Here is a 62,443-nt window from a genome sequence, read left to right as displayed (position 1 = left end):
TCCTTTTTGCAGAGAGTAAATGTTCTTATCATTAAGGCTGTCAAAGGATTCCAAAAGACTTTGGAAATCCAATCCAACATTCGATATGATTATTTTGGATTCAGATTTTATAACCTGCATCTGATTGGATTGGAATGGGTGCATCCCATCCAATCTGATTAGGATGTAAGCCCAATTAATAAATTCAATATCTGTATTTATATAACTTAAAAATAAGTAATTCTTTTTAAGTTTTCTTTCTTTAAACTATGGTTTTAAAAACCAACTTAGAATTGGACGCACTTTGGCCACCGGTCTGGGTCAGTGATTTGACCGTTTAATTCAAATGGATGACCTGTCTTGATTTAAAAAATATTATTTGGGTCAAACAGGTTGACTGTTCGACCATCTGGGTCAGTGGGTCACTCATCAAACCAACGTTTTTGGCCAATGACCAGGTTAAGGGTGAAACGAAACCATCTGTCTGAACGGTTCCACGACAAACAGTCCGATCATCAGGATCAATGACAGATTGAAAACAGTGCTTTAAACACAATAAGTGCAACCCAAATCCGACGTGAGGATTCCAATATGATTTTGGATCGGATTAGGATGGATCAAATTCAATTCAGACCCATTACAGCCCAACTAATCAACCCAAACCATCAAATTTTCAGGCCCTCATCCACATGGCAACTTAAGATAAAGAATAACTTGGTCCGCTGGATTTAGTGGTTAAGATAAAGTTTTAGTCCAACTTGCATATTAGACGTGATGTGGGCTGTGCCGAGCCTTCACGACACGATTTAATCGTACTGCCCAGACTGTAGCAGGCCGTGCTGAGCCTGCTGGCACAGCACGACAGATTGGAGATGGGGCCATGGGCTGTGCCAAACTGTACTGGCCCATGGGTGGCCCGGGCCGTCATACACCTAAACATCGTTCTCTTTGGGTTGATGGTGAAGAAAGCACTCCATCCATATATGGCATATTGGCATATGGATCAGCCAATTGTAGTACTAGTCATCAACTGACCCACGCAATCCAAGCCCACCCATATATAGCTAGTAGCTTGGTTCAGTCTCGTCTAAATGCGGCAATCAGCAGCACATCTGCTCATCCACATCCCAACATATGTCAAGCACCGTAGCGGGTGCTGCGCTGCCTCCAGGCCCATAAAGCTAATCTGGGTCAGTGACTACTTGCGTCTATTGTTTCTTATTATAGGACCAGGCCAGGCCTCGGGCCAAGAATGTCCGCTACTCGTTTGACCCAATGTCCAGCTGGGCCCGGTCCAGCTGCATTGATGTATGTATTGGGCCTTGTCACATTGCTCCACGTGGGTCACCGTTATTGGATGGTCAACCCAGTCAGAATGGGACAAAGAACAAGATGTGGATGTGTTGAGTTGAGGCCAAAGACTGAGATGGGGTGGGGTTTGAATGAGTCCAGTGGATGGGAACTTGGAATGATCCAAATGGGCTGGTTTGGGTGTGGCTTTCAAATGGGGCCCATGAGATGCAGCCGATTTGGACTGATGGAGATGTACACCAGTTGTTTGTAGACACCCGTACTGATTAAAAGTGTAGCGTGGAGTGGATAATGCACGCGTGATCCGGCCCAAAGGCCCAAGTACATATGTCCCTGAGGAGGAGGGTGGTGAATGGTGATGGCGTGGGGCGGCAACCTCAGACACCTCAGTTCACACAATAGGCATCGGACAAGACAAGACAAGTATCATGGGCTGATGGGATTTAACAACAAAATACCCTCCGGTCGGATGTCTGCCACATGTTTATTCAGACTAGAACGCAAAGAAAATAGCGGTTCGGATTCGGGTTCGGGTTCGGGTTCGGGTTAATTCCATTTTGATTTTTGTAATGTACGGACTGTGGCAAAAAGATTTAGGGGTGCAGTTTTCGTGGGCCCAGCCTAAACCCAATTTAGTTCAACTCCCGACTCCCGAGCTTAACCTAACATTTTGGGTTGGGCTTAGCTTTGGGGGTAAAGAGCTATATATATATATATATATATTAGTAATTAATTACGTGTATTGTATGTGAAATTTTTTTTTCATATTAATTACTTGGATTTTAGATATATCATAATTAAGATAAAAATTAAAAATTAACAAAAGTAACAATATGATTAAAAATAAACTCAAATGCTTATAATAAATGCGTACATGCATTGCATGTGGAAATTTTAAATTACAATAACAATTATTATTACTCCTACTACTACTACTACTATTATTATTATTATTATTATTATTATTATTATTATTATTATTTGATGCGGCACGATCCGGGCACTTCTAGCTGGCTATTGACTGGCTCCTTACTGGCAATGGACTGCACCTGAGAAGACGAAGAAGAAGGATTCCTAGGGATTTGCCCGGTGGGAATACTCCGATGCTTAAGTTAGTACTGTGTATGGGGAGCAAAGAGAGAAAACGAAAGCTAAGAGTGTAGGTCACGCTTTATCACTATATTCGAGAGGTTTTTTAGGTCTCTAGACCGAGAGAGCTTCTCCTTTGCCCTGAGGGCTTTTATAGGAGCGCTCTTGCGAGATCGGGCATAACCGCCACTGGGCTCCTGTCGCAACCGTTACCTGCCAGGTCTGCGCAGGTGATCGTTATAGTGTACTATACGTTTGGCTGAGTGACACGTCCCAAAGGGGCAGGCACGCCTCCATCTGTCAAGAGACGTGGGTACAGACTGTCGAAAGGACAAGGACTGTGCCGCCAGTCGAGAGACGTAGCGCAGTCTGCTTGGTACGGTTTTGTCAGACGGAAGCTTCCTAAGAGCGTCGCATCACTCAGTCGCAAGTTACCTCGTAGCGAGCTATCCTTGCCACGAGCTATTTTGTAGCGAGCTCTTTGTGGGACTTCGAGGTGACCCTCATCAAGGTTGGTCTTTGGGGCAGTTCTTCTGCCCAGGTGCTAGAGCGAGCTGGTCTCCCTAGCTTACGAGCTGAAATAGTCTTGGAGTATTCCCTTATTGGTAGCTCGGGACCTAGAGCTCGCGTGTAGCGAGCCTCTCCTTTACCTCGCTACCGCGTAGTGGGCTGCTTTATGGGCCTATCACTTAGCCGTGCCGGAACATAATGTTGAGCTGTCGCTTACGCTGAATCAGCGTCCACGTGTCATCATTTCATAGGTCGGGGCAAATCATCCTCCATCATCATTATTATTATTATTATTATTATTATTATTATTATTATTATTATTATTATTATTATTATTATTATTATTATTAAATTTTGTATTCCACTAATTTTTGCCATATAAAATAAATTTTATTTTAACAATTATTTTTATTTATTATGATGAATATATAACATTATAAATGTTCCCAAATGCGATATAATTTTGTAATTTTCATTGTTTGTGTTCTATATTTTTTAAATATTTATTATTCAATTATGACATCATGATTTTCTTTGAAAAGTTGGATCATTGACCTACCGTGTAGATAAGAAAATAGCTTTACTTTTGGACTTGTTTTAAATTAGGGATTTTTAGACTGCACTCCACCTCAGAATTCAGATTTAAACTGCAAACCTACAATAATTCAAATTTATAAACACCACCACCTATAGCACCCATACTCACCCGTGAATTGGCATCAATTCCGAGCTGGCACCTACCCCCAATTGTGTGATGGAGCTAGGATTTCAGAGGTGGACTGAACGGTAAAAACCCCTTTAAATTATATATCATCTACATTATATAAATATTTTTTACTTATTATACTTAATTATTGTTTGACATAATTAATATATATTCTTTTGATTACTTGTCCTTTTTTATTTTTTAAAGATTTATTATTTAACTATCATATCATCGGTTAATCCATTTGACCCAAGCCACTAACCCACAACCCAAAAAGGAAAATAATTTGATTTTTAGGTTGACACTAAATTTTATATTACATTTCCATCATTGATAACGAATGAATAATATCAGAGATGTACCCAATATTTATTTATATGAATATGTAACATTAGATATGCGCCCAATTTTTTTCTTTTTTTGTTATTATTTATATTCTATTTATAAAATTTTTATTATTTGACTATGACATCATTTCATTTATACATTGATTTTAACTTTGGCATTCCATTTTCATCACTAATAAAATTACTTTACATTTTATATGTATTTTTATTAAGTATATTGAATATGCAATATTAGTGATATGTCCAATTATTTTTATTTTTTGTATTATATATTTTATATATTTAATTTTATATTATTAAATATGACATTATTTATTAACCCATTTGACCCAAAATGGTTGAATTGCTTATCCACCATTGGGAGGGAAGAAAATAGTTTTGTTTTCAAATTATTTTTCAAAATATTTATTTTTATAATATTAAAATTAATTTTGTGGATTTAATGAGAGAGTATACCTTAATATGAGATTTAATGAGAGAGAATAGGAAAATAGTTTTATTTCTAATTGGTTTTAAATTTCACATTCCATTTCCATCATTAATAAAAACATTTCTTATTTATCATACTTATTATTGTTTAATATATCGAATATATGATCTTAAAAATGTTCCCAATTCTTTTAATTTCTATATTTTTTGAATTTTATCTATTTTTTAGTTTTATTATTTAATTGTGACAACATGGATTGGTGACCCGAAATGGTTTAATTTCTTACCATTGTTTAGTTGAAGGCACTATTTCTTTTTCAGGTATATTTTAAAAGTATGTTTTTATGTTATTGGAATTATTAATTTATTATGTATGGATTTAATTAATAGAATTTAATGGTGAGAAGAAATAAAGATGCCTTAAATATATGATTCAATGAAGTTGAATGCGATTTAATACCTTAAGTGTTGGATTTAATGAAAAGAAATTGAATGCATTGAATATCTTATAACTGTCTTTTTTCAACTCATTTAATATTAATAAGTGATTACCCTTTTGCCCTCATTTTTTATCAATAAATTTAAAAATGGAAGGGCAAATTGTCCTCAAAAAATTCAAAAAATATTCTTGAGGCTATTCGTGCTTTTTAAAGTAGTATAGATATATATAGGGACGTCAGTTTTCTCCATTTCCTCGATCCCTGTGGGGATCCGCCCCGAATGGAGCAGGGATGGGGATGATTTTTCCCCTACAGGGATGGGGATGGGAAAATTTTCATCCTTGTTGGCAAGGACAGGGAGAGCACTCCCCGCCCTGTGGGGACCCTGATCATACACACATACGTTTATATATTAATATTTTAAAAAATGGTTGAATATGTTTGAATCTTTTCTAATGGAATTCTAAATTGTAATTATTTTATTTTTATTAAATAAAATAAAAGCAAAAGCAAAATGGTTGACATTATAAAAAATCACGGGAGTGGGGATCCTCACAAGGATGGGGATAACCTTGTTCCTGTTATCAGGGACAGGGATGGGGATTTTCGTGGGAATGAAGATGGAGAGAGGCTCCCCAACCCCACCCTGCCCCATTGCCATTCCTATATATCATAAAACGTTGGATGGGCTGAAATTGGATCGGATTGGTATCATGCTACCCAAGGTTTCAACTCAAGACAAACATGAGCTTGAATTAGGCTTGACTTTTTCTACCGAAGTTAGTTTGAAGTTTGAAAACTCAAGCCCAACTTGTGCAGAGTTTTGCTTGAATTGTATCAAGCTCGGGTTGGGCCCACCCAAGTTGCACCCCTAGATCCTCTTGCCTCAAATTCTTTTAACAAAGCATGTGCATCATAAAGGTCCTAGTTAGTTTTTCTTAAATTTACACTATTTTTTGATAATTTTCAATAAATAATGATTAAATGAAAAAAATAATAGTAAATTACAATAAAAAAATAAGTATTAAAAGAACAATATATTACACTATTTTTTTTATTATTTTCAATAATCTATCTATATATATATATATATATATTAAAATAAAACAGTCAAGAAATTTTTTCATTTTTTTGAATTATTTTTCTTATTTCATGTCATTTTTGAAACAACCAATGAGATGCACTTTCCCAATAACCTAAATAATCTCATCCTTTAAAATTTATCCTAAACTACCAACCCCACTTTCTCCAAAATTATCTCTAATTCATATTTATCTTCTAAATTATCTCTAATTCCTATTTATCTCCAAAATTATCTCTAATTTAGCAGTGAGTTTCTCTCCTAAATTATCTCCAATTCCTATTTATCGCCTCCCCTACTTTTTATCTATATCTCTACAAAGAAAGCTTGGATTAAAAAATTTATAAATTATTTAAATATTCTAACAAAAATTATATAATAACTTTAAAATATTTATTAAAAGCAAAAAAGTAATTTTATATTTTTACAAAATATATCACGAAATTATGTACAAGCAATTTAAATTATGCTTTTTTGGATTATCAATTTAAATGTTTTTTAAATATTTAATAGCTTTAAATAAATAAAATTCAAATAAAAAAAACTTTTAATATTTTATAGATTATTTAAATTTTTAAATAACTAAATATTTATCATAATTAGATTTTAAATAGTTAAAATAACGAAATTATGTAATAAATTTTAAAAATTTTATTCAAAGTAGAAAAATAATTATAATATAATATATAAATTAATAATAATTTAATATATTACGAAATTATTAATGAAATTATGTAATAATAATATAATATATGATTTTATGGATAATTAAATTCAATAAATAATTAATAATTTTAAATTTTAAATATTTTACATATTATTTAAGTATTTAAATAACTAAATATTTTAAATAAAAAATATTTAACATAACTAGATTTTAAATAGTTAAAACAAAGAAATTATGTATAAAATTAAAAAAAAAAACTAAAAAGAAGCAAAATAATTCTAACATAATATTGAAATTAATAATAATTTACTATTTATACATAATAGTGTAAAAAACTAATTTCACTTATATCAAGTAATAATTCGAGAAAATAACTTTCAAAAATTAATATTTGTAAATTGTTAATCTGTATTTATTATATAATTATATATACTAAAATTAATATTTATTGTCTTTTATGAAAAATGTATTTTCAATGATTATGTATAAATTTATTTTGTTTTGTTATTTAACGGAAAACTTTCAATAATTATTGGAGATTAGATTACTATTATTGAAATTTTTAAATTTAATTTGTTGTACTTATTGTATTTATATTTGTTATAAGTTATTGATAAATATTTATTAGAAATCAAACTATTATTTGAGATTATACTATTTATTGACTAAGTTAATATATTTTTTGTACTTATTGTATTTTTGTAATTTTTGTAATTATTATATTTTTCATTATCAATATATTTTCAATATTGTGTAATTTTGCTATAATTTTTGAATAATTATATGAGATTAAACTATTTTTATTTATTAGAGATGAGACCATTAATTTAGCTGAAATAATGAGTGTCCCTGAGTTGGTTCGGTTTGGTTGTAGGCTATTTGGCCAACCAAATTGACTTGGTCAGGTTAAGGTGTTGGTCAGTTAAAACTAACTAACCTTTTGTGAAAACCGACCCACTCAAGTTGTATCGATTTGGGTTAATTTTTTGGTTTGGTTAGTCTGTTCAAAAGATTCAAAATTAAAAAATCAATTTAATTTTAAAAATTACAATGCAATTATTGAAAAATAAATTTAAAAATATATATATATATATATATATATATATATATCCATGGTTAGGTCGTTCGATTTTGGTTGGTTTATACATGGCCAAAGTGAAACTAATCCAACTTGGTCGAATTGGGAAGTTTTTGAACGAAAGTCAACCTAAAATACTAGAAAACCGACCAACTCGGGTCGAGTTAATCGGGTTAGTCGGTTTCACCAGTTTGATAAATAAGCATAACTGAAATTAATTATTGTTATTTTTGTATTATAAAAATTTTATTAAAAGTAGTATATAAAATATGAATAATTATTAATTATTTAAAAAGTTGAAAATATAAAACAATTGTATACTCTTATGTGTTTCTATTAGGGTCATTTATTATAACACACTTTTAGGAATGGCAATTTTCCCCATCCTTGATGGGGACCTGACTTCCCCAAACCAATGGAGTTGGGGATGGGATTGTTTTGGCGAGGCGGGGGTGGGGATTAATAGGAATCCCCGGTCGAGGTTAGGGATGGGGATTGAGGTCCCCGCCCCGCCCTGACCCCAATTATATATATATATATATATATATATATATATATATTAAATATACTATTATATTATTTATATGATATATATCAAAACATATTTAAAACTATTTATAATTTAAAGATTTTATTTATTTTAAATAAATTTATTTAAAAAATACTATTATCTGAAAACATTTTGAGGATTTGGGTACCCACATGGAACCCATCCTCGTTGAGGATCGGGGATGGGGGTTAACTTCAGAATTAGGGTCGAGGACAGGGAATATGATCCTCGCCCCGTTGCCATTCTTACACACTTTATAGTTTTACATATTTACTTAAACCTACCTTATAGTTTTCATTTTACTAAATCATCCCATATATTTTACAACTTATTTACTTAATCAACCTTTCATTAAGGAGTGTTTGTTTTGCCATTAGGCCCGTGATTTTTTATTCCAAAAATACCCTTAGCACTTTTTATATAAAAATAAAATTGACCAAATATAGCCAATAGAGTGGTTGCCCGTGTCTTATTAAGGGAACAAAATGGTATTTTTATTTTTATTTTCTTTTGATTAAATTTATTTAAATGAACATAAGGGTCAACACTGTCATCTAATGGAAGATTGATTAAATCCATTGCAAATTATAAGTGGTGTTTTAGTAAAATGCTAACTATATGGTAAATTTTAGTAAATCCATGAACTATAAGGGGTATTTTAGTATATGACCCTTTCTATTATTTAGCTTTCTCTTAATAAATCCTGTGCATCACACGGGTCCCCACTAGGTAATCATTAAAACTCATAAAATAATGGTAAACTAGCGGGACCTGTACGATGCATGGGATTTGTCAAGGAAAGCTAAACAATAAAACACATAAGAGTATACAATACAAAAATAACAATAATTTATTTCACCTAAGCTTGTTCATTGATGAAACCAACCAACTCGACCTGAAATGCTTAGATTCTAATATTTCTGGTTGAAATTGGATCAATTTTGTCATGGCCGCTTGTAAATTGACCAAAACCGAATGACCCAATCACAAATATATATTAATAATTTTATATTTTAAATATAATTTTTTAATACGGGAAAGTGGGAAAATTCCCATATTCCTTAGTCTCAAATATTTTATATTGTAAATTTATTTTTTTCATAATGTTAATGTCATTTTTAAAATTTAAAATTAAGTTTTCAATTTAATATTTTAAACCAATTGAACAAACAGAAAATCAACCCAAACCAGTACAACCCAATTTAGTTGGTTTTGGTCAGTAGATTTCGGATAACCAACTCCCCAACTTGACCATGTCGATTTGGTTGGCCAAATAGCTTACAACCGAACTAAACCAGGCCATGATAAACACTCCTAATTCCATCTAAGTTAGTATTTTAATCTCTAATAAATAAAAGTAGTTTAATCACCAATAATTATGAAAATTTTACAGTATAAATATGCATTTATTGAAAATATATTGATAATGAAAATAAAATAAATAACTAATAAAAATAAAATAATTACAAAAATACTAAAATATATTAAGTTAGTCAATAAATATTGTAATCTCAAATAATAGTTTAATCTCTAATAAATATCAATGAATAAAGTATAAAAAAATACAAAAATACAATAAGTATAATAAATTAAATTTAATAAGTTAAATAACAGTAGTTTAATATCCAATACTTATTAAAAAATTTCTGTTAAATAATAAAACAAATATAGATTTGTACATAATTATTAAAAATATATTTATCATAAAAAACTATAATAATTGCGGAAAATACAATATATATATATATATATATATATTAATTTTAGTATATTAAAAATATAATAAATATAGATTAAGATTTTAAAATTATTATTAATGAATATTATTTTTTTGAAAGTTATTCTTCTAGAGTTATTAATTGATACAAGTAAAATTGGTTATTTAAAATATTATTTAGTTATTTAAATAATATTGTTATTAAATTTTATAAATTTAATTATTTATTAGGTTTAATAATCTATAAAATTGTAATGTATTCTATTAATACATAATTTCATTATTAATTTTGTAAAATTATTATTAATTTGAGTATTATGTTATGATTTTTTATTTTATTTCATAATTTCATAATTTTAACTATTTAAAATATAGTTCTGTTAAATATTTCGTTATTTAAAATATTTAGTTATTTAAATATTTAAATAATATATTGAATATTTAAAAATACTAATTATTTGAATTTAATATATTTCGTTATTGAAATATTTAAATAATTAAACATTTTTATATGTAATGATTTAGCTATTGTTAGTATTTTATTATTTAAGATATTTAGTTATTGAAATATTGAATTATACATTATTTTTTAATATTAAGTTTATATTATTTGAATAAAATTTAATTTGAATAATCTGGAAAATCATAATTTATATTGTTAGTACATAATTTCATGATGAATTTTTAAAAAATATAAAACTATTGATAATATGAATATTATTAAATCTATTATAATTATTTTTTGTGTTTTTAATAAATATTTTAAAGTTTATACTATTATTACATAATTTCAGTATTAATTTTGTAAAAATATTAAATTATGTTAAATTGAATATTATGTTATGATTTATTTTTTCTGAATATTTTTTTAATTTTATTGCATAATTTCTTTATTTCCACTATTTAGAATAATATTTCGTTATTTAAATATTTGAATAATATATAAAATATTTAAAAATACTTATTATTTGTTTTTAAGATGTTTAGTTATTGAAATATTTAAAAAATTAAATATTTTTCTATGTAATTGTTTAGCTATTTTTAGTATTTTATTATTTAAGATATTTAGTTATTGATATATTTAAAAAATATTTTATTTTTTATTGTTAAATCTCTATATCTGAATAACATTTAATTTGAATAATCTGGAAAATCATAACTTATATTGTTAGTACATAATTTCGTGATGAATTTTTTAGAAATGTAAAATTATTAATAATGTGAATATTATTAAATCTATTATAATTATTTTTATGTTTTTAATAAATATTTTAAAGTTATTATATAATTTGTTAAAATATTTAAATAATTCTTAAGTTTTTAATTTAAACTTTCTTTAAAAAGATATAGATAAAAAATGGCAAAGAGGATAAATAGGAATTAGAGATAATTTGTAGAGAAATTTTGTAGTAAACTAGAGATAAGTTATGAGATAAATAAGAATTGAAGATGATTTAGGAGAAAGTGGTGGAGGTAGTTTAGGATAAATTTTAGGAGAGGAGGTTGTTGGGAACGTGTGAGTGAGTGAGAGAGAGAGAGAGAAAAGGAGAAAATTTCTTGACCGCTTTGTTTTAATATATGTATATATATATATATATATATATATATATATATATATATTACAATAAAAATTAAATATTAAATAACAATAAAATACAACAATTTTTGATAATTTTCAATAACTGATGATTAAAAGTAACAATAAATTACAATAAAAATGAAATATTAATAACAACATTATTATTATTGTAATAAATATGGCGAACAATAAATTCTTAATTCTGCAAAGATATTATTATTATTATTATTATTATTATTATTATTATTATTATTATTATTATTATTATTATTATTATTAGGTCAATGGTTCAATCATCTGATTTGAATGATGGCCAATTGAAATTAAAAAATAAAAATAATTAAAATAAAAATGACCAAACACCCATTTAACATTAATTCTCAATATACGACGGGGATGTGTTGTGGGGCATTGTGGGGCGGAGATGTGATCTCAAATAGTAGAAAAGGTCATTTAGTAAAATACCTTTATAGTTTCATGGATTTACTAAAATCTACCCTATAGTTAGCATTTTACTAAAACACCACTTATAATTTGCAACGGATTTAATCAATCCTCCATTAGATGATAGTGGAAAATGATAGTGTTGACCCTAATGTTCATTTAAATAAATTTAATCAAAAGAAGATAAAAATAAAAATACCATTTTTGCCCTTAATAAGACAAACAACTACTCTATTGGCTATATTTGGCGAATTTTGTTTTTTGTATAAAAAAGTGTTAAGGGTATTTTTTGGAATAAAAAATCATGGGCCTAATGGTAAAACAAACAACTACTCCTTAATGAAAGGTTGATTAAGTAAATAAGTCGTAAAATATATGGGATATTTTAGTAAAAGGAAAACTATAAGGTATGTTTAAGTAAATATGTAAAACTATAAGGTGTGTTCTAGTAAATGACTCTAATAGAAACACACAAGAGTATACAATTGTTTTATATTTTCAATTTTTTAAATAATTATTCATATTTTATATACTACTTTTAATAAATTTTTGATAATACAAAAATAACAATAATTAATTTTAGTTAGGTTTATTCATCAAACTTATGAAACCGACCAACCCGATCAACTCGACCTGCGTTAGTCGGTTTTCTAATATTTTAAGTAGGCTTTGGTTCAAAAAATTCCCAATTCGACCAAGTTGGATCAGTTTCACTTTGGCCATTTGTAAACCAGCCAAAATCAGATGACCTAACCATGAATATATATTAATATTTTATATTTTAAATATAATTTTTAATATGAAAAAGTGAGAAATTTCCCATATTTCTTAGTCTAAAATGTTTTATTTCATAAATCTAATTTTAAATTTATTTTTTAATAATTGTTGTGAGTGAGGTGGTTAGGTTACGTACAAGGGTTTCCTTGAAGGACAAAGGAAAGCTGAGTATAGGAGATATGCTAAAGGCTAGGGCAAATGAGGTGATAGAATGATTATCTTGTTATGAATTAGATAATCATAGGGAGGGATCCTAAGTCCCCAAAAAGGAGCCAAAAGTGTTTGGTTCCCATTAGGAAAGGGAATCTTTGATTTGGTGTCAGTTGTCAGGGAACACTATTAGGGTTTCGCCACGTGTCTTATGAGATATCTCAATGACGAACTTTCTTTTTGTCCGAGGATTCTCATAATACACGTGTGCTACTTCCTTTCGTGACCCTTTTAAACAGGCGTGGCATGATTGACGTCACTATTTAGCTTGCGCACCCTCATTAAGCTCACAGGGTGTTCCATCACGTACGTTATTTAATGGCGCACGTGTTTCTATTATTTGTTTCTGATCTGCGATGAATTTGCAATCATCGCGATTATGTGATGGCTTTAAACTCATCGCAAGTCCACATGGGTCTAGTTCTCATCGCGGTTTTACGGTAGATTTAAACTCATTGCAAATCCGCATGGGTCCAAAGTTCATCGCAACCTGTTTCGGCTATGAGTTCAATGACCACCATGTACCTACAATTGCACTATAATTTTTAAAATTAAATTTAATTTTTAAGTTTAAATCTTTTGAACCGACTGACCATTTGTGAAAACCAACCCGAACCAATACAACTTGAGTGTGTCAGTTTTCACAGAAGGTCAATCAACTTTAGCTGACCAACTCCCCAACTTGACCAGGTCAATTTGGTTGGCCAAATACCCTACGGCCGATCCAAACCAACTCATTAACACTCATAATTTTAGCTAAATTAATAGACTTATCTCCGATAAATAACAATGGCTTAATCTCCAATAATTAGTAAAAATTTATAGCAAAAACACACAATTATTGAAAATATATTGATAATGAAAAAATACAATAAGTACTAAAAATATATTAACTTATTCAATAAATAGTATAATCTCAAATAATAGTTTAATCTCTAATAAATATTAATTAAACAATAAGTTATAACAAAAATACAATAAGTACAATAAATAAAATTTAAAAATTCAATAACAATAGTTTAATCTCAAATAATTATTGAAAGTTTTCTGTTAAATAAAAAAATGAAATAAATTTATACATAATCATTGAAAATAGATTTATCAGAAAAACAATGAATAATTACTGAAATACAATAAATATTAATTTTAGTATATATAATTATATAATAAATACAGATTAAGAGTTTAAAATTATTATTAATAAATATTTTTTTTGAAAGTTATTTTCTCAAATTATTACTTGATATAATTGAAATTAGTTATTTAAAATATTATGTAAAAATATTAAATTATTATTAATTTCAATATTATGATATAACTATTTTCTACTTTTCATAATTTTTAAAAAATTTATTACATAATTTCTTTATTTTAACTATTAAAAATCTAGTTATGTTAAATATTTTTTATTTAAAATATTTAGTTATTTAAATACTTAAATAATTTGTAAAATATTAATTATTTATTGAATTTAATTATCCATAAAATCATAATTTATACTATTATTGCATAATTTCATTATTAATTTTGTAATATATTAAATTATTATTAATTTCAACATTATGTTATAATTATTTTTCTACTTTGAAAAAAAAATAATTTTATTACATAATTCCATTATTTTAACTATTTAAAATTTAGTTATGATAAATATTTAAATAATTTATAAAATATTTAAATTTTTTTGTTATTTGAATTTTATTTAAATCTATTACATATTATTAAATATTTGAAAAACATTTAAATTGATAATCCGGGAAAATCATAATTTAAATGGTTAGTACATAATATCGTGATATATTTTGTAAAAATATAAAATTATTTTTTGTGTTTTTAATAAATATTTTAAAGCTATTATATAATTTTGTTAGAATATTTAAAAATCCAAACTTTCTTTAGATAGATATAGATAAAAAGTAGGGGAGAGGATAAATAAGAATTTGAGATAATTTATGAGAGAAGATTTCTACTAAATTAGAGATCATTTTGGAGATAAATAGAAATTAGAGATAATTTAGAAGATAAATAGGAATTAGAGATAATTTTAGAGAAAGTGGGGGAGGTAGTTTAGGAGAAATTTTAGAAGAAGATATTATTTAGGTTCTAGGAAAGTGCATTTCATTGGTTGTTTAAGAAATGACATGGAATAAAAAAATGAGAAAATTTCTTCACTGCCTTGTTTTAAGTCATCTTTCAAAGGAACATTGTTAATGTGGCCACCTGCCCCACTACTTTGACGATAAGGAAGACATCACCCACATCCTTGTCATCCACTGTCCTTTTGCTAGGGTGGCTTGGATGGCCAATTTGCTTGGCCTTTATACATACATACATATAATATAATATAATATATAAAATAATAAATGTAAAAATTTTATACATAATAAAAAAAAACATTATATATAATATTTTTGTTTTATATACAATAATAACTAATTTTTATAATTCTTATTTTTACATCTCAAATAAAGATAAGTTTTTTATATGTATATATTTTTTATTTTTATAAAATATTTGGCTCACAATCAAGCTCGAGTTGAGCCAAGCTTGAACTTAAGAACTTTTGACTTGAGCGTAGTGGTTTATTGGTGAGCCGAGCTCGAATAGCTAGATATTTGGCTTGGCTCAGCTTGAATCCACCCTTAGTCCCAAGGGGTGACGTGTGTTAATACTGATGCTTTGAATAGTGTTTTAAAAACCGACTCGAAGGCTGAACCATTTTTGCTTCCAAGATTTAATACTAGATATATGATCCATAAGTAAGTTATTGATTATTTAATAACCTATTAATAAAATAATTTAATTAAAACAATACATAAATGACTTAAAATAAATAATTAATAAAAATATTAATCAATAAATAATTTAATAATTAATTATTTCTTAGAATAAAATATAAAATTATTAATTAAGTCATAAGTATTAATAACAAAGTATAACTAATAATAATTAAAATATTAATTAATGTTAATAATTAATTAACTAATTAATATCAAATTAATAATTATCAATAAAATACTAAATCATAAAAATATTATTAATTAATTAAGAACTAACAATAAAATATTTAATAATTAACTAATAGTTAAATGAGGAATAAAGATTATGGAGGCCTAGGATTATATAACATTAGAATGAGGAATACAACCTTGTCGGGGAAATGGTTGTGGAGGACGCCACTCGAGCAGGGTAAAATTTGGTGTAGAATGACTGTAAGTATATATGGATTGGCAAACAATGGCTTGGATGCGGGTCTCGACTCTAGAGATTTTCGGTGCTCTCTTTGGAAAGATATTCATGGTATATTTCCCACTTTGCTTCCTTTCTTCAAATATGATGTCTATGCCAGCAACAAAGTGATCTTCGTGGAAGATGTTTGGGTTGGAGAGAAATTCCTTAGAGATAGATTCCCTTCCACTTACTCTGTTTCAGAAAATAAAAGAAAAGTGATTTCCTCGATGTTCATTGATAACTCTTGGGACTTGGGTTTGAGAAGAGGGTTAAGGGAGTTGGAAATGGAAATGGTTGATGAACTTGTTGCTTTACTTGGGACAGTTTACCTAGACCAAGCTTGTTTGGATAGCAGCTCTTGGGATGTCCTCCTTCAGTCTTCTAACCTTCTAAGAAACTTTCCAACAAAGGAGGTGTGGTTTAGCTTCGTACCTCAAAAAATTAGGGCTTTCTGCTGGGAGGTGGCACTCCAAAAAATCAATACCCTAACCTGCTACAAAGAAAAAGGCTATATCAAGGCCTTTCACCCCATGTTTGTATTCTCTGCTTGGGAGATGGTGAGTCAATCACACATCTATTGATTTCCTGTCCATTTGCGTCCTTTATTTGGTCTTGGTTCTCTTCTCTCTTTGGTTGCAAGTGGACTTCTCCCCTAGATGTGATAGGCCTCATTTTTTCAAGCAACTGAAGAAGCGGGGAGGAATTATGTGGAGAGCTACAAGAGCAATAGTGCTATGGTCAATTTGGGAAGAAAGAAATAACACAATTTTTAAAACATTGCTAGATCCGAGGAAATTGTAAGAGTGACCATAAAAACTATCCACTGGCTGAAAACCACTGATGTATTCAAAGAATTCTCAACTGAAGATATTTATAGAAATTGGGGTGTTGTGGCAAGTACAAGCTCTCTTAAACTTGTGATACAAGAACATTGGTCACCACCACTACAAAACAGGGTAAAGCTTAACTTTGATGACAGTTCTTTAGGCAACCCGGGATCCTTGGGTATAGGGGTGCTTTTAGAGTTATAGAAGGCAGAATTTTAGCATTGTTCTCTGGCCCAATAGGAATGGGTGACTCCTTGAGAGTGGAAATCATGGCATTACTACAAGGTGTGAGATACATTAAGCAGCTGGGACTACAACAATTGAAAGAGAAGGGGATTCGATACTGGTAATAGGATGGCTGCAGTCAGGTGTTGCATGGATACATAGACAACTGATGAGGGAAATTATCAGTCTAACAAGGGAGATTGGTGCTTGCTTCAAGTGGACAAGAAGAGTAGATAATGGATTAGCAGATACATTAGCAAAACAAGGGGTTGTTAGAGGGAACATGTTTTGGGCAGTGTTGTAACTCGGTGATTGTATTCCAAACCCCTACACTAGGAGTGACAGTTGTATTTTAAAATATGTTCCCTACACTAGGAACGACAGTTGTATTTTAAAATCTGTTTAATGAAGTTACCGGAGCTTCTTATTGTTCCGGTCTCAGAAAATTATATGGAAGATGTTATATCTTTTTTTCCTGTCCCTACAAATTCTTTCACTCTTATATAAAATATTGATATCAATAAAAAAAGAATGAAAAGAAAAACTCAATCTCAATTAACTTTCCTAATTTTTACTCTTTCTTGCATATTTAAATACAAAATGAATAGAATCAAAGGTGGGATCCCATGTTTCCTAAATATGGTTCCAACACATACCATTATCCAATAATTTTGAGCTTGCTCCTTTTGTCTAGACAAGTAACTTGGTCTGGAATGGCCATTAATCTAAAATCATAAATTACAAAACCAATAGCTTACATGCAAATGTAGCAGCGTCATCCTGCCTAAAGCTAAATTAAATTTGGCTACTAAACATTGGTCTGGAATGTATAGTTTAGGGGGCCATAAAAACATACTTGTAGCACATGGAACTCATGTCATTATATATGTCATGAACTAAAATTATATTTTTGTTCAGCCTAAAGCTCAAACCTGGGTCGCGATTAACTGAATTATGAATTTAAGACATACAAAATTATATTTTATTGGCTTAAGATAAACCCACAAACTCAAAATGGAAATCTTCAATAGAATGGTTGTCCTACAATATTAGATTAGGAGATAAATTTGATCATTCCAACAAACTCAAAATCTCTATTTAAAGGATTTTGAATGACCCAAAAGTGGATTTCCATAACTATGATCTATGTGTAGATCCATATACTAATATATGCCATCTACCATGATCATGATCAAAGTAGCAAACTTTGGAAACATATGACATGTGTTTTAATAGAACATTAGATATTAGATTATTATTAGACACTACTAAGTTACTTGTGCACGACTAGCATTGTATCGCTACGATATGGTACCGTATCGGCCGATATGGACCGATATGCGTGATACCCAGATACACATGCAACTTCCATCTTAAAAAATATTGTGTCATGCACAACTCAAACTCAGGCCTACTCGCAACTTAAGATGCTTAGCGATTTAAACCACTAAGCCATCTTTTAATTTATGATAATAAATGAAATACAATTATTGTTATTATCTTTATTGTAAAATATAATCTGAATAAATGTCATACCTTTATATTAAACAGTACCAACATAAAATTAAATAGAATAATATTAAATTTTAATATTTATAAATATAAATAAAATAAATAATCTACCAATTCTATATTTATATCAAAAATTGATTTTTTACTCAACAAATTTATACAAATAAAAAGATTAATAATAGAATAATTATTTTAGTACTTCAAAATCATATATTATATAATTTTAATATATTTTTTAAAATTATTAATTGATATTTTAATTTACACTAAATAATAACATATTTTATTATTTATAAAAATAAAAATTTTGTTTAAAAAATATCCAAGCATATAATATTATATTGAATCTATTAAATACACTACTTTAAATTTATATAAAAATTATTTATTATTTCAAAAAATTATTGAAATAAGTGTTAATAATGGAATAATCATTTTAGTAATTAAAAATTATGAATTTGCAATATTATATGCTTTTAAAAATTTTAATATATACATATGAAATATTTTAATTTAACATTATATATTTTATAAATTATCAATTGATATTTTGATTTACATTTTATAATAACATATTTATTATTTACAAAAATAAAAGTATTGTTTATCAAACATTTCAAATTTTAATATTTAGTTGACTTTTTTTCTATTAATTGAAAAGTAAAAATATTAAAATGAAAAATAATTAATATAGTAATTAAAATATAATATTATTTGTTTGTATCTTGGAATTAAATAGAATAAATATAATAATAGTTTTATGCATGCGTTAATTTGTAAAGATCTATATAATATGAGTCTTAGACTCCTAATTGATAGATTATCAATAAAGTTGTATGATATCTATGCATCCCATAATATTAATTATAATATATTCCTTTATATATATATATATACAATTAAAATATACATTTCTTATTTTTTATATCTTATTTGTAACTATTTTGACCTTAAAATTAGTGTAGTTGATGTATTTATGAAATTTGTATCTATTTTCTTAATGTATCCATATGTTTTCATATCTTTCTTTTGTATCCATGCATTTTCAAAGCGTATCTGTATCCAGATCCGTATCCGTATCCAAGTTGTTTGATACGATACCTGATACCGATACTGTGATCCTTGTGTATAACTAAAAAAAAAAAATACTACATAGTCTAATCTATCCATATGTTACACCAGAGCATACATAACCAACTCTATAGGTCCATACAATTTGTATAGAGATGGATTTACCGAAATATAATAATCAATAGTGTGACTTTTACTTTTATTACACATCCATTTGTATATCTTCTTCCTTTTTTCAAAGGAATTCCTAATTGGATGCAGAATTCTGGTAGGCTAAACATTGCTTGTTGTTCACCCCATTAATATAATTACTTCCTGGTTATTAGTTTTTGGTTTCCCTATTTTGTGTTTCTTTTATTTGAATCAGGAAATAGAGAAAAGAGAAATAAACAGAAAACAACTAATGTATATGAGTATCTATTATAAGTAACAACATATAAGATCATAATATGTTCCCCTTTGATGCATACAAAAACATAGATGTATCTTTGTCTAGAAAGATAATAAAGAGGATATATAATGAGTCACCATTTTAATCGCTGACAATGAATGAGAGAAGAGTAAGAGAGTTAAAAAAAAAAGTTCTAAAGACAGGTTCATTATCATTCTTGTAAATTAAAGAGAGGTATACAAATTTATACAAATTATAGGGAGTAACAAATAAAATAAATTAAGAAATACAGAGATGGAAAGGAGAAAGAAGCCTTCTTAGTTGATTAGGTGGTGCCTTCATTCAATGTGAGCTCACATCATTTGAATTAGAAGAACTTCATGAAGTAACAGTTGGATATTGTCGATGCCGCAAATACAAAACAAAATTCTTAAATGAATGTAAACAAAATATCTATATGCTCTACAGATATAAACAAAACCTCCAAAGAAAATGATAAATCTTACTTTAAAAATAGATTATCCAAAACAAAAAATAACAAAATGAAAAATTTTAAAACATGATGTGATTATGAAGAGGAAATAGATAAAAATTTAGGACTAAAAGACCAAAACAACCAACCAAAACATTCCACTTACGACTCAATTAATCTACAGTTAAAACATCATCCTTATATAACTTGCATTTTCTCTCCCTCATCCCTCTTATGAATCTAAAACCCAACATACCAAAATGACAAATCCATAATACAAATTCCAAAACTTGCTAGTCCAATACGAAGTTGTTGACATACAAATGCCTTTGTCATGACAGTATCACAACTTGCATCAGATGACTGAAAAGCACCAGGGCTTTCGACTCAAAGAACCTCCCATGTTTCTCTAAATGGTGGAAAAGCTTGCCACCATCACAAAGAAGAAGATAAGGCAGAGCCCCTATTTCAGCCTCAAGTAAGAAGCAGAAAGAGTAGGAAATAAAGAAAAAAAATAAAAACATGCCTCTGCAATAGAAAAATAACAAAAAAGCAACAACAAAATTTTGACAGGCCGAAATTGTAATCCTCACATAGAATTGAAAATCCAAAACCTAAAGGTAGAATCAAGACTTTGTATTCATTGATTTAGCAAGACTTTTGAAGAGGAACCTAGACGAAGCTACGAAACAAAAACAATTTAGAACAGGGGTTAGGAGAAAGCAATTTGAATTTTTCATCTCCACTATATGCATTCTCAGTAGAGTTTCTTTGATTCATAGAGAGAGAGAGAGAATGAAATAAATAACCTAACTTATTAATTGGATAAATTTCACTCAATTAGTTGGATGATTACCATTGAACCATTTTTTGAAATACAATGCTGATTGTAAACCGGACAACTACAAGCAGAACACCCAATCTGACCAAGTCTGACCAATTTCAATGTGTTTCTCTTTCAGGCCATTAAGCTGCTCACAAAGTTCATCCAGCTAATGCTGCATGCTGGATAGAACTTCATTTTTGAAAAACCAGATGAAACATCAAAGTGGGACGTCAGAGCTCTTTGTTTCTAGAATAAAATCCAGAAAAGCAAACCGGAACATCTCCACCACCAAACCCAAACACCACTAAACCTATAGCAACAAACCAAAAAGGAACGAGAAAAAATATGAAAAAAAAAACAAAACAAAATAGAGCTTCAGTTGAAAACATGGGTCGCAACCATCTCGAAAACCTACATACCATGACTAATAAATCAAGATAAGGTGAAAAGAGACCATGAGAAGGCCGACAAATACAGAGGTGGGGAGATAGATAAGAGAGTTTTTTGAAAGCGAGAGAAAGATCGTGATGAGATTGAGAAGAGAACAATGACATGGGTGAGAGAGGCGAGAGACAGAAGAGCTGAGTAGACAGTAGACAATAGGCAATAGATTGAGCTATTCGAATTGCCTTGTACAATAGAAGTTGGTCCTCAATGGACATCTTTGTCTCTCAATGCCATGACTAATTATTTGTGATTAAAGGCCATGACATAGAATTATACTTGTGGTTGTCTCAACTGATTTTTCATCTCTGGTAAAATCCTACTCAATCAAAAAGGAAAATAAATTATTAAAAGAGCCAATAAATAGAAACAAAAAAAGGAAAAATAAATAAAATTAGTGTAGTTCTTGCTTTTTGATAAAGGAAATAGATAATCAAACAAATAAATAGAAAGAGAAAATGAGGAAATGAGATTTGATCAAGCAGAACCTGTAGATTCTTACAATTAGATTGGTTTCAACCCAAACCCAGTCCATTGACACATATATTCTTATCTTATATCAATGGACCAGATATTGGCTTAATTCAACCCAATCCAATATAAATTTGTTACGGATGGACCAGGTCCAATCCAATCTAATAAATATTTTGGACCGGATTGGTCCAATCCAACATGTCTTGTTGGTCTGCCCAATCCATCCAAATTGATTTTGGACTGGAGGGGGTCCAATCCAAAACCGGTCCATTAACACCCTTACGTACAGGACATCACACATCACTTACTCTTTAAAGTTTCACCGACAAACTTTGCATTTACTCTTCAGAGTAACATCATGTCTCCATACAAATGTTTCTGCACATGTTGACATGAAAAAAGAAAATAAAATAAATCACAACCTGCTAGACCTGCTCAGTTTATCATGCATCTACATGTAAACACACCCTTATGAATACATATGCATTCAAATGAAAGAAATAAACATAATACCATGAGGTGATACTCAAAATGCTAGTAGTATATTGTATACAAATGACAAACCAAACACTTTTTGTTCATTTCCATTTTAAAGATCCTTGGTGTACATAGACTACAAGAGAGAAATGCCTCAAAGCACCTATAATAAGGATAGAAAGTTCACTTAGCATACCTATCATCCATTGGTACCATCAGCATTTGTATCAACATGCTTCTGAAAATGGTAAACCAAATGTGCAAGTATATAAAATTCACAAAGAGATATTCCCAATGTGCAATTGGATGCATATGCTTTTAAGAGTGCATGTAGAGTTTATACTTTCGTGAAATCCCAGTTACCCTTAACCCCCCTTAAATTAATATGTAATACCTGTTGCTGAGGTAGAGAGGGCCCATTAAGCCCCTTAAATTAATATATAAGCATCTTTCTTTGGGTCTACCTTCTGCCTCCCAAATAGTGGTTTTTGGGTGGTCTCACCTTGAAGTCAAAACATAAATGAAAGGGTGAGAGCATATTCAGATAAAATAATCTAAGTAGAAAGGAACCTTTAATTTGATCACTTTTTTTGGCAATTTAATCATATAGGATCACAAAAAATTGCAACCCAGAAAAGGATCCATGAAAATCAATACCAATTCTATTTTCAACTTGGACATAAAATGAAGAATTTAACTATTCTAGAATTTGGAAGTGACCTAATTTTGGGTAATTGTGATAAATATGAAGAAAATAAGCACGTGTTTAATTAGTTTATTGAAGAAGGAAATGAGCTATGTACTGCATTACTTACCACAATGTCGTTATTGACATCCCAAAGAACAGAGAAAGCAATGCCAGTTTTAATTTTTCTCTCCATTATCAGCTCTCAAACTCTTCGCCAACATGGTATGCATTAATAAGCCCTTTTCCCAACATCCACAGGATGGGCATTGGGATTCAAGGTTGCACAACAAGAATCCATTATAGTAGTAGCTTCACTACTAGCTCAACTCTACAAAGGTCGCGAAACAATTAGTCCAGATGAAGGAATAAATTTGATAAAGCTCAAAGAAAGAGCCTTGACTCCAGATCCCAGGAAAATGGAATCCCTAGACACAAACAATAGAAGGTATCGAGTAGCAATTGAAACACCAGAGTCGTGGTTCACATAGACTTCAATGCATCGGAGGTGTAATTAGGGATCATAACTCAGATAGGAACCTTCGAAGGCCCCCATGGCACCAATAAGTAGAAAATTTGAAAAAACCAAAACCCCGAAGTAGACGAATGTTTCTCATATACATTTGGAAGAGAGACAAAAGAAATGCAGAAACTTTAGGGCTACGACTTACCTCAAAGAAGATTAAAGAATCTCTCGTTGGTGTTGTCATGCCAATTCAGAGAGGAACGAAGAGGAGCAGACTTTCTATCTCTCCCTCTCTCTCTCTTTATGTGCGTGTGTGTGCCACCATCGGCACCATGAACCACAGTAACCACTGTGTGTCACCATCAGCACCATGAATCACAGTAACCACAGTGTCAATAAAGGAACAACCAACAGACGAACTGCAAACCCTTACCAAGCACTAGATACAAAGCCATCTCTGTCAGAGAAGGAAGCCACTGCAACACCTACCAACCAACAAAAGGAAAAGAAAACAGCCAAAAAACAGAACCCATAACAGAGAAGAACTAACAAATCAACCAACAAAAGCAAAAGAAAACAACCAAAAAGCAAAAAACCATAACAGAGAAGAACTAACAAATCTGAGAAGAACAAAGAGGAGAATGAGAGTATGCATTCCAAAGAGAATAAAATAACCAAACAAAACAGAGCTTGGAACAAAGAAAACAAAAAGAACAAAGAGAAACCTACCAATAAACCCCACCCACATTGTTGATAGAAAATCCCAATCAATAATACCAACCAACTGCCCAACTGAAACACTAACACCACCAAGTCCAACCGAAATCCTTTCGTAACCAAGAGAAAGAGGAAGAGAAAGGGAGGCATAGAGAGTATTGAAGAAGGAGAGAGATGAGAGTTCGAGTGGAGGGAGATAGAATAAGAAGAATGATGGAGAATGGACAACATTTTTATAAAATAATTAAAATAAAACAACATTTTTAGAAAAATATCAGCAATGGCACTGTTCATTATCTTTCTCTGCCTTCCTTGTATTCATGCCGGCCATTTCAATGGGTCAACAGGTCCCGACAGTCTATTCATGCCAGTCATTTCAATGGGTCAACAGGTCCCGACAGTCCATTCCGTGTGCTGGAGGTTCTAGAAGTCAGAAATACGATGGGCTCTACGCGAGACTAGTTCTTCCAGCAGAAGTAGAGAAGGGCTGGCAAAAGGACCCAACCCAATCGCACCCGATGTGATCAAGCCAGACGTTACGGCACTAGGGATGAATATATTGGCTGCCTTGCCTCCTATAGTGAGCCCGACTCGGCTGAAGAGTGATAAAATAAGTGTTGAGTTCAACATAATCTCAGGGACATCCATGTCATGTCCACATGTGAGTGGCCTGGCTGCCCTCCTTAAATCTGTACACAGAGACTGGTCTCCCTCAGCGATCAAATCAGCTCTAATGACAACAGCTTATATGCTAAACAACAAATTTACTCCAATTAGAGATGTTGTCGCTGGTTCTTCTTCCTCTTCAAATTTAGCAACACCTTTTGCATTTGGATCAAGACATGTCAACCCTGAGAGAGCATCCGGTCTGGGGCTAATTTATGATATCGGTACTGAGGACTATCTGAACTACCTGTGCAGTCTAAACTACACTTCATCTTAAATGGTTGTCATAGCTCGGCGAAGTTTCACTTGTCCTCCTACTAATCAAGTTCTTCAGCCACGCGACTTGAACTACCTGTCATTCACTTTGCCTTTTGACAATGGTGCCCAGAACATTACGTTGACATACAAGAGAACGGTGACTAGCGTTGGCTTCATTCCCATGTTGGCTTCATTCCCTGCAACAAAACTCCACTAGTAAACTTGACTTCATCGGGGGTCCTTTTGCCAGCCCTTTTCAAGGATCTGCTCTACTTTTTTTGCTGGAAGAACCAGTTTGCATAGAGCCCATCGTATTTCTGACTTCTGGAACCTCCGGCACGCGGGATGGACTGTCGGGACTGTTGACCCGTTGAAATGGTTGGCATGCATACAAAGGAAGATGATGAATAGTGCCATTGCCCTTTTTTAATATTTTTTTCTAAAAAAAATTATCTTGTTTTAGTTATTTTATAAAAATATTACTTTTTATTGATATTGAGAGCAAAAAATTGACTTTTAGAAACTCAAAAAAAATATAAAGAAGTATGAATACGTGCATACAATGCAATGGAGAAGCTATAGTCTACAGTAAATGAACAATAAGATTCTATTTTCTGAAAGGGCAGGGCAATCCTTTCGCTTTAATATATATACTAGCGGAGGGGGCCTTACATTGCAGGGGCTCGCTCATAAATTATCAGGCTCGAGCTCGATTCGAATTAGAGACTTGAGCTCAATATCGATTTCGGCTCGAGTCAAAAGCTTAGAAGTTCGAGCTCGGCTACCTTTGATTGTAGGTCTCTCAAGCAGCCGATGTGCCAAATTGAGGTCTCCCTCAGCTGTTGAAGTGTTGAGCTGAGGTTTCCCTAGTAGGCGAGATGTCGAGCTAAGGTCTCCCTTAGTTGACAAGGTGTTGAGTTGAGGTCTCCCTCAGTTGTTGAGGTGCTGAGCCAAGATCTCCCTCAGTGACCGAGGTGCCAATCCAAGGTCTCTCTCAGTGGTCAAGGTTTCGTCTAGCTTGAACTCGTTCGAATTAGAGACTTAAAGCTTGAGCTCAGAAGTTCAAGCTCAGCTCGGCTCGGCTCGAACTCGACTACCTTTGATTGCAGGTCCCTTAGCAGCCGCGATGCCAAGCTAAGGTCTCTCTCAATTGGAGAGAGTGTGGCGTTCTTGTAATTTATAAGGAGAGAGAGAGAGAGATGACATTCTTGTAATTTGTAAGGGAGAGAGTTGGTTGGAGTGAGAGTGGCATTTTTGTAATTTGAAAGAAAAAAAGCAAGAAAGAGAATTGGTAGAGAGTGGCATTCTTGTAATTTCTATGAAAAAAGGCAAAAAAAATATTATTAGATTCCATTTCCCTCATCCTCAGGTCTTCTTACATACACATTTAAGTGTAATATATTTACTAGCGGAGGGGGCCCTACGTTGTAGGGGCTCGTTCATAAACTATTAGGCTTGAGCTTAATTCGAATTAGAGACTTGAGCTCAGATCGAGTCAAAAAGCTCGGAAGTTCAAGCTTGGCTACCGTTGATTATAGGTCTCTCAAGCAACCGAGGTACTGAGCTGAGGTCTCCCTTAATTGTCAAGGTATCCCTCAGCTGTTGAAGTGTCGAGCTGTGAGAGAGAGAGAGAGAGAGAGAGAGAGAGAATTGGTATGAGAGTGGCATTCTTGTAATTTCTATAAAAAATGCAAAAAATATTGTTAGATTCCATTTCCCTCATCCTCAAGCCTTCTTACGTACACATTTCAATTTAATATATTTACTAGTGGAGGGGGCCCTGCGTTGTAGGGGCTCGCTCATAAACTATCAGGCTCGAGCTCAATTCGAATTAGAGACTTAAGGTTGAGTTTGAGCTCGGATTGAGTCAAAAGCTCGAAAATCCAAGCTCGGCTACCTTTGATTGTAAGTCTCTCAAGCAGTTGAGGTGCTGAGTTGAGGTCTCCCTCAATTGTCGATGTGCCAAATCGAGGTATCCCTCGGTTGTTGAAGTGTCGAGCTGAGAGAGAGAGAGAGAGAGAGAAAAAAAGCAAGAGAGAGAGAGAGAGAGTTGGTATGAGAGAGTGGCATTCTTGTAATTTGACAAAAGAAAGAGAGTTGGTAGAGAGTGTCATTCTTGTAATTTCTATGAAAAAAGGCAAAAAATACTATTAGATTCCATTTCCCTCATCCTTAGGCCTTCTTACATACACATTTTAGTTTAATATATTTACTAGCGGAGGGGGCCCTACATTGTAGGGGCTCGCTCATAAACTATTAGGTCGAGCTCAATTCGAATTAGAGACTTGAGCTCGAGTTTGAGATCGGATTGAGTCAAAAGCTCGAAAAGTTTGAGTGGGTTACCTTTGATTGCAGGTCTCACAAGCAGCTGAGGTGTTGAGCTGAGGTATCCCTTAATTGTCGAAGTGCCAAATCGAGCCCTCAGCTGCTGAAGTGTCGAGCTGAGAGAGAGAAAAAGATGGCAGGAGAGAGAGAGAGATGGCATTCTTGTAATTTGTAAGAAAAAGAGAGAGTGTGGCATTCTTGTAATTTTAAAGAAAATAAGCAAGAGAGAAAGAGTTAGAGTTGGTAGGAGAGAGTGGCATTTTTGTAATTTGAAAGAAAAAAAAAGCAAAAGAGATAGAATTGGTAGAGAGTGACATTCTTGTAATTCTATAAAAAAAGCAAAAAATATTGTTAGATTCTATTTACCATTTGGTATATGTGAATCTCTACTTGTGTGATGTAAAAGTTACATTTACCAAACCATCTTTTGATCTTTTCATCTTTTTGCAAGATCTTCCAAAAAAAGATTACCAATCAGTATTTGGTCCAGAAAGACCGGCTCCAAAAAGCCCATGCATGTTTTGATCTACTGGGCTGTTGAAAGATCTACCTAGAAAGACTTGCCAAACGCTAATAGAGTTAACTAGAGGTGTAAAGTGGGTCGTGTGCGGGCCGTGCCGTGCCACCCTCCCTAGTGAAAATGTTGGGGGTCGGCCCAGCATGGCCCATGGCCCAAGTCCATTCGGGCTCGTGGCATGCCACGGGCCAAGCCCATTTGGGCTCGTGCCGTGCCACGGGCCAAGCCCATTCGGGCTCGTGCTATGCCACGGGCCAAGCCCATTCGGGCTCGTGCTGTGCCACGGGCCAAGCCTTGGGCCAAGTCAGGCCATGCATCAGGCCATGCATCAGGCCAAAGCAATTTATTTAAAAAAATTGACAAAAAACTTAAAATTTTAATTTTATATGAATTTTGTGTATATAATTACTTATATATACAATAATTAAATAAACTAGTAGAATAACATTTAAAAAATTATTTATTCTATTAATATATTATATACAATATATTATTATATAGTTATTATTTATACAATATTATATAAATATATATAAAAAATAATATATATGGATCATGCTGGGCCAGGCTGTGGGCTGGGCTGTGCCGGTGCGCGGGCTGCAGGTGGCATGGCCCGCTCGGTCGTGCCGTACTATACCGGCCCGTAGACCTAAACCCCAAGCCCAGCACGGTACGGACCATCGTGCTGGGCCTGGCACGGTCCGTGGGCTATCGTGCCGTGCCGGGCCCGTTCAAATTCGTGCCGGCCCGATTTACACCTCTAGAGTTAACCTGCCTTCTTGTCTTTTTAGGGTTTTCCGACATCGTTGCAACCCAGGTCGAACTGTGCTTCTGTTCTCAACTGCAAACAATGGAGTCCAATGGCGGAGATGCTTTCAGAATACTTGAAGAGATTGAAACGTTGAAGGCTGCAAAGAGCGATATAGAACATCGTATAGCAAACTTACAGGTTCAGATTGGTGGGGTTGCTGTGGAGGAGATGACCGATTCTATTTTATGTCCTCCCATATCAACTAATGATGCAGGGTTCGGGCATGGATTGTCTCCTGAGATGGTCTACCGATATAGTCGACAACTATTACTTCCATCATTTGGAGTAAAAGGTTTGGTTGTTCAAACCTTGTTGACTGTTTTACTCAACTGATTTCAATTGGGATTACAAACTCCCAAGGCCAAGGCTTCAGTATCATGAGATAATAGATTTTGAAAGGTCTTCAGTTTGTTGGATTTAGAGATGCTTTTCACTTTGATTTTGCTGGTTTTTAGTTATAGTTACTTGCAAAACATGGGTTTAAGCAGCCATGGATGCATTATAGATTTCCTCAAAGTGGAGAATATTTTAAAAGCTACTACAATGTTCTTATAGAAATTCAGATTACTTTCAGTTCATTGACAGTTTGTAGTAAATTTTTAGATTTTGAATGCCTTTCCTTTCACAGGGAATGCATTTCCTCATTTTCTTTATAGTCTTATTGCTTAAAATTAAATAACAAAAATGAATCTCTTATGTTGATTGCGAAGCCTTTTATTTTTTTTTCTAGCAAATGTTTATAGCTTTAGACCCTATGGATAGATTTAGGGGGTGTTCTACAACATGAATGTCTTACAAATTGCTTTTGTTTCAAAAAAAAAAAAATCTTGTTTTTGAAACCATCAAAACGATGACTTTTACAACAAAAACAAATTTTGTAGTACCAATATTATATGATTTATGAAGCATGATATTAAGTAACCAGGTAAAGACATGTTCAGATGTCCTTTAAACCAGAAATTGAACAACATGTTTTTTAGAACCAATTTGTTTTCAAATCAAATTGTTTTGATTTGTTTTTGGAGCTCACAACAATAAAAACAATTCACGGTTGAGAACACCATCTTAGTTGTTCCACATCTGTCAATTATAGCACGGTATTTTATTAATTGCTTGTTTAATTGTAGGACAGTCAAATCTCTTAAAGTCATCAATTTTGGTGGTTGGTGCTGGAGGGTTGGGCTCACCTGCTTTGTTGTATCTTGCAGCTTGTGGCGTTGGTAACTTCTTTTGATCTTTAAAAAAGTCCAAAATTTAAATATGTTGGCGATGATCTGATCATCTCTAATAAGTCTTGTTTTTTAGGTATTTCAGTGTTTTAGATCAAGTTTGATGCCTATTTATAAACTTGCTTGCATCATCTTTCAATTTTAGACATTGCTAGTGAATTAGGTTAGCTGCATAATGCACCAAAGTCCCTGTGAGTTTTCAAAATTTCATGAGTGAATGAGTTTTCTAAGTCCCAGCTAGATGCATAATGAAAAGATTTCGTTCTATCCATTTATGTGTTGCTGTAGCAAGAAGATTCTTCATTGTTCTTTTTTCCTATTTCTGGAACTAACTGTTCTTGTTATTCTCTGCCCAGGCCGTTTAGGTATTGTTGATCATGATGATGTTGAGCTTAATAATATGCATCGGCAGGTAAATATCTCAAACAATATTCTGCTGAGTTGGCCCCGGTCAAACCCTTCTGGCACAAAGCCTCTTGACTTGGCCAGAAAAATTAGTTGAGGTTGGGTTGAATTGATGCCTTAGGCAACTTGATCTGACCCTTGTCTTTGAACACAGCTCTTGCTATCATAGGGGTTGCTTAGTAACATAAGTTATTGTATTTGTAATCCAGATTATCCGTTTGAGATGATTGTGATAATGAAACCTGATTTTTTTTTCTAATCTTTGTCTGTAATCTAGATTATCCACACTGAGGCGTATATTGGTCAGTCAAAAGTGAAATCTGCTGCTGCAGCTTGCCGCGCGTATGGGTTTCCTTTTTGCATCTATGAAACAATTATTCTTAAGCTGCAAAAGCACTATGTTCCTGAGTACTGACAGAGGATGGATAGTAGATTTTATTTTTCCACCATTATTAATATCTTGGAATTGTACATACCATTGATTTTAGGTATCTTTGTCTAAAGAAGGTTTTCTAACTTCAGGATCAACTCCACTATTGATATAGTGGAACACAGAGAAGCTCTGCGGACATCCAATGCCCTGGAAATTGTGAGAAAGTATCCTTTATAGAGATGTATAGATGCTAGATGTTCTATGTGCAATATCTTTTTCCTCTTTTTTGATTTTTTTTTTCTTTTCAACAAACTTCAATATTTTAATTTCCATGACTGCTAACATTTCCTAGATATGATATAGTGATAGATGCAACAGACAATCTTCCAAGCCGGTACATGATCAGTGATTGCTGTGTTGTCCTGGGAAAGGTGATCTAGTTTTGTATCATGCTTACTTTGTACATATAATTGCACCGAACACATTGTAGTATGACTAAGAAGCAAACTAGAAGCAGTTCTCTGTTTGTGCATGCGAGTGTGAGAGAGAGCGAACAATTATGAGAAAACACAATTTATAAGGTTTTTGTTTCATTTGCTTTTTTCCTACTTACAGAGTTAATAAAGTTTGCTATAGTGATTTGTCCTGTAAGAATTATGATTTGTCCTGTAACCTTTCCTGTATTTGTTATTGCAGCCTCTTGTATCTGGTGCTGCACTGGGATTAGAAGGGCAGGTACATTATTTGGCAGTTTGTTAAGTCAGGGAGGTTCTTTAGTGTGAATATTTTTTTTATTATATTTGAATATTTTACTAATGATGTTATAGTTTCTCAGTTTTAGAACTAGTTAAGCCCTATGCTTGGAAAACTTTTGTTATTTTTCCTGATAGTTTACACACTAGACATAGTTGTCCACTATAATGTGTGTAGGCAAAGGGTGGTGTTTAGAGTTTGAAGAGGAAAAAGATGGAAAGCATTATTTTTTTTGAAGATTAAATAAAAATGTTATTAAAAGAATAAGAAATACAACAATCCAATATAGTGATAAGGAATCACCATACAACAACACAAAAAGGCCACATACTTAAAGAACAAAACCAGAACCATGCCAGCCCAACCCGTGCAAAACCCCAACAACACAAAACTTAATCAGAAGAAAATCCTCGGCCCACAATTTGAGCAGTTGAGCCTTTGTGCAACTTGCACTACAAAAACCAGGCTATAAACTTCCAGAACTGGAAAAGGCTGGCATAAAGTGCAACCTCGAAGGCAACAAAAACAAAATCCCCCATCAAACCCGAGATTTCTGCAACTTCTCAAAAGCTTCCCCCCTCACCAAACACTGCTTTGCAACTCCCCCATCATGCGTCATCCACTATTCCTTCCTCCCAAGCCTTCCCCCCTTCCCCCAAGATTTTTGGTTTGTTTGCCTCTTCCCTTCTGTTTCTTTCAAAATTTTCAATTGGTTTTCTAACAACCACTCACCCCCCTCCAAAAAAAAAAAAAAGAATAATCCAAGAGACATCCCAATTTCCACCTGTCTATCCACTAGTCTATCAATACCCACTCTTTTTGGGGATGCCATCCTTAGAAGACTCTTCATTTCCACTTCCCCCCAACTTCTTCCCCCTCACTCTCCTTTCCGCTTGTTCCTCAGGCTGAGATTCTACTGCTTCCTTATTTTCCACCCCTCCCGTTCTTTCAACCTTCCCCCCTCCCTCCATTGTCTCCTTTTCAATGGCCTCCTTCTCATTTAAGTTGTCCTTACCTTCTCATCAGTGACCTCTAACCCATTTCTTTCCCTCTTTTTCCTTGAGGACTCCTCATCTTTTTTAATGGATGGAAAAGAATCTGACATCATGCCTGCTGGGTCTAACTCTATAGATGTTACCTTATCTCTGTCTTTCAATAAGGATTGACCTTTAGCCTTAATTTTCACACCTTTTCTTTTGTAAATTCTCTTGAATCTGCAGCAGGGGCCATCCCCAACTAGCCCTTCCTTAAGCCTGTGAAAAACTTTGGTCACATGAACCAACTGCCTGTTTCCCGACCCTTTGGATTTTCTGAGCTCCCCTGTTTTAAATGTATCGTTATCAGGATTCTCCAAAGCTCCTCCAGCCCTTCTCCTACCTAGATCCACCCCCAATTTACCTACTAAAACCGATTTTGTCATGACTTCCTCCTCATACAACAGATCCAATTCCACTGCATTTGTTTCTCCCTGGGCACCAGGTCCAACTCCCTACTATCAGTCTTTCTTGGACTTACCTCGCTCTTGGACACATTGTCTAGAGCAATTGCTCCATCCCCTTCAATCTTGGCTAGATCCGTAGACTTAACTGTCATTGAGTCTCTATGGTTCTCTACTGTGACCCTATCTTGCATGATACCATTAGATGAATCCAGCAAAAGCACTTGAGATTCCTCCGGACACGAACCTGATCCTGATTCAAGCTTCGAGCTTCTCAGGCATTTTGGCAAGCTTGTTTCTCCAAAATGGATAAACCTTGTAGTCACTCGCTCCCAAACCTCTCTCTTCCTCTTTCCCACTCCGTGGAAGTTTTGAGACTCGATTTTAAAACCCGTTGATTTTTTTGCCTTCAAACGATTTAACTCACTAGCCATCCCCCACCTTATTCTACATGAACCAACTCCTGCCAAGTTTCTTCGTTGTCTCAAGCGATTCAAGAGGAGACCTGTTCATGACTTCAGGGACGATGATGAACGTAAGTTACTGTCCCTAATTGCCTTATTCTTTAACAGCATGTGACCGAGAGGCTCAGCAGGAAAAATGACCGACTTGGGCCAGCACCTTTTGAGCTGTGCCCACTCGACCCAACTTGGCTCTTTGAGCTACTGAGCCCACCTGACCCAAGCTTCTCACTGAAATAAGTCGTCTGTTTGGCACTTGTCCCTTTTGCATCTTTGTCTCTCTCAATTACCTCGGTGCCCCTTGGAAGAAGCACCCATTTGTTTGCCTCTTTTAAAATAATTTAAATTACTTTCATTTTTTGTTAACCTCTTTTTTGACCCAGAACAATAGACTGTTCATCTTCCGAGACTGATGCTTCCTTTCTACTCCCCCTTCCATTCTCCTCCTGCCACCTGTGGACTGCTGAGTCAGCTCATCATCTTTTTCAACCTTGGAGTAGCCGTTCCATGGTGCCGCTTCACCTTCTGTAGCGAACCAAACCTTCCTCCATTGCCCTTCAACCCACAGGTCACAGGAACGAGGGGTACACTCCGGTTTCACTCCAGTCATTTTGGCCTTCACAGCATGCAAATAGTCGAAGTAGTAATCCTCCCACAATGCACCTATTTGCAGACACTATTATCTTTATTGAATCCCCTTTCCACAAATTGAATGGCAATCCTACCAGCTTAACAGCAAAGCTTGCCTCTGTAAAACTTTCTCATTGCAGGACATCTTCCATTTTTCAATCAACACTGAACCTGCATCAGTTCTAACTGATGAAACTTTCACTGCTTCACCTTCTACGTCAACAATAGCCTTATTATTGATAAAAGGTAACAAAGCGACACTATTTTTGATCCCCAATTCTTCAACTACAGAGTTCAGGATTGGTTTCCAGTCTCTCATTTCCTCCTTTGCTGTAATAACATACCTCTTCTCCCAGTCACCATTTTCTACCTCCATTAACAATTTTGGCACACAGAGTGAGCTGGCAATGAGAAGTGTCCCCTGATTCTTCTGATGGTCATCTTGGGTATTTGCTGCATCCCTGTTGGAATCTGAGCTCTCCTCCGTTTCGGCAAGGCGATCATCTTCTGTAAAATTTTCCATCATCTTCTCTCAGAGATTCTGAGGCGATGAAACAGAGATACTTCTGCATTTGTTCAGAGATCATCTTCCAAGTTCCAACCTCTGCTTCCCTTTCCTTCTGGCAAACAAATCATCTGCCTACATTCTTCTTCAGAAAACTCTGTTACTGTTACATACCGACCTTTCCCATTCCACTGCAACACTGTCAGTCTTGTACTGTCTATCTACTAAGCTCAGGGAACTTCTCCACCCTATCCTTCAGTTAAATGAATCATAACTTTCCTTTCCTCCCTAACCTTCAGATACCGTCGATCCTGACATCTACAATCCTCTAGAATCAAGTTTTTTGCTTCAATCTGCAAGGACCTTTTCCAAATCGTTGTCTCCATCCTCAGGCTTCTTCTAAAATTTGTTCCTTGGAAAACATTATAAATGATGACATTCTTTTATTTTTTTGGGGGGGGGATGTAAAATATAAACGATAGCATTCAATGTGACGCTTATTTTGGATGCAAAATCATGACACAAACTTATGACAATGATCAACTAATATACTAATAAAGAACATGGTACTTAGTATGGTATTTTGGATGGGAAGAAATGTCCTTGAGAAATCAGGATGCAACTGAATGCCTCTTGTTGCTTCTTCTATAAGGTAATTAGATATTTATCCTGTTCTATATTTCTGTACTATGTCATCTATTTGTTAGTGTTTTGAGCAACACCTTAATATAACTGTCTCATCAAATTATTGGTACAGCTCACTGTTTACAATCATATTGGAAGTCCATGTTACCGATGCTTATTTCCAACCCCACCACCTACATCTGCATGTCAAAGATGCTCTGACAGTGGAGTTCTAGGAGTAGGTGAGTACTGGTTTGTGTTATGTTATAGTTCATTGATTTTAAATGTAGAACTTAATCCTCAAGGACCTAGAATGTAAAAACTGTAGCTTACAAGGTGAATCCTTTCCTTATTTTTATTCCTCTGTCCCACCCAATCAAATTTTCTTTGCTTAACAGGTTAACATTTCAATAAGCTGATAGAGAATGAAAATTGACATGACATGACATGACAAGATAAAGAATAGTGACACAACCACATAACCAATCTAATTATCATGGCTTCTATTAAACATAAATGAAAAATTATGCAAATGATGCATTTAATCATTTAAAGGTATCAATTCCTCAAAATTATGATGCAAATCTGTGCAACAGTATGGTATTCATCAAGTGTAGGAAGCTTCAAGCATATTAACAGGCTTAAGTTATAGCTATTTCTCATCCAACTTGAGACCCCTTCACACTAACTAGATTTTGGAGAGCTTTCTAGTATTGCTATTGCTTTGACTTCTATATTTTTATTTTCATTCTTAAAAGCATTATATTATTCCCCATGTTTCATTTGTAGTTCCGGGTGTCATTGGCTGCCTCCAAGCTTTGGAGGCTATAAAGATTGCGAGTGCTATTGGTGAACCCCTTTCAGGACGAATGCTACTTTTTGATGCTTTGTCAGCACGGATTCGTATTGTATGTTCTTTTTAATCTTTTCTCTCCAATCACTTTGTTTTGTGTATTCACATACCTATTTTTCTATCTGAACTTTGTTTTATGTGCATTAACTACCCACTTTGTCATGCATGATGAAATTGTTGACTTAATATGAACCTAATACTAGGACTGATCATGGGTCAAGCTAGGCTTAGCACCAATGTCAAGGGTTTTACCCCAGTTCCAGGGCCCTGGCCCAGCTTGTACCCCGGACCTTCATTCTAATACTTTAGGCAATTTTGGGACATGATTCATGAGACAATACTGGCTATTGAGTTGTCTCCCCTTGTATGGATGAAGCCCTTGCCGCCATTCTACTACTTGGGCGGTGTGGGACTTGGGCGAAACTCAGCAGTTATCATATTCAATTTAAGACAAAGCAAAAAGTTATTTGTTTTTTTAATATTAAAGGCAAATGAATTTCCCATGTCTAGGTCTAGATTGTCAATGAGCTTTCTAATCATCTCATTGATTTATAAAGGTGCTGTCATACATTTACCTCCTGAGGGTGGGCCTTGGCACAATGGTTGCAGTGCTCCATTGCAACCTGGGTGACCAGGGTTCATACATTTACCTCTCTGTACATGCAGGGGTAAGGCTGTGTACATCTGTCCCTCCCCAGACCGTGCATTGGCGAGGCGCCACGACCTCATGCACTGGGCACACATTTACCTCATACAGTTGAATTGCTTTCTACTTTTCAACTTTCATGGCATAATTCTCAAGAGAAAAAGAAGTTCGGTTATGTGTAAATAGTGATCTTAATGTGACCATCATCAAACTATATTAGTTTTCTATTCTCAGATGGTTGAAGCCAATCTGAATTCCCTGCTCTTCTATGCCCAGACATCTACTAGTACTTTTTGAGAAGCACATTTTTTTTTTTTGTTCCATGATCCATCTATTGTCACTCCAAAATATTGCAGTTTCCTTGACATTGTGATGCACTAACTAGGTCAAGATAAGAGGAAGGTCTTTGCATTGTGAAGTTTGTGGAGAGAATGCAGCATTCACGGAGCAGATGTTCCAGGATTTTGACTATGAGAAGTTTACTCAATCTCCATTGACTCCGGTAAGTTTCTTTCTCTCCCCTCCCCACAATTACATTTGTCTTTGCTATTCTATTACCTTGCCTCTTTTTTTTTTTTTTTATAACTATGGACATTATCATTAATAAGCAAAACACAAACAATATGAGATTTTGATTATGGAGAAGCAAAGGATCTCTCTTGCTAATCTCTTAAATGTTTAGCAGCTAGTTTTCCAATTTTGCCTTCCCTTGGTCGCAATCTTTGAATAGATGTCCCAATGAAATTCATGCTACCCAAATGACATTTAGATGCTTCTTTTGGGTAAATTATGTTGTAGTTAATTATATTCTAAGCTTCCGATGACCCAGTAGTTGGTTACTCAGCGTCCTTCCATGTATGGACTATGGAGCACAGGATGATCAATCCCGTGTAACTGCAGGCTCTCCATGGTAAGGCCAGTGGACCTCACATGCAACCTGCTCTGATCCCACCCTAATCTTTCCTCCCCTACCACGCACCCCCCGCCCCCCCCCCCCCCCCCCCCCCCCAAAAAAAAAAAAAAAAAAAAAGAAACTTCAAAGACAGTACTTTGGGTTACACATTTCTGATAATGGGCTTATGCCTATAATTCAGTGGTCTCATGAATGTTGCCTTTATTAGCTTTGACATCCTTTTCCATTCTGGGACTAATAATTAAGATGGTTTCATGGATGATTGCGGATTATCTTGCTAGAAGGGGCGTGTCATAAGTGGATGTGTACACAGGGTCTACTTAGGACTATAATAGGATGAGATTTCCTTTAACTTTCTTCTGTATTTATTATTATCATGTCTGCTCTGTCTCTGGCCATGGATAATTAACCAAACTATTCCCTAGTCTCTGGACAGACAAGTACATGTTTCGCAACTGTAGGGAACCAATCATATGACATCAGAGGAACATCAGTAGATGTGGATGTTGCTTCTAACACAAAAATGCTTGCATATCCCTACTGTGGCCTTAGACATCAATGTTGTCTCATAGTGCATATGCCTACTTTAATAAAGGTTCTTGAAAAATGTTTAGTGCTGAAAGCCTGAAATTACTGATGGAATATTCTAAACGTACACTCTTGCTTTTTTGGCCGGTCAACTAACTCAGTTTGGCCCAAGTAATCATTTTAGGCCTGAGTCCATTCAAAATTTGACAAAAGCCCAACTTGAACCCGCCCAAGTTGCACCCAGTGTTTTAAAAGCAGAAGGCGCAAAAAAAGCACAAGGGCCAATTTGCGCCTGAGTAGGGGTGTCAATAGGTCGGTTTTGGGGTGGACTCTGTCCAAATCAAAATCCATTTGGACGGACCATTAAGACATTGAATTTGGACAGACTGGACGGACCAATATAACATGGATTGGACCTTGTCCGTCCATAATGAATTTATGTTGGATTGAGCCAATATCTGGTCCATTGATAAAGATATGAACATAGGTGTCAATGGACCAGGTTTGAGTTGAAACTAATCTAAATTAACAGGAATTTGAACAGATTGGATAGTCTTTGGACCGGTCCAAAATGGTTCAAAATATTCACTGGATTGGATTGGACCAAGTCCATTTGTAATGGACTCACATTGGACTGGACTGGACTGGATTGGACCAAATCCAGTCCAATTGACACCCCTACGCCTGAGGCGCAAGGTGAGGCATGTGCCTTTTTAAGCAAGGCACAAAATTACAAAAAAAAATCTAAAAAATAAAAAAAGTCAAAAAATTAAAAAAATGCAAAAAATATTAAACATAATGTTAATAAAAAATATAAACTTAAATTTTAAAAAATCTATTATTTAAAATTAAAATACGTAAACATAACATGTAAAGCGTGTTCAAATGAAAATTTAAAAATAAAAGCAAACATATAAAGCATTTTCAAGAATGTAAAACCCACAATCTCCTTTTCTTCTTAATTGCATTGCTTCAAGTAGCTATTGTGATGTAAAACATATTGCATTCTTGATTCTATGAGTCGCCTTTGTACCACGCCCCTCGAGGCAAGCCCGAACAAGTCTATGTTAGGGTCTGAAATTCTTATTTCTCACATAAAAAATAATTATTTTATAACTTTCATTGCCTTTTAAGAAGATATTTTATTGCAATGAATGAATGGACAACATTAGCAAGTTTATGTTAGGGTCTAAAATTCTTATATCTTACATACGAATTTCAGACCCTAACATAGACTTGTTCGGACTTGCCTCGAGGGGCGTGGTTGGGGGTCTGGGGGCAGAGCCCCCGGTCCAACCATTAAGACTAAAAAGAAAGAGCAAAAAACACAAAATTTTAAAAAGGCGTGCGCCTGGGCTAAGGCGCAAGGCACATTGAAAGGGGTGCACTTAGGACCTGGGCGAGGCACATACCCCAAAAATGCGCCTCACCTGTGTGCCTAAGGTGCGCCATTTAAATCACTGGTTGCACCCCAAACTGGGGGTATTTATATGACAGGTGTCAAAAAATTCAGACTTCTTACTCAAATGTGCTCACTGGGTGTGTGCTCAGTTGACCCAGAATCTGGTGAGTGGATCTCTAATTCTTATAGCAAGAGGATGAGAAGATGAGCATTCCTCCAGTTATTGCACTGCATTTGTAGTCTCAGGCTATATTGTGGAACATAATAACAATGATATCTGAACCGCAAGTGTGATGCCCAACAAAGAGAAAAAATATCATGTGTTATGGAGTAATTGATTTGTACTTGTAATTGAATGCAGTTGCCCTTGAAATTGAAGTTGCTTCCAGAAAATGTCAGAATAAGCGCTAAAGAATATAAAGAGAGGGTTGTAAAAGGGGAGGCACATGTTTTAGTGGATGTACGTCCAGAACACCACTTCAAGATCGTTTCTCTGCCCAAGTCATTGAACATTCCATTATCAAGTTTGGAGGGTAAGTTGCCTGAAATCTCTTCTGCCTTGAAGGAAGAGGAAAAGTGTAATGGCCCCACATCTAGCCCAGGTGCCTCCCTGTATGTAATATGTAGAAGAGGTAATGATTCGCAGAGAGCTGTTCAGCTCCTCCACAAGATGGGCTTCACTTCAGCCCAGGATATCATTGGGGGTCTGGAATCCTGGGCTCGTGACGTCGATCCAAACTTCCCCATTTACTAGCAAGGGTGTTGTTTGTCATAAACATTTAATGATATTGTATTTTTTTTTGTTTTTTATTGTGCCATCTTTTTGGAAGAAAAGACCTTATTAAAGCATCTCTCTCAGTTTATGTACGCATGAATGCTAATAGAAAGTTTGAAAGGCGACTCAAAGATACCTCGTATGCTTAACTGGCCTTCATCTATGTTTGGGAGAATGGAAATAAGTGTGTTTATTATGTTTTAGTTTTTTCCCCAAGTGTTTATTCTTAAAATAAGTATTTTTGTATTGAAGTGCTAGATGAATTGCTTATCTCATAAGTGCTTATTTTGTGAAAATGACAATGATAAGCTTGACAATGCAAAAATAACGGAGTGATATATAGGGATGAGAGAATTTGGAAAAAAACAATGCAAAAGATGGCGTTAATCGAGTATTGGGTCGCTGGAGTGCCTGCTTTGCAAAAACAATGCAAAAGAGGGCATTAGAAATAAAAAAAAAAGAGAAATCAAAGGGTGAGAGGAATATGGAAAAACAAAAAAAAAAAAAAGAAAAAAATGGAATGAGAATGAAACCTGTATGCTAGGAAGTCGCTCAGGTTGTTGCCACTACAAGTATACAGACGAGTGGGAGAGAAATGATAGGGTTTCAATCGTTTTCTAATATGGGGCAATCTCTGGAAATAAATTTTATTCATTTTTTTGGGGTGCGAATTCCATCAATAAATTTTAATCATTTTAAATTTTATTAAGCAACCTAATAAGTTAAGCTTCAAAGTATTAATAAATTAAGTAAGTTAATCACTGTTTCTTAAAAAATTAATTATTGTTAACATTAATAAGAAATTTCTGTTAATAACTGTTATTTACATTTATTTTTATATTATTTAATTTTCATATATTACAAATTTACATAAATAAAACAAAATATTACTTAATTAAGAAAGTTAAATTAATTAATTAATTAAAAGATCTATGTAATTGATTAAATTTCTTGCAATCCATAATGTCATTATATTGATGTAGGTGGAATATTAAAAATAATCTAAACTTCAAGATGCAATACAACAAAATACTGACATGAAGGTTCAAAATTTCGTTACGTTTCAGCTCGTATTGACTGATATTTATTGTAGTACAGTAGTAGTGGGTCAATATTTTTTTTAAAAAAACATTTATTCTAAATATTAGATGATCTTATTTCCCACTCTCTGGAATGTTGAAAAAAATAATAATAAAATACAAGGTTCAAAATACCAATACACTCCTTCCAATGTATTTTGAACTTCGACTCCCAAAAAAATAAACATAGAATAACAGAAATATATGGCATTCAATCTAAACATCATAATAATAAACAAACAAAAATTTCTCGATAAAATAAATGTCATTGAAATACAATGATAATAGAAACCAAAATAAAATAAAAAGATAACATAAATATTCTGTTTTTAACAGATATTTTAAACTGTACTGCTAAAAGAATATTATTTCAATAAAATATATATATATTGTAATATTATCTTCAAAATTGCATAACGGGGAAGCTTTGATCTTGCATGTCCTCACCTAATTCTGCCACGTGGAGAAATTAATCACGTGGCCTATCAAGATTGTCCCTCATATAGGGACTCTGAGGTTCTAAATAGATCAATCATATCCATTCACCTGACAAGGGATTTTTACTGTTCAGTACACCCCCAATTTTTAGTTCCACCGTAGAGATGGGGCAGGTGCCAGCTCGGAATTGATGCTAATTTACAGGCGAGTATAAGTATTTTAGGTAGAGTATAATTTTGAATTGTTATAGGTTTGCAGTCAAATCAGAATTCTGAGGTGGAGCGTAGTCTAAAAAAAGAGATAATATACTGCAATCCACCTCAGAAATCTGAAATTGCAGCCCCTTCTTAAATCTATTAGTAGCCCCCCTTATAAACCGCATCCTGCCTATGAATTTAGCATCAATCCACGGGCATGATTCATCTGATTTGTATGGTGGGGGTGAGATTTCTGAGGTGGACTGAACTATAACACCCCCCCCCCCAAAAAAAAAAAAAAAAAAACGAAAAGAATGATTCAGGACTTATTGGTCCATTAGGATCACAGATGTTTGATTGGACATAATTGGAATCTCATTCTCTATAGAATGGCATTCTCCCATTTTAGGGGATGACTATTCTATCCCCCTTCCTTGGGAATAAAAATCCATGTTCAAAACGGGCCTTGCATTAACTGAAGCTGATCTCAATCTAAGGCATTCCGATTCTGATTTCAACTGTAAATCAAATACAGTGCATAAAAAAAAAAAAATTGATGTGAATGAAGTTTTACATCGATTTTTTATGTTTAACTATACTCCATTCAAGCGCCAACAAAATTAGACCAAAATATTTAATTATACCGATCCAAATTTACACTGCAAACAAACGCAGCATCAAGAACCTTCCCGATCAACTTTCTTTTTATAGGGTTCAGACACCAATCCACCTCTCCCCTAGTGATTGCGACACCTACTTCCAATCCAGCAGGTCTCGGGATTTGAGACAAAGGAATGACTTTTAATATGAAACCCCTTCAATTTTGCAACGGAATGGTCTTCCACGATTCACATAACCTTGGTGCTCTGAGCCAGTCTGGTTGGTTGAAGTTAAAGCTTCGAAGTTTAGGCATGTCTATCCATGAACAAAGGCCTATCCTGCAAATTAACAAAACACAAAAACATTGTTCGTTAATCGAATAGGCTGAGGTCCCAGGAGCTGTCTGAAAGACGAAGTTAGGTTTGATAAGCAATAGCCCTGAGAGCATAACCCTTCATGTGGCAAATTCCATGCCTGAGAGCATAACCCTTCATGTGGCAATGATTCAAAAGAGCATAACCCTTGTCGCCTAATATCTTTCTTTTCGTTTATTTTCTTCTTTTTCTCTCTCTTTTTTTTTTTAATAAGCAATAGCTCTGTATTCATTCAATTCATTCATGTTATAGCAAAATGCAAGAGGTAACGGTTTAATAGATGCCAAAGAGATCAAACTATTGGCCAGTCAAGAGGGTCTTGATTGGGAAGAGTGAAAATAGAAATATGTACAGTGCAAATACAAGGTTTAGAAATACCATATACAAGGTTTTGCAATGTAGATACTTGTATTTGCACTCTTCACAAGCTGAGCCTAAGGCTCCATTTGGAAGGAGTACAAATACAAATATGTAGAGCGCAAAACCTTAGGCTCAATTTGGATGGAGTACAAATATAAATACATACAAAATAAAACAAAATATAAGGTTTTGTAATTTTTTTAAGTAGAACCTGCTTAACAAATTGTCATGGTTGACCCTTTTTCCCCAAAAATGTTCACCCATAAATTCAACTAGAGTAGATCAATGTAATTTTTTTAATAGTTCACACTAGCTGCATTTTGAAAGAACACAAACTGCCCTTGCAATCATTCATATTATTTTTGGGAAGGGTGGCTGCAATAACTCATCCACGATGCTATCTTCGATTATGCACCGTAAAGCCACTAACAAATCCACCAGTCACAGGCCTATAGTGGACTATTTTAGTAGTTGACAGAAACCTCACAAGTTGATTCTTATCAATCATCATCTGTATACTTTCGTAGAAAGCCTTTTTGAAACTAACCCAGCCAGATTAGATTATTAGAAACTAATCTGATTGAATTTTCTTCATCTCTGGTCTCCTCTAGTAATACAAGGGTTCCAATGAAAGCATTTGACTGGCACTTGACAACTTGCTTCTTTCGTGATAAATATAGAAATTGTTATATGTACAACCAGAGAGGTTCATGAGGCAGTCTACCTCAGTAGTCTTTATCTTTACCCTCCAAGAAATGCCTTCATGTGAAGGTATCTTTAATGCTATACAACCATTTAAGAACCCCTACCTTTACAGGAAACAATGAATGGATATGGAGATTTCTTGGTAATGAAAAACTGCACATAATATTTACAACTGGTTCATGGGCTGGTGTGTCTTTTAAGCCAGCTGATGTTTGTTGAGGTGGGACTGAACTAATAAAAATAGTTCTTGACCCAATCATGAATTACCCCTCAAATTTCTGGAATAGATCAGACAGCGCATGGTACAGGATGGCAGCTGCAGGGGGCCTAGGCAAAGACCCAAGAAGAATATCTGATGCATTGATGGAAGGGCTACCATAGAATCGAGAATTCTCCAGTGTGCGTGTGGTGACAATACTCCCATTCAGCGAACAACCCACAAATGCGCCTGCAAAATAACAATAATCAGATTAGACAAAGTGTGAACAAGAAAGAAATTTCTAAGATGTTTCTTACCACAGGAAATTGAAAGATGAGAAGTTACTACGGACAGGCATTTTGAAAGAGCCATAAGTTGAAATTGCGCAGAACCATATATCAGAATACATGATTGGTTGTAAAGTGACATGATGTCTAGAGTTCCTAATGAGCACCTTATAAAACAGATGTCTACAAACTGCATAATACGTACTTGTATTTGTTGTCTTCTACCAGCATGGTTCATATTTGAGATTCTTTAGAATTTAAATTGGTTTCAGCAATTTTAAGTGTGATCAAGCCAGCAAAGCTCTGTTGGTAAATACCTAGCAGTCATTAATCTTGGGTTAAGGGGACTTTATCTATTCCTACTGATTGTTTTTACATTCTAAAATGGGTATCAAGCATTCCTTACTTCCAAGGTAACAGTTAGAATTGCTATACAGATGAAGAAAAACAGTATCACTAGAAGTGAATAAATTGTCACAAAAAATAATAATTTGCAAAAGAAATGCAAGCTAATATTGGTACCAAGTCCTACCTCCTAACGAAGAATACAATCTATACCCATAACCTAACTAATGTGGTTCCTCCCAGTATCTGGTGAAAAGAAGAATTAATGAACAGAAAAATACAGATTTAATGCTACTTAATCCAGAATCATGCAAAATAAACTTAATTATTGTGAGGTGTTCATGGACCAAAAAGGGTACCTTTGCTGCAACTATATGTATAACAAGCTGCATAACCACCATCGCCAGCGCGAACATCAGCTTCAGCTGTCCGTCCAATAATGCCACATGCTGCACTCAAACCTGCTCCAACTGAGAAATGTACATTTCCACTAAAAGTCTTAACAGCATCAGTTGTCCTTAAGACAATGATGAAGTCAGTCAATTCCCCTCCAGCCTGTAATAATGAAAGAGCCCTTATTAAGCAACAACAATAATTTCCACAAGAGAGCATCAAAAGAGAAATTCTTCCATCATTCCACATTTACAAACAAATACACCAGACAAGAATAGAGAACTTCAAGCCCTTGCACATGAAAAGTGATTTTAGCAGTTGGAATTTCATAATTACTAGGAAAAAACATCAACATACATTTATATCTGTATATTTGGAAGTTAATTGGAAAAGCAATGACATTTCAGTTTATCCCCTTCAGACTCACATATGTATGTGTGGATGTGTGGTTGGACATACAGAGTTAGGACAAGGCTTAGTTGACTTCTGCTTAAAGAAAAACATAGATGTTTCTAACAGTAAGGCCCTGCTCTTTTTTACTTGCATGGGTAGTTAACCCAGGCAAGTGTTTCCCAGGTAAAACTTGCCCAGGTAAGTGAGGTTCCAGTGTTCTTGTGGGATACAAGTTACCCGGGTAAAGAGAGAGGCAGGAGGTAGAGAGTGTTATTATGCACGGGTAAGTTGCTTAACCACCTTGCAGGAGGGTATCAGTTAACCTCTGGTATCTTCGGTTACCGTGGGACCCAATATACGGCAAATGAATGCGGTGATCGTGGTCAATTTACCAGTTGGCCAACTTACCCCCCACTAAATACTGGCAAATGAACGGGGCTTAAATATCTATTTTTATTTTTCATGCCTCTCCCTCTTATTCCTCCACCTTCCCACTACACTTGAACCTCAACTGTTGAAAACCTTTTGTCAGGAATAATTGTTTAATTATGTTGAGTATACCAAATGATGTTTGACAACACTGTGAGTAATCACCTGAATCAAGTTGGTAGGTAAGCAGATTGAACACCTAGGGATTGCTTCAATGACATTCCCACTATAATTTTGTACAGTTGACATAGTACCCAAAATATAAGGAATGGTAAATGTTGGTGCCACTCCTAAATCAACTTAACCTATCAAAAAATTGGTCATACAATATTATTATTTCCCCAAAATCTACCTTGTTATGAACAAAAAGGTTGAAGACAAGGGTTGTCCCAGAATTTTTTTTCCAAAAAAAGGTGAAGTATATTCCTTTTGCAAAGCTGATTATAATGACTCCTTTGTGCAACAACTGTGCAGGAAAATACAGAAATTAAAAGAACCAGCTCTTGTGATTCTATTTTATTTACAAAAGAGAAGACTGGTGCAACTTGGTCTACAATCAATTAAGCAATTCAGAGAAAGGGATATCACCATTCCTTCCTTGCCATCATCCATGAGTATAATTGGGGTTTCTACCTCAGAGATCAATTTTTGCCTAAACATGATTAGATCTTCGGTTGATGGGATTTGGAGCAAACCAAATCAAATTACATAAGGAAGTCATTATATCAAATATACTTGAAGATATATTCTTTTTTCATAAAAAAACATAAATCCTTCCATTTCATAGCCCCACAACAGTAAGTAACTCTTAATTAAAGGTATATGAATTAAGAAACAAATGGAAAACTTTACCTGAGCTCCCCATCCAACACCAAATGAAGAAATGGCAGAAGGTGGAGACCATGAGCCATCTGCTCTACGAGCAACAACAACTCCTGTTCCAATATTATATGTAACCATCATGCCAACCTTCACAACAGTAAGTATTGCAAGGCCTTTTGCTTGTCTCAGAATAGCATCAGGAATTGACCTTTCAGGTTTCAGGGAACCCACCTAAGCAATGATATGCCCATCAGTAGTTTGTTGTCCACAGAACTTCAGGCAACTTAATGCATCAACTCTATATTGTTTAGTTACTAACAGTTCGACACAATATTATTTTAAAATATCATTGCAGTGCTTTATTGTTAAATTTGTTATGATATAAATAAAATAGTACCAAAGAAAGAATTCCAGCCTTCGTCTATTAAAAAAATCTGTAGCATCAAAGCTACCAATTAGAGCTTCATTTTCAGTATAATGGATTTCTTTCGGCTTTTTCTGACATATTAAGAAAGATCAGGAAGCTGCTCTTTTTGACATAGTGTTTGGACATTATTAAAATAAGGCTGCTTTTGAACTTTTATTTTTTTAATCATTTGTTGTTTTTGAACATTTTGTTAATAAGAAAATTACAGTCTTTTCTTTATTACCAATAACTGCAAATTCATTAGAATTAAGACAATTACAGTCTTTTCTGTAAACTTTCTCAAGGAAAGGTAACCGGATGGTGGACCAACATCCTGTGATAAAAGACCATGGAAATTATAGTCATTCTATGCACCGTATAGCATCTGCAGACTAAGCAAAAGCTTTCTACTCCCACTCTGGGAGAAGCATGCAACTGTATTGGTAAAGCATCTTAGAAAGACATCCATATTTGCATGAGGCAAATCAAAAGTATGATAACATGCAATTCATACCATAGTTTCATGCTTTAATTCCTGAACTTTTAGAATAATATTTTTGTTTAATTTACTATGCCCCATAGTTTTCAAGGTGCCAAGGCGAGGCTAGGCGATAGGGAGGTGTCTAGGCGGGCGCCTAGGCGATGGATTTTTTTTAAGTAAAAACATGTATCCTAGGATAGTTCCCTAATTTCCATAATCATATTTCCTTAATAAATATCCATAATTTTCATAAGAAAAGCCTAAACTTCATTTTAAAGTATAGAAAATCAACATATTCCAACATATTCATGAGAAGAAAAAGAAGAAAGAAAAGAAAATTTGAAAAATAAAGAGGCTGAACCCCTATTTCTGTTATAGGAAAAGAAGAAAAGAAAAGGTACACAAAATTAGTAAAGAAAGAGAAGAAAATGTGTTGATTGGACAACATTTTATGTTCTTTCTTACTTATTGGTTCAGGTTTTGAAGTCTTTGAGGGTTCAATACAGCATTTAGCAATGTTTGTGTTGAATAAACCCCAACAAATAAGAGTTGATGCAATATTTTTGTTTAATTTACTATGCCCCATAGTTTTCAAGGTGCCAAGGCAAGGCTAGGCGATAGGGAGGTGCCTAGGCGGGCACCTAGGCGATGGATTTTTTTTAACTAAAAACATGTATCCTAGGGTAGTTCCCTAGGTTCCGTAATCATATTTGCTTAATAAATATCCATAATTTTCATAAGAAAAGTCTAAACTTCATTTTAAAGTATAGAAAATCAACATATTCCAACATATTCATGAGAAGAAAAAGAAGAAAGAAAAGAAAATTTGAAAAATATAGGGGCTGAACCCCTATTTCTGTTATAGGAAAAGAAGAAAAGAAAAGGTACACAAAATTAGTAAAGAAAGAGAAGAAAATATGTTGATTGGACAACATTTTATGTTCTATCTTACTTATTGGTTCAGGTTTTGAAGTCTTTAAGGGTTCAATACAGCATTTAGCAATGTTTGTGTTGAATAAACCCCAACAAATAAGAAAATAACAAAAAGAAATTAGCATATAAACACACAAAATGAATATTTTAGTTTAAAAATGTCTATTTTATAATTTAACCTCAAAAAATTAAGAATAAAAAAGTTTGTTATAACACTCTATAGAAAACTGCTTGGCGATTAGGCGAGGCAAGACTCCAAGGGCGCCTTGTCGCCTTGACAACTGTGCTATGCCCATTTTCATATTTCTTTTCCCTTTGTGCTTTTTTTTTGATAAATATTTTTTCCCTTTATGCTTTTTTTTGATAAATATCTTTTCTCTTTATGTTTATTGAGGATTCTCTAAGACAGGAGAAAGCATCAAGGCTAATATGCAAAATCTTGAGGTTTGGATTCTGACCTTATCATAACTCCGAAGTGTGTTTGTGGCCTTATAAATCTCATATTCCATAGATTGACCCCATGGAAAGTTTACCCAGGATCTTAATGTACTGAGGTCTGTCAGATCATGGGTTGGCAATTGTGCAGCACGACTTACTTGATCCATCAAGTATGGTTGCACAGACTCAAGCCGCACACAGCAAACATCACAAACCCGTTGTGGGTCTGCTGTACGGAACTTTGCTGGCAACAAACTCCTCCCTCGAGAGCACTCACTACAAAATATTCCACCACAAAACCGGCAATGATGCCTCGAACACATGATGGGATGGAACCGTACACCACATAGCATGCAGGCAGAAGCAGCACTGTCAGCCAACCATTTTGGGGGTTCTGCTTCAAGAATTTCTTTTGCATTACCAAAATTTGCCTCTGTCAAAGTTTGAGCCATCTCCTTCCAAGCTTGCTCCAGGAGATGGCTGGACATCCAGGAAATCTTGTATCCATAAACATCACCAGAAGCAATAGCATTTACTTTTCCTCGGGCTGCAAGTAACATCTCAAGTAGCACATCCCACATTGTCAGTTCCTTATCTTCTCCAACAAACTGATTCCAACCCATGTCTCCTTCAGGGAAGTAGCCACCATTTGATCCAAAACCTCTACTCCATTCTTCGTGTTCACTTTCTGACATTGGAGGAACTGAAACGGGTATCCAAATTCCAGTTTCTTCAGAAAGAGGTGAATCATAATAAAAATATCTATGTTGTTTCTGATGGTTAGCATCAAAATTTCTCTGCCCATGATTCTCCTCACTGGTATCTTTGGGTGCATCAGCTTCACTCTCTTCAGACTGAGTCTTTTCATTTTTGAGAGAGCCAGCAGGCATAATGGAAACTCCATCTCCAGTGTGTTTTTCAATCTCTTCAGGAACCTAAGCACCAATAAACCAATATCATCAATCAGAATGATTAGAGTCACTTTATTAGCCATAACTCCTTAGTTCCAGTACAATCACTGATGAATCAAAATTCAACAGGCGAATAAAAAAAACAAAAAGTAGATTTTGAATTCAAAAAAATTCAATTCCATGGACTAAGAATACACAAAACTAAAAAAAAAAAAAAAAAAAAAAATCAAACTCTGTCACCGTAAGACCAAAAATTGCATCTTTCCACAAGAAATTTTTGAAAGCAGTTTCATAGGTTCCCTTTTTCTTCTTTCTTTATAGACAATTGATTGCACCCATAATTTCAGGGGGGTGGGGGGGCGCCGCACATCGGTCTATTAACAACGAACGGTTCAAATAAAGACTAATACGCTTAGTTCATTTTTTTTCAATTGAACAAAGTGAAACCACACCAGGACAGACAGACTAGATAAAGGAAGACAAGGAAAAGTCCTCTGGAGTTACTGCTTTTTGAATGGCAAAAAGGGGGGGGGGGGGGGGAAGCGAATAAAAAGAGAAATATCAGAAGTTCTCAATCGAACTTTCCCAAAATCATCGCCTCGCAATCGTTCAAAACAATATAAACCAATTAACTTAACGAGAACGGAGTCCATCGTAAGAGGAATCTTCTTGAAGAGATTAATTACCAACTGAGAAATGGATTCTTGGGTGCCACCATGCTGTTCTCCGATTGAAAAACGAGAAATCCTAGAGTCCAGAAGATCCAATTCGTCACCTCGAATTTGGGGGTGTAGCCTGTCGTGCTCCATCGGTGATGAACTTAACAGCTTTTGATCAACAGGATTCATTCAACAAGAATCGACATGGACGACATAAAGGAAGAAAACGTGAAAGCAAAATGTTTTGCAGAGATAACGAAAGAATCAATACGCAATTACGCAGAAAGGGTAGCTGGAAGCAAAACAAGTACAAAATCGTAATTCCCACTTAAACAAACAATCCTACTTGTCTTCAGGGAGCTGGTAATTGGCTGGCGCGTAAAATTAATTAATTAACTTTTTTACTTCAAACGGTAATATGTAAATTGAGCTTGGGATTGGAATCTTTCTCCTTTTATGGGGTAATAACGTAGGATTGGAATCCACTTACACGTCATACCCCACATTATATTCGGGTAAATCCTAAGATGCCTATCGGTCGGATATCAATAGTAAACCCCGTGATTCACGCAGTATGAAGGACTAATCATTGAGGATTTGATACAGATTTATAATATAATAATTAAGGCTAGGTCTCTATCCCCTAGGTTCTATAGTATAATAATTAACAAATGTCGTTTAGTGGTTAGAAAAGGAAAAAGAGGCTTTGGGCCCACAAGACCCATTAACATGTATGGGCCCATAATCCTTCTTATATGTCATTAGAGAGAGTCCGGATGACCGGATCTACTGCCCACGCAAACTTTGCCTACGTCTCTCTACGTATAATAATTCACGGGGGTAGATTATTGTGGGTAGACGTAAGCAGAGTTTTCGTGGGCAGGTGATCCTAAGTCTATCAGTTAGTGGGGCTCTAAGCCAAAATGCAAATATTGGAACCTCTATCCCATACCCAAGGCCCTTTTATTATCAAATTAATCTAACGGGCCCATTTGGTTAATACGGAATAGGGGTCTGGAATCGGAATAGGCCATTTCAATTTCAACTGTTTGGTTGGTTAAAAGTGAAATTCCATTTTTATTTTTGGTGAAATGATTTTTTTTTCATTTGAGGGAATAATCATTTCCTCTCCTCCTTTAGAAATGAAATTCCATTCCAGCTATTTTAATTTTCATTTCAACTTTTGTCTGAATGGGAAAATAGATTATTCTAATTTCGATTTCAAGAGATCCTAATTCCAATTCCAATTCTGACTATAAATTACACAGAAAATTGTCAGTAATGCCAAATTGTCAATGCTTGTTTAATTACCTTGTATCTGATTTTGTAAAGGGAAAATTTCTTATCAGTACCCTGTATTTTGGGCCTAGTGCCACTTTGGTCCCTGAACTTTAAAATGCGACAATTCAGTACTCGAACTTTCAAAACGTGCCAATCCAATACCTACTGTTAATCAGCTGTTAAGTGACATGTGAAAAGACACAAATGCCCTTCAGATGTCATCTAACTTTCTTTGTCAACCATCAAGAACTGAACATGGATATGTTTAACTTGGACTAGAGATGTTTTAGATATTCAATAAATGTATGATCGATGAATGAAAAACAAATGAAACACATGCCCAACACTTAATAGATATATGGCGATACAGATGAGTGAATGGAACAAAAAGTGAATGAACGAGAGAAGGACATGAGATGAAACCGACTTGATAAGTTGATGAAGCAGAACCAACCTAGTTTTTGAACTCCTAAAATACCTGCTCTCCTGCCATCAATCCTCCTCTAAACAACTCCCAACAAGCCCTCGCATAATTAGCGGCTGGTTAACGGCTTGGGGTTGTTCATCATTGCTTTGGTTCAATCTTAACTCCTGAGGAAGAAGATGATGAATAGTGTTTCAAAGGGTAATTTTAACATTTTCAAAAATTTTAAATTGCACATGTCATCACGTGATATATATAATTAATGGTTGGTTAATGGTAGGTACTGAATTGGCATGTTTTGAAAGTTCAGATATTGTATTGTCGTGTTTTAAAGTTCAGGAGCCAAAGTGACTTTAAACCTAAAGTATAGGGTACTAATTGAGAATTTTCTCTTTTTTAAATATAATTTTGCCCATCCAATATCATATCATATTATAATTACTTATTTTCTCAGCTTTTTAGTCAATTAAAGTTGGTTTAAAAAAAATATAGGAAAAAAAAGGGAAAGATAAATCCCACCTTATGAGAAAAGGGTATAAAAGATTAAAAAAAGGATTACTTTAGCATAAAATAAGCGTTAGGTTCAAAGCACAGATATTTTTAACCTTGTATACAATTATTTTTTGCATAAATTTTAATTTCTAAGTAAATATAAATTTAAAACCTGTATTTTCTTTTTTTAATTTTCATTTTTCTCCTCTTCATATCTTGAATTCCTTCACCTTTTTCTACAGTGAATAACTATAATTTGGTGTATAGAATTTCAAAAACATGAAAAAGAAGGATTTGAAAACCTTCTAGATGCCTCAATCATGGAGGGCTTAACTACTATTATTGAAAAACAATAATATTGTCATCATAGGCATGATTAGAAGGTCTAGGTTGCATTTGGATAAGCTTTAGGAGTTGTGTTTGTAAAGTCCAAATTTCAGGTTTTATGCTTAATTTGTGGCTTGAAGTTGTTCTGGCTTTAGATTGTTGATATATATATATATATATATATATATATATATATATATATATATATATATATTTAAAGTAAATGCTACCAACCGTCCAAAATACTTTTTTTATTCTCAAATTTCTTTTGGACAGAAAAAAGCTTAAAAGAAAAAAATTATTTGAATAGAGCGTTAATGGCAAAATCTGAGAGATATTGGAAAAAAATATTAGAAACACAGTTTTCCTACAAAAGAAAATGCTTAAACGTCCCATGTGCTTTATTTTTTTGTATCTTCTCAAGGGTTAGACAAGAGGGGTAGTTCATCCCCCAACCCATAACCCCCCGAATCTAAGTGCAGGCGAGATTTGACCTCAAGTCTCTCTTACGACTAGCAGGAGATCTTACCAACCAACTGGTTGACACCTTGTAATGTCCCCTGTACTTTGACCTTCGTGAGAACTGCTTTTCACATTTTAAATAAATATCCAATCCAAAGCATCCCTTCCATCAATTGTCCTTATGCTCAATTTGGAGAGAATACAAACACATATAAAATAGTACAAAAAAAAATGCACAAACTATCAATTATCCTCCACTTAAAATTCAGAATATTATTAAATTCAATAATTAATACATAAAGTTTATATGTTTTCCAACCGTGTTGAATATCTCTCCCCATTAATTAGACCATTGATTCTCTCTCTTCCAATAATTCATTCCACTGATACTCTTTCCTCTCAATTGTTGCATTAAATTGCTTAAAATTGATTGATTTTTCTTTCTTTTTTTTATTAAAAATTAATAAACCAAATGCAATTTGCTTAGGGTGATCATTTCAGTTTGGCTTGGGCCTGCATTAGGCGGTTAGACCCACAAATTTGAAGGCTGAGCCTGGGCCTAATACTTCAAGCCTAGTGCAGGCCCAGCCCAGCCCACAAACAAAGTTTATAATTTAGTTAATAAAAACGATGATAGTTAAATCACCTCAACATAATGCTTGAGTTGGTCATAGGGGATTCTTTTTGCTTCAATTTCACTTAACAAAGCCTATGCATTGCAAAGGTCTTGACTAAGAATCTATACACACTCACAAAAATTAACAAGGGAGGAAGAGTTTTTTCTCCTTTTTTGGATTTTTGATTTTTTTATTCTATGCCATTTTACAAAAATGACCAATCATGAGCGAGTCCACCAATTAATGACATTCCAATAGTTTGAGTGCCAAGAGTAATCATCCTCCTAATGTTTGTTGGAGAGAGAGAGAGAAAGTATTTTACTCTCATTCAAGTTCCATTTTTCAAACTTTTACCTAACAATTATTAAAAGCTAAGAAATTAATAAAAATTAGTAGCTCATAAATTAAAAATCAAAATATATTTGAACTTCATTAAAAAATAACTATTAATAGAAAAATTAAAATCAATAATGAAAAGCAAAAAAATATTATAATTAATAAAAACAAACCAATTGGAAATGTCATAAGGCTTAGATCAGCTCAGCCAAACCTGCAATTATTTTCTTTTAGGCTAGGTAGCTTGGATTTGCACCAAACCCACATGGCCACACATAATGCAGGCCAGGCCTAGGCTAAACAACGTCTAAGTTTGACTTGGAAATAAGAAATTTTTATATGGATATGTGGTATAATATACTAATATGTATATATATATATTTATAATTGACTCAAATTAAATAAAAAAATTTAATTTATAAAATATTATAATTTTATAATTAAGATGGGCAAACTTATCCCTATCCCAAGTCCAAACAAATATTATCAATCTTGGGGTGTGGCCCATTACAATGCCCATAACCCCAAAACCCTTGGTGGTAATAGGATTTTATGATTTTATCCCAAGTCTCAACTAGAACAAGCCAGCGCTTGTACCATTTGATGGCTGGTTCAGGATCAACTTGACTCATGTTCTATACTTCTACTTTACTTTCATGGGTCATGATTAGTTAAGTGTTAGTTTTTGACTTTCATGATGCAAGAGATGTTTCATGAATTAAATGCCTCTTGCAACATTAATATTTTTTGAAATAACAACAAATTTAATTTTAATTAATAGTTATCAGTGTTTTATGTTAATTAAATTAAATTATTAAAAGAATTTTTCTATTAAATTACTATTAGTTAGCAGTGTTTTCTGTTAATTAAATCAAATTATAAAAAGAAGTTTTCTACTAATTAACAATTGTATTAAATATTTTCGTTTAGCAGTAAATTAATTTGAACTAACATAAATATTTTTGAATTTAATGCTAATAATATTTATTGATAATTACCAACAAAATTAACATGAAAAACAATAACAGATAAATGTTAATGCTTTTGTCAACAACAGAAAATTTATAGAAATATAATAACAGAAAATTAGTGGAAAATGATAGAAGATATACTGATTTTATTTTTAACAGTAAATTACTTATTGAAACTTACTACACTTAATTTTTGAATTTACCAATTCTACCAAATAACATGATTTATTTAACAGCAATTTAATAGTAATTTACCATTATATCATTGCTTCAACTGTGTATGTCTCTTGCTTCAATTTCTCTTTAACAGTTTTGCTTTATCAAATACTTAGATTGGATTTTTTTTTCTAGCTTTTTTTTCCCATTGTATAGGCTACTCATTATCTACTTTATACAAATAAGTCCTTAGACTCAGTTTTAAGGAATACAAATGCAAATATGTAGAGTGCAAAACATTGTATTTTGTAGTTTTGTATGTATTTGCACTACACATATTTGTGTTTGTACTCTTTCCAAAATGAGCTTTAGATTCAAAGTTTTATTTCTTCGTTACATTTTTCTTCAATTGTATATTACAACAACAACAACAACAAGTTAATTATTATTATTATTATTATTGTTATTGTTATTATAATTATTGAATATAGTGAATAAATTCAACATTATGCCATTCAATATATCACTGATATTTAACTGTTAATGATATTTATTATTGTCAATTAATTGTATCTTTTCCTATTATGCTATTTAATACTGTCACAAATTACTATTATTTTAATTAAAAAAGTTACCAAAAATTAAATTTTACTATAAATTAGCATAAATTAATTAATTATGCACATATCACTATTAATTAAATAACAGATATTACCAAAAAAATTAAGTAATTAATTATCAGTATTTTAACATTAATGATATGGCCATTGCTTCAATTCTGCATGTCTTGGCTCCTACTTCAATCTCTCTTGAGGCTGTGTTTGGAAACGATGCAAATATGTGTGAATGCAAATATGTAGTGTAAAACGGTTCATATAAATTACAAAGTTGGGTTAGTTTTGCATTGACAAATTTACCTTCTTACCAAATATACTTTTAGCTGTAATGGATGCAAACACAAATTCCAATAAAGCACATGCTTTTTCTTTAGGGATTTTTAGATTGCACTCCACCTCAGAATTCTGATCTGAACTGCAGACCTACAACAATTCAAAATTATAAACACCTCCACCTATAACACCCATACCCTCCTGTGAATTGGCATCAATTCCGAGTTGGCACCTACCCCTAATTGTACGGTGAGTTAGGATTTCTGGGGTGGACTAAATAGTAACCCCCCCCCCCCTTTTTTTTTACCAAAAGCCCACTTCAATGCAAATTTACTTCTTTTTTATTGATGTACTTTTACATTTTATTATCAATGTAAATTGTGCATTGATTTGTCATTTGTCAATGCAAAAATGTAATGTTGTCAAACACAAGCAAAAGTGAACAAGAGTGTAAATTTACCCTTAACCGGGATTTGCACTCTATTTGCATCGTTTCCAAACACAGCCTAAAAGTTTACATTATCCAATACTAAATGTTAAATTTATCACACTTAATATAATTAGTGTATTAATTTAACAGAAATTAATTATACTTTAATTTAAATTTGCATAGATTACTATTAATTAATGAGAAATTGTCTAAAACTTACCATGAGTTTTCAACATTTCTCTTAAATTTACCAGAACTTTTTAAAATGCCTAAAACTCACCATGTCACTAACTTGATGTTAAACAAACTAATGGGTGTTAATATATTACCATTTTAACCTTCATAGAAAAATATAAAATACATATAAAATAAATTAACAGGTGTTAATATATTACCATTTTAATATTTAGACATGAAAAAAAGGAAAAAGTTCAAAAAAATATTTTCAAATATAAAATACATAAAAACATAGAAATTACAAAAAATGTAAAAAATTATAGAAATTGCAAACAAAATAAAAAATATTTTCAAATTATAGAAACTATAGAAATTGAAAAACAAAATCAGAAAATAAAAATTGTAGAAAAACAAAGAAATTGCAAATAAATTACAAAAAATACAGGAAAATTTATAGATTGTAGAAAATAGAAAAAAAATGTAAAAAAACAGAAATTATAAAAACATTGGAAATTATAACAAAACACTAAATATGCAAAAAAAAACAAGAAAATTGAAAACTGAAAAGACAAATTTTCCTCTAACTCACCATTCAAGGGTAATTTGGTCATGAAAATTGTTATTTATGCTGACATGGACACCTCTGTTAAAAAGCATTAATGATGCACTAAAGGAAAGTTAATGTTTGAAAATAACATGGTGAATTTTAGACATTTTAAAAAATTATGATAAATTTAAGAGAAATGTTGAAAACTCACAGTGAGTTTTAGACAATTTCCCTTAATTAATTAACAGACATCATTAAACATTAAGTAATTACCATAAATGGTCAAAAATTAATTAATTCAGTTACCAAGGCAACTACTTCAAAGTCTTCGATCATGGTTTATTATATTCATTTTCATTTACTATTCTGGCAGCAAAAAAAAATCTTATTATTCTATTTTCATTAGCAATAGATTCTTCCCTTCTATTAGTTTGGAAAACATTATTGTTAATTTAGGATTTTCCATTCAGGGTACATTTGATTTACGGGTTTGGAATTAGTCTAAGCACTCGGAATCTAATTCCTCTTTTTGGTAGAATGCATCCCATTCAAGTCAATTTCGATTTGACTGCGAACCAAACGAACCCTCAATCATCATTCCGATTTTAATTTTTTCCTGTGCACCTCGCTAATTAATAACGCTAATAACAGAACAGCACCTAATCAATCACATAAACTGAAAGGAAAGGCGAAAGTGAGTACCAACAAACCACCGACTGAAGCAATGAGAACTGGGAGCTAGCGATGCAAGCATCGGGCGTTCGCTAGCACCTAGCGAATAACACGATTTCTCTAGGAGAGAGAAAAGGTGGCGAAGATAGGAAGAAGAGAACTTGAAGAAATTCTGAAATCTGAAGTATGAAATTGATGAATGAGTTTGGGAAAATAGCAGTATTTATAATACATTTGGGAATTGTAAAAGAACTAGGAAAGAACATGAATCTTGATCTTGATCTTGATCTTCTTGGGCTGTCTTGATAAGGTCGAACCCTCTTGGAATTCTTGGGCTTGATCTTCTACCACCATCCGATCTCTCTTGATCTTCTCCATGCATGAATCTTGGATTATCTAGAATTCTTGAATTCTTGATGGATCTTGAATTCTTGAATTCTTGAATTATCTTGGAAGAGTCTTGATAAGCTTGAATTTTTGATAAGTCTTGAGGTCTTGAAAGAGTTTTAATGGATCTTGAATTATCCTTGGCAAAACAACAAAAAAGAAATCCATTTTTTATTGGGGTAAGAGGATGATTTATTGGTTTAGGCCCTAAATTATGCTGATACACGTGCATTGTGGTGGATGTTCTCAGAGTGAACACGTCGAGCAGCTTGTCTCAGGTAACTCTCATCTAGTTCTAGTCTGTGGAAGATGCCGTTTATATGGACAAAGAAACGAAAGACCGCATCAGACCTTGGTCAAGTTAAAAAATGGCGGGTGGGTAAGAAACCTTTCTCTTCTTCTTTTACAGCGGTCAAGAATATATGGAGTTGTTGGATGAAGACGAACTAGCACATGTAATGGATGACGTACAGGCTACAGCACCGATTTTGCGCACAAATGCGATATTAACTTGGCTTTCCGGGAGGAGGAGGAGGAGGAGGAGTGGAGTAGGAGGGGAAGACTCAAGAAGAAGAAGACGACGACCACGATGGCAATGGGGGAGGTCTGGACGGGACTAGGATCGATGGTGGCTGGTTTCATGTTCTTGTGGGCTATGTTTCAGCAATACTTCCCCCACCAGCTGCGAGGCCCTCTTGAGAAATACGGGCATCAATTGAAGTCTCTTGTCTACCCCTACATCCAGATTACCTTCCACGAGTACGGTGGCGAGCGTTTCAAGCGCAGCGACGTCTTCACGGCCATTGATTCCTACCTCACTGTCAATTCCTCCAAGAGCGCCAAGCGCCTCAGGGCCGACATGGGCGAGAACGCTAAGAGTCTCATCCTCTGCATGGACGACCACGAGGAGGTCGCCGATGAGTTCGACGGCGTCAAACTATGGTGGTCTTCCAAAAAAACCATCCCCAAGCCTCAGCCTTTCTCATACTTCTCCGCGCCGGAGGAGAAGCGCTTTTACAAGCTCACCTTCCATAAGCGCCACCGCGACCTCATCACCGGCCGCTACTTGAACCATGTTCTTGAGCAAGGCAAGGCGGTGCGGATGCGGAACCGGCAGCGGAAGCTGTACACCAACAACAAGAAGGCGGTGTGGAGCCATGTTGTGTTCGACCACCCGGCGACATTTGAGACTCTGGCAATGGACCCCCAGAAGAAGAAGGAGATCGTCGACGACCTCATCACCTTCAGTAAAGCCAAAGACCATTATTCCATGATTGGTAAGGCGTGGAAACGTGGGTACTTGCTCTATGGTCCTCCTGGCACAGGTAAGTCTTCCATGGTTGCTGCCATGGCCAATCTTCTGGATTACGATGTCTACGACCTTGAATTGACTGCTGTGAACGATAACACTGACCTTCGGAAGTTGTTGATTGAGACTTCCAGTAAGTCAATCATTGTAATCGAGGATATCGATTGCTCGTTGGAGCTTTCAGGAAGAAGGAATAAGAAAAAGGAGGAAAGGGGAGATGAAGAGAAGCCGGAGCAATTTAAAGAAAAGGAGAGCAAGGTTACACTCTCTGGGCTTCTGAACTCCATTGATGGGCTATGGTCAGCCTGCGTAGGCGAGAGGCTTATCGTCTTTACTACTAATCATGTTGATGAACTCGATCCTGCTCTTATACGAAGAGGACGAATGGACAAGCACATTGAATTGTCTTATTGTTGCTTTGAAGCTTTCAAGATTCTTGCCAAGAATTATCTGGACATTGACGCACACGAGTTGTTTGAAAGAATTGGTCGATTGATGGAAGAAATACTGATAACCCCTGCAGATGTTGCCGAGTATTTGATGCCTAAAACCCCTAATAAAAGAGATGTTGATGCTTGTCTAGAGAATTTGCTCAGAGCATTAGAGGCGAAGAAAGAGGCAGCAAGGTTGAAAGCCAATGAAGAAGTGAAGGAGATAGCAGATGCATTGGCAGGAGAGGAAGGCAAAGGTAAGGTAGAAACCTTGACTCCTAAGGAAGGACTAAAAGAAGATGAACCATTAATTAATACTGAGGTAAAAGAGGCTGAGTCGAGTCCTCATTGAGAGAAAAGAAAGCAAGTAGAGAGGGAGAAGGCAGGAAGTAGCTAGGATTAATGGCATGCCCCATTGCTAAAAAACAGGGGATTTCAGAACTTGTAATATAATGGTCCTAATGGGGATCCTTTCTTTTCCTTTCTCTATTGATCAGTTTTCATGGTGTAAAGAAAAGATATTTCTTATGTTCAATTAACCTCCGTCAGTAAAGGACCTGCAGAAAAAATCAACTAATTCAATACTCCTTAGCTCAACTTCTTGAAGTAGAGGTTTTAACTAGACTTTTCATCTACTGTCCTCAGCATTTAGAACTGTCACTTGCTACTGTTCTTTCTACAGAGTATAGATCACCTTTTGCTACGTCAAAAATGTGTATGTGCACCCATTACTCTCTCTCTCTCTCTCTCTCTCTCTCTCAAACAAATTTATCCATGGTTATTATGAATTATGATTAGACTGGGAAATTACTTTGACATGAATTGGCTTTGTTGCCTCATTTTTTTCTCATCTATCTTCATGTTTTACGTTCAACTCAGTTGTATTTTTATTTTCTTTTTTTTTTCTTTTGTAAAATTTCAGTCATCTGAAGGGTCTGAACCTAACTGGAGTTCTACCTGACAGAATAAATTCTGGGATCTTCTACATTCTTTCCTTTTGAACACAAAGAAAGTTGCTTGATCATCCAAAAATTGTGATTAGATTGTGATGCCCCAAACGACTGTAAGATTTCAACAATTTTTATGTTGGTATGCCCCATATCTGATTATCAGTGGCTTGAGATCCGGGCCATTTTCCTGCCAACAACCATTTAAAATTGAGAAAGACTTTCTCTAAAGCAGAGATCTTAGTCACAACTTCACAACAATGTCAATGGGTTCATATTCTTTTACCTTTTACT

General features: G+C 33.9%; 2 protein-coding genes, 1 long non-coding RNA gene and 1 pseudogene across 8 annotated transcripts; 2 read left to right on the top strand and 2 right to left on the bottom strand.

Moving 5' to 3' along the window:
* Positions 1-20,362: 20,362 nt before the first annotated feature.
* On the bottom strand, positions 20,363-25,806 carry LOC109113938 (uncharacterized). 4 transcript variants are annotated; one of them, XR_016083578.1, is made up of 3 exons: positions 23,061-25,544; positions 22,696-22,765; positions 20,363-22,232 (listed from the first exon to the last, which is right to left on the bottom strand). It is a non-coding gene; the product is annotated as an uncharacterized LOC109113938 (long non-coding RNA). The 4 variants fall into 4 exon arrangements; XR_002022073.2 differs by having other exon boundaries at positions 20,363-22,765; positions 23,061-23,102; positions 23,259-25,544; XR_016083577.1 differs by having other exon boundaries at positions 20,363-22,765; positions 23,061-25,806.
* Positions 25,807-29,265: 3,459 nt separating this feature from the next.
* Positions 29,266-40,993, top strand: CNX5 (co-factor for nitrate, reductase and xanthine dehydrogenase 5). Its single transcript, XM_010243861.3, has 11 exons — positions 29,266-29,601; positions 30,437-30,529; positions 30,895-30,950; positions 31,221-31,285; positions 31,466-31,540; positions 31,669-31,747; positions 32,013-32,051; positions 35,861-35,969; positions 36,517-36,635; positions 37,612-37,728; positions 40,431-40,993. The coding sequence occupies exons 1-11, from the start codon at positions 29,349-29,351 to the stop codon at positions 40,821-40,823; spliced, it is 1,398 nt and encodes a 465-aa protein (XP_010242163.1). The 5' UTR covers positions 29,266-29,348; the 3' UTR covers positions 40,824-40,993.
* A 3,535-nt stretch (positions 40,994-44,528) lies between these two features.
* Positions 44,529-51,647, bottom strand: LOC104586578 (RING/FYVE/PHD-type zinc finger family protein). Of its 2 annotated transcripts, none has more exons than XM_019195878.2 (5): positions 51,321-51,647; positions 49,744-50,658; positions 47,496-47,696; positions 45,788-45,983; positions 44,529-45,045 (listed from the first exon to the last, which is right to left on the bottom strand). In XM_019195878.2, exons 1-5 carry the CDS (start codon positions 51,480-51,482, stop codon positions 44,861-44,863), a joined length of 1,659 nt encoding a protein of 552 aa, XP_019051423.1. In that variant the 5' UTR covers positions 51,483-51,647; the 3' UTR covers positions 44,529-44,860. The 2 variants fall into 2 exon arrangements, with proteins under 2 accessions (XP_019051423.1, XP_088757434.1); XM_088901308.1 differs by having other exon boundaries at positions 49,744-50,646; positions 51,321-51,604.
* Positions 51,648-59,966: 8,319 nt separating this feature from the next.
* On the top strand, positions 59,967-61,914 carry LOC104586579 (AAA-ATPase At3g28580 pseudogene; annotated as a pseudogene). The gene has a single exon (XR_016084425.1). The product of XR_016084425.1 is annotated as an AAA-ATPase At3g28580 pseudogene (transcript).
* The last annotated feature ends 529 nt before the right edge of the window (positions 61,915-62,443 follow it).

Source organism: Nelumbo nucifera, chromosome 3, assembly GCF_055504915.1.
Source record: "Nelumbo nucifera cultivar China Antique chromosome 3, China Antique-T2T, whole genome shotgun sequence".
NCBI lineage: Eukaryota > Viridiplantae > Streptophyta > Magnoliopsida > Proteales > Nelumbonaceae > Nelumbo > Nelumbo nucifera.
The sequence above is the reverse complement of the archived record's forward strand: the minus strand, read 5'-3'. Positions and strand labels throughout refer to the sequence as shown.

What these genes read in the sequence shown, in the direction of transcription:
- CNX5 (XM_010243861.3), top strand. Translation starts at nt 29,349, where the DNA reads ATGGAGTCCAATGGCGGAGATGCTTTCAGAATACTTGAAGAGATTGAA. An exon ending in TTAATAATATGCATCGGCAG is followed by an intron (nt 30,951 to 31,220) that starts GTAAATATCTCA and finishes TCTGTAATCTAG; the next exon opens with ATTATCCACACTGAGGCGTA. An exon ending in GCCCTGGAAATTGTGAGAAA is followed by an intron (nt 31,541 to 31,668) that starts GTATCCTTTATA and finishes AACATTTCCTAG; the next exon opens with ATATGATATAGTGATAGATG.
- LOC104586578 (XM_019195878.2), bottom strand. Translation starts at nt 51,482, where the DNA reads ATGAATCCTGTTGATCAAAAGCTGTTAAGTTCATCACCGATGGAGCAC. An exon ending in CACTTCGGAGTTATGATAAG is followed by an intron (nt 47,697 to 49,743) that starts GTCAGAATCCAA and finishes ATCATTGCTTAG; the next exon opens with GTGGGTTCCCTGAAACCTGA. An exon ending in GTGTTGGATGGGGAGCTCAG is followed by an intron (nt 45,984 to 47,495) that starts GTAAAGTTTTCC and finishes TCATTATTACAG; the next exon opens with GCTGGAGGGGAATTGACTGA.